This window comes from Ovis aries, chromosome 13 (genome assembly GCF_016772045.2).
Source record: "Ovis aries strain OAR_USU_Benz2616 breed Rambouillet chromosome 13, ARS-UI_Ramb_v3.0, whole genome shotgun sequence".
NCBI classification, from domain to species: Eukaryota; Metazoa; Chordata; class Mammalia; order Artiodactyla; family Bovidae; genus Ovis; species Ovis aries.
The window spans coordinates 68,035,330-68,107,418 of record NC_056066.1 but is presented as its reverse complement, the minus strand read 5'-3'; the positions used below and the strand labels follow the sequence as shown (position 1 = coordinate 68,107,418).

At 44.4% G+C, this 72,089-nt stretch overlaps 1 long non-coding RNA gene across 1 annotated transcript; it reads right to left on the bottom strand.

The window, feature by feature from the left end:
- Positions 1-40,761: 40,761 nt before the first annotated feature.
- LOC132657654 (uncharacterized) lies at positions 40,762-54,649 on the bottom strand. The gene is made up of 2 exons (XR_009596143.1): positions 54,552-54,649; positions 40,762-41,119 (listed from the first exon to the last, which is right to left on the bottom strand). It is a non-coding gene; the product is annotated as an uncharacterized LOC132657654 (long non-coding RNA).
- Positions 54,650-72,089: the final 17,440 nt, after the last annotated feature.

The window sequence follows — 72,089 nt, the reverse complement described above, 5'->3', positions numbered from 1 at the left end:
GAACATAGTAGCTAAGGCTGTGACGCTAGGCTGATTAGAATCAAATTCTGACTCTACCTCCTCAATCGCAGTGTGACCCTAGACAAGTTACTTAACCTCTCTGAGCTTCAGCTTCCTCCTTCATAAAAAGAATTTTAACAGTAGCCAGCAGCTACCTCAAAGAATTCCTATAGGGATTAAATGAAAGCATACACATAAATTACTAACCATAGTTGAAAGTCATCTTTCAATAAATACTGGCTCTTTCACGAGGCCCATGTTTAGGGAAATGAAGGGGGAAAACAACTTTATTCCAGCTCCATAATTAAATACCATATCCTGAACTTTCAAATGTCAAAGAAATTCAACGTTTTAAAATTTTAAATCTATCTCCAATTATACTGACCTCAAAGAGTTCCCCAGCCCATTGGTGGAAATAAGCCTTGAGGAAGAGAACAGCTAATTTAGAATTAAATCAGTCTCTTGTTTCCTGCCAGACTGAGTGTTACAGAGTGGAAATCCCACAGGAGGAGGAAGAGGGAGCTGCTGAGGAGAGAAGGCTCCAGTAGAGATGGGGCTATTCTGAGCTGTAAGGACAACAGGGCAGGATGGTGGTAGCGATGGGGCTGGGGGAGGGGGCATCCAGATGGGACCGATGAGGGTAAAAATCCACAGGCAGGGACATGGGGGCATGAGGAGTCTAGCCTGCTGAGTGCCCCCAACCCCAGAGTTTGTGCTACGAAGGAGTAAATGGGTAATTCAACAAACCAAAACTGTTTCCTGAAAGCCTATTCTGTGATGAGCATTAAATTAAACATTTCATTGGTTCCCACATGAACCCTGTATAGGCTGGACTCACATTTTTAGTCCATGCTGCTGCACACTCTAACCACCATTAGACACCACGTCTGGATTCTCCAGCTGAAGACAAGATGGCCCTGCGCAGTGACCCATCCTTTAGCTTGGGCAGCACTTACACCTTCATCCACTCACCAACATCTCCTACTGGCATATTTCACTTTGCTTTTATCATGTTATACTATTGAGTGCAGAGACATCACTTTGCCAACAAAGGTCCATCTGGTTTTTCCAGTTGTCATGTATGAATGTGAGCTGGACCATATAGAAGGCTGAGCAACTAAGAATTGATGTTTTTGAACTGTGGTGGTGGAGAAGACTTGAGAGTCCCTTGGCTGCAAGGAGATCAAGCCAGTCAGTCCTAAAATAAACCCTGAATATTTGTTGGAAGGACTGATGCTGAGGCTGAAGCTCCAATACTTTGGCCACCTGATGTGAAGAGTCAACTCGGTGGGAAATACCTGACACTGGAAAAGATTGAGGGCAGGAGGAGAAGCGGGTGACAAAGGATAAGATGGTTGGATGGCATCACCAACTCAATGGACATGAATTTGAGCAAACTCTGGGAGATAGTGAAGGACAGGAAAGCCTGGTGTGCTGCAGTCCATGGGGTCGCAAAGAGGCAGACACGACTTAGCGACTGAACACGACAACAATACATATATCCCCTCATTCTTGAGCCTCCCTCCAATTCTAAGAAGCACAGGTTTCAGGAAAGTGAAGCAACTGAAGCAAAGATGATAACACTTCGGCATTCCCAACAAGGCAGAGCTTCCATTCCAAGTCACTCACTTTTCTTAAATCGGTCAACTGTATGTTCAGTTGTGAAGGAACAAATGAAAATATATTTAATGAATACTCATTTAGAGCTAAGTACCAGACTCTGCTTTAAGCAATTTGCAAATATTAACTTTTTAAAAATTAAAGAAGTTAATAAAAATCATGAGGACACATTAAACAAACATAAATTGAGGGACATTCTGAAAAATAAATGCCCTTCCTTTTAAAATGTCAAGGTTAATCAAAGCAAAGAATGAGAAACTATTCTTTTTTTTTTTTTTACTTTATTTTACTTTACAATACTGTATTGGTTTTGCCATACATTGATATGAATCCGCCACGGGTGTATACGAGCTCCCAATCCTGAATCCCTCTCCCACCTCCCACCCCAGAGAAACTATTTTAGATTAAAGGGGACTAAAGAATATGACAACAGAACGCAATGAAATGTATTTGTTTGTATCCTGGATACAAACAAAAAATACAATATATACAATACAAAATAATTGTGTATTTATTTATTGTTTATTTATTTATCATTGCTATAAAGAACATTAGAGTGATATCTGGCAACATTTTAATAAGGTCTGTAGAATATTTAATTTTTGTATACTAATGCTAACCAATTTCCTGATTTTGATAATGCTTCTGTGGTAACATAAGAGAATGCCCTTGTTTTCAGAAAATGCAACTAATGCATTTTAGGTGTAAAGAAGCATTATGTCCACATTTTACTCTGAAAATGATTCATAAAGAAATAATAAAATTGAAAATTGTTCATAAAGAGAAAATAAAGCAAATATGAACACGCTAACATTTGGGTAAATAAAAGTGAGGATTCATAGGCATTCATTTTATTATTTTTCCATATATCTATGTCTGAAATTATTAAGCAAAAAAATTAAAAATAGAAAATATATATCATAATTATTTATAAATGATATAGTGTTATTTTAAGTGATAAAATTTTTCTCCCTAGGACAAAACATTGCTTAAACTTAGAAATACTGGCTGGTTTAACTTAGAAATATTGGCTGTTGTTTTTATTTTTTGTGCATGCTTTTAGAAAGGTGTTAAGTGAAAAACAGAGAGAACATTGACGATGAAGTTCTTCTGCAGGCATTCAAGTGAGAGGAGATGGACCTGAACTAACATGGCACGACCAACCTAGATAGCATATTCAAAAGCAGAGACATTACTTTGCCAACAGAGGTCCGTCTAGTCAAGGCTATGGTTTTCCAGTAGTCATGAATGGATGTGAGAGTTGGACTGTGAAAAAGGCTGAGAGCTGAATAATTGATGCTTTTGAGCTGTGGTGTTGGAGAAGATTTTCGAGAGTCCCTTGGACTGCAAGGAGATCCAACCAGTCCATCCTAAAGGAGATCAGTCCTGGGTGTTCATTGGAAGGACTGATGCTGAAGTTGAAACTCCAATACTTTGGCCACCTCATGCGAAGAGTTGACTCATTGGAAAAGACTCTGATGCTGGGAGGGATTGGGGGCAGGAGGAGAAGGGAACAACCGAGGATGAGATGGCTGGATGGCATCACCGACTCAATGGACGTGAGTTTGAGTGAACTCCAGGAGTTGGTGCTGGACAGGGAGGCCTGGCATGCTGCAATTCATGGGGTCACAAAGAGTCGGACACAACTGAGCAGCTGAACTAAACTGAACTGAAGTGAACTGAACATGCCATCCATGGATTGGGGTAGATCTGTGTAAACACAGAAGATGCTCCACTGGACTTGGTGGCTAATTAAATATGGCCAGAAAGTGAGAGCGAAGAGGAGGCTAGGGATTTAAGCCTTGGAAATTTGAAGAATCCCAGCACTTGATGGACCTAAAACTAGAACGAAAGCCTGACCACTGAGGTTTACTCTGCCTCCCTACCATTTTACTGTGTGACCTTGGGCAAGTCGCTTACCCTTTCTGGATTCCATTGGTAAAATATGTTTTTGGATAGAGTGATGTCTTCCCATTCTAAAAGCATTTTCCTATAAATCAGGGTTGGTAAGAGCAACAGCCCATAGACAGAGAGGTGACTCAACTCAGGGTGGGTGTGTAGTGTTGAAGGTAAAAACATGCAAATGGAAATCCCAAAAGCATTACCTTGCAACTTACAAAATTGCTGTTTTTTTTTAAAACAAACACATTAAATATTATCAACTCCAAATGGTTTAACCTAATACAAGAAATTTAAGACCGGAACTAAAAGAAGCCAGGAATGGATTTGCAGATGTGGAAACCTACTCAGTAAAAGTGAGAGCTTTCTGAAGATGGAAGTGTGTGGAAAAAGAAGAAAATAGAGCCCAGGATAGAACTTCATTGATGACAGAGATTACATGAATTCTTTAATCACAAAAATGAATATTCATTGGAACCCAGCTCTGGGCCAGGCATTCTGCCAATGGTACAAATCCAGAAGTGAATTAAGCAGGTACTTAACCCCTGCACTCTCAAAGATCTTAGTATGGAAGAGAAAGAGGAGCCAGGAGGCAAGCATAACTGTAGCTCCTATTAACAGCACTATTCACCGAGCATTTACTCCGTGCTGTGTACTTGGAAAAAAAACAGACATGAATGAGCCAATTCTTCAGGTGCCCTAGGTTTTCACCACACCCATCTCAAGGCCATGCTTAACACTTCATCAGATGAGCCCTGCCAAAGACCCAGATGCAGAATGCTTTAATGGAAACCAGACATCTTACTGAAAACACCCTAGTGAAATGGGAAGGAAAGCTTCACATTACTCCTCATACATAAGAAACTTGAATGAATTCCCTAGTCTCCCCCAACATCCCAGTTTCACGTAATGTGTTCCTTTCTCCTGCCTACCAGAACTTTACCCCAAGTATGGCAGGTGAATAAGATTGGTTCTACAGAGATCCTCCCCAGCCTATCTCTCAACTTTTAGAAATGTACTCTGCAAGTCTGCTCTGGGGAGTACCAATCATGGGATGATGGCTGGGTATCCTCTAACAGGTCACCAGTTTTCTTCTGGCTTATCAAGTCCCCATACTTGGACCCCTCTGAGAGTTGACGGCTGATCCATAGGACTCAAGTCCGATCAGGATTGTGATTTCACTACATTAAGGACCCCTTCAATCCCCTGCCCAGACACTAGTAAAAGCTCCACTTTCTTCCAAAATATCTGCACTATGCCTTACACCTAAGATGGCATTAATCGGCATGCAAATAGTAATGATTACTATCTATATTGAGTTCTCATAGGTCAATCTCACTTTTTATATTATATATATATATATATATTTATGTATATACTATTATAGATTAAAGAACATAAGTTCTATTATGTGTTGGGCTATGTGCTTTATTGGATTATTGAATTTATATGATAATAAATACTATCATTATCCCCATTTTGCAGATGGGAAAACTGAGGATCAGAGAGGAATCAAATTTAGGAAGTGACAGAGATGCCTTTTGAACCCAGGCCATTTGATTATGGAACCTAAACTCTTAACCATTAAGTTACATGTAATTAGATTATATATCAATTTCTTTTATTGAACAGTGGATGTCACAAATATCTTTTTGCTACATTATGTACATACTACAAATGGCAATGGCTATATGGGCTAAGGATCAGTAGTAGAAATTCAGAACATTTTTGTTTTCAGCTCTGTGCTTTCCTTATTGGGTTTTTACTATGAGCATGTGTCACTTTAAAGTTAATTACTTTGGCCTGTTGGAAATATTTTTAGAAGTATGAGGGAAAATATATGAAAATTAGGTACTCACCACTCACATTTAACAAATACTGTTTTGTCCCCTTGGCTTCGAATTTTTTAAGAAATAAAACTTTCCAAATTGAAATGAGAAACTCCCCATTCCACCACGACATCTTTTCCCTCTTTTTATGCCTCCAAACTTACCAACATCCAGGGATGATGCCTTCTTTTCTGAGTTTTTAAGGCTTTCCTACATCTGTTTATATTTACATCAAGAAAAAACATACTACATATGGATGTTTCTATAAATAACATACAGTGGTCCTGCTGGCTTTTTATGTGTAGCTTCCTTCCGCAGGCATCTTCAGCTCTGGCTTTCCTCTCCTCTGCTAAGTCATTCACTGTACTTCAGTCCACATTTTATCCAACTTGTATGGCTCATGATTACACAGCTTTTACTTTCATCAGAGATAAAGTGAATACTTCTGTTTTTGGTTCTCTGTGTTGTTTTAGGCTGCTTGCAAAAAAAGAGGAGAGGAGTATGAAATCAGATATCTCTGATCCTTTCTCAACATCTACACTAATGAATATGTTTTTCTTCTTTGGTCTGATAAAAGTATGAGTTCCGTTAATCAGTTTTCCAATCTTGAACCATCCTTGAATTCCTATGATCAAGTATACTCAGTCATGATGGGGTTTCATTGTTCTTGGTCTTGTTCTTTATTGTCAGTGCTACTATCATTTTGCTGGATTGGTCTATTAATATTTTATTTAAGTTTCTTCATCTATATTCATAAGTGAGATTGACTTTTCACCCTTTTGCTTTTGCTATTCTTTTCCATCTTGATATCAATGTTAATTTGCATCATTTAATTAGTTGGAAAACTTTCCACCTTTCTGTATTCTCTGAAATAACCACTCACTGAATTTTTGATAAAAGATGTCCATAAAATCATTTGTGCCTAATGCTTTTGTGGAAATATTTTTATTACTGTACAATGTGTTTAACAAACATCAACTTACTCATGCTTTCTATTTCCTCTGGAGATAATTTGGATAATTTACAACTTTTTAGAAAATTGCCTCTTTTATCTAGACTTTCAATTTGATTGATAAAACATTGTTCCCATTATTTTCTCGTTTACAACCCTTGTTTAGTTGTAGCTCTATGCCCCTTTCATTTTCAGTACTGTTAAGGTTACTTTCTTCTTGTCCTATTGTTCAGTCTTGCCAGAGGACTGCCTGAATGCTAGTCTACACAAATAGAGACATAAACGAAGCTTTCTTAATCCAGAGTGTTTTTACATATATGCATGCATACATACATTGCTTTCCCAAATGAAAATAGCAGAACAGAGGTTACATCTGCTTCTACAAAGACACCATTCTCACCAGCACTTAGGGGGGTAAACCAGAGTCCCCATAAAATGGGTGACTTTCTCAGAAGCAACATATCCTTCTCAAGGCACTACCCGCCTCTCTGGAGGCAATGAAGCCCATGATTTGGAATCAGATACATTTGTGTTCAAGCGCTTTCCCTTCCTACATGGGTGGTGGCGTTCAGTCACTGAGTTGTGTCCACCTCTTTGAGACCTAGCCTAGCCATTTACACTAGGCTCCTCTGTCTTCCTCTGTCTTCCACGATGTCTTGGTGTTTGCTCAAATTCATGTCCATTGAGTTAGTGACGCTATCCAACCACTTTATCCTCTGTCAGCACTTCTCCTTTTGCCTTTGATATTTCCCACCATCAGGGTCTTTTCTGATGAGTCAACTTTTTGCATCAGGTGGCCAAAGTATTGGAGCTTCAGCAACAGTCCTTCCAATGACCTTGAGCAAATAGAGGTAGATATCCATCTCAAGGACTATGGTAAGGATTGCCTGGAAGAGTCAGGATGGATGCGTAAGTGAGTGTGGAAACTAGAGCTGGGGAAACCTGAGTCTGAATTCCAGTTTAATCTCTTCCTGGCCCTACGCATCCTGATAGTTTGTAAAACTGAGATAGAAATACTTACTTCCAGTTTGTGTAGGAATTAAACCGTATTTTGCATAATGCTTAACACAGAGAAAGCAAATATTCAAGAATCTCTGTCTTTTGTCACTGACGTCACAATTATTCCCAGCCTTATTTGGGTGAAGACCTTAGCTCAAAGCTATTGAGTGCAGGCTTGGAGTCCTCTCTCCTTCACTCCTCTCTCAGCTGAAGCCTGGCACCATGAGGACAGGGCAGATCTGGCAGGTCTAAACTTGGCTCAGCTCTGGTCCCAGAAGCCAGCACATTTACCCTAACGGCTGCTCCCAACCCATAGTAAGTCTCACATTTCTAATGAGTAGAATGTGGGTTTGAAATACAGACTCCCATAATCAGTGATTCCCCAGACATTCTATCAAAACTCTCAGGAGTAAAATTATACCCAAGGCTAGTAAAATTATACCCTGTGTCTGCTTGTATAACATGGTGGTTTTTAAACTGAGCTCCCCAAAGTTCTAGTGATTCCATAAACCAACCTTCCTTTTTCCCCTACCACACACTAATGGTAGACAGAACACCATACCCTCCCATCTCAACTCACCCAGAATTTGAGATAATGACCATGAATATAAACCTTCATTTAAAGAAAGGTTTCCATAGCTTAAAGCACACCCAGGACTGTGAAACACCAACATCTTTTCAGAGCCAAGATTCTCAATCTGCCCTTTAGCCTCGTGTCTAAAATGTGTAATACAGAGGAAAATATAACAAGTCCCTTTGGGTCTCAGTTTCCACATCTATAAAATAAGAAAGATGAGAACTTTCTGACACCACTGTGTGAGGCAGAAGTGAAGAGATCAATGTGAAATTGTTGTGTGAACTGTGGAATCATGGACACATGTTAAAAGTTATTGCACATACATGCACACACATCAATATCTTTGGCTCCTTTTAGCCAACTGCTTTCCACCTGGAAATATGCCTGAGTTGTCTAGAGCAAGGAAGGCTGGAGGAGATGAAGAACAAGCATTAACAAGCCCAAGGATGATCTGCCAAAGTCACAGAAGAAGTAGAAGAAAGAAAACAGTGGAAGAAAGAAAACAGTGGATGCTGCCGAGGCAGATATTGACATGCCAGGGTTGAGTAGTTCTCAAGCGTTTCAGGGCTGTTTCTCACCAGTTTCTGTTGTTGTTGTTGTTGTTGTTGTTGTTGTTGTTGTTGTTGAAGCCTGAGCAGCACTGCTCTCCTCACCCACCCATCCCACTAGTAATGGCCAAGAGGGGCCTATTGGCAGCTTCTGTATAGAATCACAAAACTAGAGCACCCCCTGAACCTTGCAGCTGGGGTTAGAGCTCCCAGATGAGCCAATGGGCTGAGGGCAGGCTCTGGATTTAGCCATCAGTCCACTTGAGAGGGGTGTGTTCAGATTACAAGGACAATGTAGGCAAATTGATTTCATCTCTTGGGCAAATCCCATGGGCGGTGGCTGCCTTGAACACTGTTTGCTCCTTAGCTCTGTGATCCGACAGTGATGTCTGTTTTGGGCAAAGAATGAAGGGGGTTAGATATGTGGATATATGCCATGTATTTGAATCTTTACACTCGACAGAATTAAGTCTCCTTTTGCCTTTTCCCAAGCTCTATCTCCACAGAGGATGTGTTCTGATTTGGCTAAAACTGCATGCCAAACACTGTGTCAAGTTCTTTATTTGTATTAGCAGCTCTTTTAATCTGCCCAAAACACTGATAGGTTGTTTGGGCTTATGTTTGATTTTTTTAAGCCCTTATCTTCTAGAAATAGATATGAAGTATTAATGGTCAAGGCGCAATATTTCTGAACCTCACCCCCACTTCATAACAGTCCAGTAGCAGTGGTAGGTAGGGTACAGCTGGAACAAGAATAGCCATGAGTTCATAAGTGTTGAAGTCAGGTGATTGGGACAGAAGTTCACTATTCAGGCTTACTACTTTCGTGTGAGTTTAGTATATGTTTGAAAATTTTGATACAAAATTTTTTTAAAGTCCTGTTAGGTATTTATGATATTAGCCCCATTTATGTACATGAAAACTGGAGCTCAGAAACATACTTATATACCTAAGGTTAAAGAGCTAAAAGGCAGACTACGGTGGATGCCAAGTTGTCTTGCCCAGAAGCCCTTCAACTGGATTGCTCACTGCCCATCTGAAGGGAATGCAGTCCAGGGACAGAGTCCACTGATTCAGCCCCTTCAGTGTCTGTCTCAGCTGCACAGAAATCATTCACCCAAGCTTCCTTGTAAAGCTTACATCCTATGATGGAGCAAAGCAGGATTATAAAAGCTCAATCATTTCAATTTAACACAATACAACTCATATGGGCAATGCTCTCTTCTGGGTTAGCCCAGCTTCTGCTGGACCTGTATCACAAGTTGACTTTTCCTTCTGCCCCATAGTGTGTCCCTCTTGCCTTTCACAGGAGCTGATCCCAAAAGGCATCTTGCATACCAACCTCCATCTCAGCATTAACTTCTGGGGAACCAAACGTGAGCCAGGGAGCTGAGATCTGAGCCTGTGAGATATGTCGGACTGTGCAGCATGTTTGAATCTGCCAGGAAGGGGCAGTTATCAGTGTTCAGCCCCCATTCTGCTCCCCTGGTCCTATGCTGAGGAGGCCTACATAGATCAGGAAATGAACAGGACATAGATAGGACACAGACCATGAACATGGAGAGACAAAATGAAGCACTAGTCCTGAGCCTAGAACTTTCTGAGCAGCAGGAGGACACAGCTACTAAGTTCAGAGAAGACCTTCCCCAGCACCAGCCCCAGCTGGATGAAGCTGCAGGAACACTTCGAAGGCAGCAGCTCAGGCCCTGACCCCAGAAGCCCCCTCAAGGCTTGCTGGCAGCCCAACCTCAGAGACCAGGGCCCACTCCCTAATTCCTCTACATGGAAGCAACTCAGCGAGTCGCCCAAACCAGCAGGTGGCTCTAAATATGCCCCGTATAGTTAGAAATCTCATTTCCATTCCTGGCCTCTGGCTTGTATGGCACAGAGAGCAGTTTTTCTGGAATGAATTATCCCCTCCCCGCAGATGTCTTCAAAGGCTTCTAATCCAAAACGGGCTCTTCAGGACCCAGCCTCCCCAGGCTGCCCAGGCACACAGGAAGTCTCCCCTTTGCAGGCACAGATGGGCTTTTGAAAATGTATGAACGGTGCTGATGTGACAGAAAGTGCTGATCAGGGGGTAAGACACAATGTCCCCAGCAGCCAGATCATGGGAGAGCTTGGAGTACATTTAGCAGCATCTTTTTTTGTTTTGTTTTTAATTTTTTATTTTCTATTGGAGCATAGTTATTCACAAAGTTGTGTGAGTTTCAGGTGTACAGTAAAGTTATTTCATTATACATATTTATATAGCCTCATCTTCACTGAGGGAGAGTTTATCCTGGTTTGCTGGAACTGTCCCAGCTTGACCCCTAAACATCCCACGTTAGGAACCCCTCAGTCTTAGGAGAAGTGACCAGTTGACTGCTCTACCATCATTTACAGTTTGTCAGGGTCTCAAGAAGAAAAGTGTTATTAGTCACTCAGTCATGTCTGACTCTTTGCTGCCCCATGGACTGTAGCCCATCAGGCTCCTCTGCCCAAGGGATTCTCCAGGCAACAATATTGGAATGGGTTACCATTTCCTTCTTCAGGACATCTTCCTGACTGAGGGATTGAACCCAAGTCTCCTGCATTGAGGCAGATTCTTTACCATCTGAGCCACCAGGCAAGGTCCTCAAGAAGAATTAAGGGTCAAAAAAGAGAAGGATAAGTTCAGTGAACTCCATTAGTGGTCAGTGAACAGTGACCCTTCCCTCTCAATCAAAATAAAAATGCATACGTGTGATTATATATGTAAATATAATAGTATACATGCTATGGATATTAAATATACTACAGATGTGATATATACCATATACATCAGCAAGGTAGCCAATCATTCACCTATCAATTTTTTTAGCAAACATCTAACAGGGATTCTTGGCAGAGGTACATAGAAGGCTTCTTAGCAGGTATTGGGGTGGGGAGAGTAGGGGGAGTCTATAAACTCTAAAATTACTGCAAAAATCTCTGTGTTCAGGGCTGCATAATCTAAAGAATTTTAAAAATGCATGAATGAAGAGATAAACATATAAATAGATAATTACACACTGTTTCTCAAGATATGTTTTCTGGACCACAAATGTTAAAATCCTCTAGCCAGGACTTCCCTGGTCCAGTGATACCAATGCAGGAAACACGGGTTCGATCCCTAGGTCTGGGAAGATTCCACATGCCATGAAGCAACTAAGCCTGTGTGCCACAACTACTGAAGCCCACCTGCCCTAGAGCCTGTACTCTGCAAAAAGAAAAGAAACCACAATAAGAAGCCCATACACCACAGTGAAGAGTAACCCTTGCTCGCCAAAACTAGAGAAAGCCCACAAGCAGCCACAAAGACCCAGAGCAGCCAAAAGCAAAAATAATTTTTAATTGCTAAAAAAAATCTTCTAGCCTTTTGATTTCAGAGAAGGCAATGGCACCCCACTCCAGTACTCTTGCCTGGAAAATCCCATTGACGGAAAAGCCTGGTAAGCTGCAGTCCATGGTGTCGCTAAGAGTAGGACATGACTGAGTGACTTCACTTTCACTTTTCACATTCATGCTTTGGAGAAGGAAATGGCAACCCACTCTAGTGTTCTTGCTTGGAGAATCCCAGGGACGGGGGAGCCTGGTGGGCTGCCATCTATGGGGTTGCACAGAGGTGGACACGAATGCACCCCCAAATATTCATGACTTGAAACAATAACCAATGACTTCGTGACTTGAAACAACAACAAACGACAACAATGATGTCAGTTTCAACTTGAAACAACAAGTTATCAGTCTATCCCCATTATCTCTCTGGAGGGTAACTGGACTTCTTATACAATGGCATAGATTGGGGGAGATGGAAACTTTTTTTGCATAGGGACAGACAGGGTCTAAATACTTTAGACCCTATGGGGTTGCACAGAGTCGGACATGACTGACGTGACTTAGCAGCAGCAACAGCAGGCCATGTAGTCTGAGTCTCAAGTGCTCAACACTGCTTTTGTTACACAAAAGTAGCCACAGATGACACATAAATGGGTATGCATGGTGTGTTCCAACAAAATTTTATATATAAAAACAGAGAGTAGATCAGATTTGGCCCATGAGCTCCAGTTTGCTGATTGCTGGTATAGTGCATAGGCTTTTAGGTCAAGAGAACTGACTTCTGTTGCTGGTCATTCCTATACCTGTGTAACTCAGAGCAATTACTTAAATTATGAACCGATGTTTCCTTGCTTATAAAAAAGAAATGACATGTGGCAGATAGTACCAGTGACCAAACATACACACAGTCTTCTGCATTTCATAGACTCTCTTGCATTGGGTCAGGCCATGAAACTGAGTTGTGTTCAATGAGATGTAGATGGAAGTGGTGACAGCTACTTCCAAGCCTGACCCTTAAGCACATCTATGAAAATCTCTAGTCCTCTTTCCCTCTGCTGCAGTGACCGTGGGAGCCACGTTGTCCAGATTGTGCACCTGTAACTTGGGGGAAGGCCACCCCAGCCCCATGGGACTGTACCAGAGTGAGGAATAAAACCTTACCTTGTTAACCCACTGAAATTTTGGAGTTACTGTGTTGAAACAGTTGAACAACTACTATGATACAAATATTCATGTCCTGAGATCTTGGTGAGAATAAAAGCAATTGGGAAGTCAAGCACAAAACCTAGTATTTGACACATAAAAGGCACTGTATATATATATTAGTAATTATGACTAATTGACTATAAAATGCCTGATAAGTAGCTTCTGGGGTTTTTTCCAAAATAAAATCCAATGAAATCAAATCAAAATGAAAGTAAATGAACCAACTTTTTCAAAAGATACCAACCCACTGAGAAATTTTTTATGTTGAAAATTACATTTTGATAAGGAAAATGCTGATTCTATATGTTATACCTCAAAGAAAGACAACACTTATTAACTCTCTTAAGAGAAGGAAGGAAGGAGGAAAAATACTATCTAGTTTCTGCATCCCCATTCATCATTTTCTCTAATCAGCACAAGTTCCCTGAGCTGGTCCATTCTGTGTGTGCCTGGAGCTGGCTGCTGACTCAGTCATGGTCCAGCACCCAGCAGTCAGAGCAGGTGGCCAGCCAAGCCTTGTCAAGAGTCATCAGTCAGTAGAACAGGGAGCGCCATGCTATGAGCTAAGGTATTACAGGCTGTTTCTCGAACCTAAAGACCTCCCCTCAACAAAATGTTCCAGGAAGGGCTGAGGTCAAAATCCCACTAAATGTGAATGCAGCTCCGCTGTAGAAAGAATCCATTTGCTGGCAGTTTGATGTATCACACTCAAACCATCAGAGGGAAGAAAAAATCCCATTTCTAAGTCAAAAGAGATATGCTAGATATATTTGGAACTGAAGAGAGACTGAGAAAGGAATTTTATTTATTTATTTATTTTGGCTACATTGGGCTTTCACTGCTGCGTGCAAGCTTTCTCTAATTGTGGCAAGTACTTGATGCTGCTCTGCATTGCAGTGCGCACAGGCTTCTCACTGCCGTGGTTTCTCCTGTTGTGGAGCACAGGCTCTAGGCCTTGGTGGCTGTGGCTCTCAGGCTCTAGTGTCGGGGTCAGTAGTTGTGGCCCCCATGGGGTTAGTTGTTTTGCAGCATGTAGAATCTTCCCAGACCAGGAACTGAACCCCTGTCCCCTGCATCGGAAGGCTGATTCTCAACCGCTGAGCCACCAGGGAAGTCCTGAAAAGCAAACTTGGAAGGGGAAAACGTGGGGAAGGCCCAGTGCAGCAGACAACAAGGAGTACAGATGTTTCCGAAAGCACAGCCAAGAAAGGAGGGTCTCCCATCCTGTAGGTGAGAACCATGACTGTTGTCCAAAATGCAGGTGAAGAGCCGACAGGCCAGCTTGCCACTCATGCACAGCAAGATGGGAAACAAGACCTGCTCAGACTGGGGCCATGTCCAAACAGATACTTGTCCTGACCTTCTCCAGGCAGCTCATGCTTAATGAACACTCTGCAGGCCACACACTATGCTGAGGGCTCTACCTAAATTACCTCCTTTAATTCAGACTCACAACAACCCTGAGAATTAGGATCACTATTATTGACACAGATTCCTGATGGAAATATAGGGATTCAGAGACCATAAGTACATTTTTCCAGATCTTACAGCTATTACATGGGAGAACTGGGATTTGGATACAAGCGTCATAGTCAGTTTGAGGTGCTATAAAAAGATAGCAACGGGGTGGTTTAGTTTAAACAACAGAAATTTATTTCTCATGGTCCTGGAGACTGGAAGTCTGAGATCAGGGTCGTGTTCTGATGAGGGCTCACTTTCTAACGTATAGACAACCGCCTTTCTGCTGCATGCTCACATGGCAGAGGGCAGAGAGAAAGCAAAGAAGCAAAAAAAGCCCTCTGGGATCTCTTCATAGAAGGGCACTAATCCATCCTGAGGGCTCCATCCTCATGATCTAATCATGTCCCAAAGGCCTCATTTTTTTTTTAAACTTTTTATTTTATGTTGGAGTAGAGGAAATTAGCAACACCCTGACAGTTTCAGATGGACAGCAAAGGGACTCAGCAATACATATACATGTATCCATTCTCCTTCAAACTCCCCACCCATCCAGGCTGCCACATAACACTGAGCAGAGTTCCTTCTAAAGGCCTCACTTCTTAATACCATGTGATTGAAGGTTAGGGTTTCAATGTAACAATTTGGCGAGAAGGACACAAATATGAAAACAAGCCATCTTAATTCCAAAAATGAACCATTTAACTACTAGGTTATAATATCTCATATCCAAGCACTATCATATCCCAGTTCAGTTCAGTTTAGTCACTCAGTTGTGTCCAACTCTTTGCAACCCCATGGACTGCAGCACGCCAGGCTTCCTTGTCCATCACCAACTCCTGGAGTTTACTCAAACTCATGCCCATTGAGTCAGTGATGCCATCCAACCATCTCATCCTCTGTCATCCCCTTCTCCTCCCGCCTTCAGTCTTTCCCAGCATCAGGATCTTTTCAAATGAGTCAATTCTTCACATCAAGTGGCTAAAGTATTGGAGTTTCAGCTTCAGCATCAGTCCTTCCAATGAATATTCAGGACTGAGTTCCTTTAGGCTCTGTTCTAAATACTTAATCTATCTCTATTTTCACTTCCCTGTGAGGTTGGTCTTATTTCGTTCCCATTTTACAGACAAAGAAGTAAAAGCTAGGGAAGATTAGCTGACTTTCCCATAGTTATGGGCTTCCCTGTTGGATCAGTGGGAAAGAACCCTCCTGCCAATGCTAGAGACATGGTTGGAAAGATCCCCTGGGGGAGGGAAATTGCAACCCACTCCAGTATTCTTGCCTGGGAAATCCCATGGACAGAGGAGCCTGGAAGGCTACAGTCCATGGAGTAGCAAAAGAGTCAGATACAACTTGGCAACTAAAACAACAATTAACCCATAATTATAGGGCTAACACTCCAGCTCTCTTTCCAGATCTCTCACTGAACAATTGCCCAGAATCCCATGTGTGTGGTCAGTTAGGAGCCTCGCTGGGGATGGCCACTGTGCTTGGCAAGGCTCTTGGGCCCAGAACTCTGTTTTTGCCTCTGGTCATTGGTGCCTGAGGTCTGTGATCAGGCACAATTTGCCTAGAAGACCTGGCGCCCAGAGGTTTAGCGAGTGTGAGTCTAGCCGAGGATGACCTCCACGTGTTCCGATTGACTTCAGAGACATATAAACGACGAGTCGTAAATCAGGAAGCAGGCGGGCCCATCATGAATCATCTTCTTCCCTCCAAGCTCATCAAGACAGACGTGCATAAATTCCGTGTAGGCTGCGGCAGGTGCTGTCCTTTAGATTTCCAATTAAATGAGCCCTAACTGTGCTCGTTTCTCAGTGGGGAGGCCAGGCATTAATATGGTAATGAGCGGTCCAGGAGAAGTTCATGGGAACCGCCTTCTGCTGTTGTGGTCCTTGACCCTCTGATCTTCTGTCCTATTTAGAATGGAGCGGAAACCCAGCAGGTGGGTCTGGGATGGAGTGGGGAATGCTTCAGTGGAGGGGCTACAGATGTAGGGTGACCGTGACATCACCATCTGCAAAGAAAGGGATGTGGGGATGCTCGGGGTATCCATCCTCCTGTTCTATGGGCCAACACGACTTGGAAATCATCCCTGGCCATCGCTGTACCACTGAGGGCAACTCTGCCACACCCTGCAAAGCATTTTCAGGCCACGTGTTCTCAGAGGCCCTGGTTGGGGGCAGGGCACCTTCCTACTGGGGAGTAACACATTTTCCTGGCCTAAACATGGGCCTAGCATCACTCCTGCGTCTGGTGCGTTCTTATTGCTTTTCATTAGGCAATTGGCTCCAAATAGCCAAGCATCATTCTGATGATAAGAAAGCAGAGACAAAAGAAGGTCAATGAAAGGCTCTGTACACAATGTACCCAATAAGAGCAAATGTTTTGACTCGACTGTAGTTATTGTTCCAGTCTTCTTTTCTTAGTGGGACAGAATGAGCTTTGTGAAGCCCCTCAATCCTCTACCTGGCTGTGGAAGTTACTAATTCTCTTGGAGATCCTGACCCTTGTCAAGGTAAAACTATAAAAGGTTATTGGTAAGGAGAAGGAAGATTATAGAATGGGCTAGCATAACTACAATAGTCAATACAAGAAAAAATTATGTGTCCTTTAAGAGCCCCACTTTACAGCAAGATCTTATGGGGCCCAATTTTTTCATAATAGTAGAACCTAAAAGCCCCCAGATCTACATCCCAGCCTTTATCCAAGCTCCTTAGCATTGGAATAAAATGAATGGGGGGACTTCCCTGGTGGTCCAGTGGTTAAGAATTTGCCTACCAATACAGGGGACACAGGTTCAATCCTTGGCCCGGGAACTAAGATTCCACACACTAAGGGACATCTGAGCCCATGCCCCACAACTACTGAGTGCACACACTCTAGAGCCCATGCTCCACAACAAGAGACACACAATGAGAAGCCCATGCGCCATAACTAGAGCAGCCCCCGCTCCCCGCAACTGGACAAAGCCCGAGCACAGCAATGAAGAACCAGTACAGCCAAAAGTAATAGATCAATAATTTTTTTTTTAATGGGTGGAACTTGGTGTCTGGAGGTGAGTGAAAAATGAGGCAGGAGATGAAAGGGATCATAGAAGGAATGCAAAGAAAATGGGCTCTCTCATTGCCAAGCGGGGAGGACACAGTATGCATTCATCATAGATTCAACTGGAAAAACAGAAGGCTGCTTTGCTTTGCACTGTCCTCTGGCCTCTGTGTAATTATCAGTGGTGTAACAATAAGAATTTCTCTGTTATGGACTATGCCTTCCCAACATCTCACATAACAATAATAGACTGCATTAATAATGGAGTGTGCGTGTGTATGCTCAGTCACTTCAGTCATTTGTGAAATGGCAACCCACTCCAGTATTCTTGTCTGGAGAATCCCACGGACAGAGGAGCTTGGTAGGCTACAGTCCACGGGGTCACAAAGAGTCGGACACGACTGAGTGACTTCACTTTCACTTTCACTTTCTCTTTCTCTTATGATCCCATAGACTGTAGCCCACCAGGCTCCTCTGTCCATGGCATTTTCCAGGCAAGAATACTGGAGCAAGTTGCCATTTCCTCCTCCAGGGGATCTTCCCAACCCAGGGATCAAACCCACGTCTCCTGCATCGCCTGCATTGGCAGGCACATTCTTTACCACTAGCACCGCTTGTTAAGTGCATTAGAATCTAAACAAAAAGTATAAACCATTGAGCATTTAAAACAGAGGAGCTTGAATTGCCAGGAATTCATCACACAGGTGATGGAGGAGCTGAGAAGAGAAACAAGGGCCAATGAGTGAGCCCAGGAATAAACAATAGCAGGAGACCACCACCAGGGTATCCCAGGTCTTCTCTTCCAGCACTGCCTCCCAGAGACTCTCCTCAGCCCCAAAGCAAACCCAGGAAAGGCTAGGTCAATCTCAGAGTTCCTCCGGTGTTTGTTGCCCCAGAGTTATTTTTATATCTCATTTCCTTGCATTATGGCAATTTACATACTTCAGCAGAGCGCGTGAGTGTCCAAAACACAAACCAGGAACAATAACGCATCACCGGGAGCTTCACAGAAACCCCAACCCAGAGGAGGTTTCGGAAATCAGTTGCTAAAACAAGTGGTTCCCTCACCCCAAGTGGGAGAATTCTCAGCAACACTTGACAATAAGTGGACGTGATGAGGACCACACAGAGCCGTAATTCCTGCCGGATTGCACATTGAAAGCTGCATTCAGCTTGCGGAGCCCATCAGAGGGGGCATTGTTGCAATGAATACCGAAGGGATTGCAGTGAATTACTGCTTCATTGCCAAGTGCTTCCGATTCCCTGCTCCTGCCATCTGTGTCCTCCGGAAGACATGCAGAAGCAAAGGTCCGAAATGGGGGTGGGGTGGGGGAGCTGGCTCCAGGCTGGTGGAAAGGACAGCTCAGCTCGGCACGCAGAGGGAGACCCAAGGAATAAATGGAAGCAGTCTTCATCTAAAGTGTGATGCCATGCAATGGAAAGACACTTAGGGTCAGAGACTGCAAGATCATCTATTGTCCGCACCTAGTCAAGTTCCTTACAGAAACCTAAGCACACAGTCAGATATAGGTTTCCCATCTTTGCTCAAACATTCATACCCTCACCCTCAGAAAGGCAGCCCTAACCTGTATTCACACATGGACAAACGCACAAACACGCATACACCATTCATTCATTCAACAGATAGTGAGTGCCTACTCTGTACCAGCGACTGCAAGGCCCTTGGCTTCTACACACACATAATGTGCACAGACACACCCACATTCTCACCTGTGGGCACACACATACACCTACACTCATCAACACACACCGGCACACACACATCAGGCATAAACATGTTTGACAAACTCAGAAATCTCCTCTCTCTCTCCAGTTCCGCTCACTCACAAACAAACACTTTATACATTTTCACAAATAAAAAGGAGCCCCAGCCAGGCAGGGGGGACGATGACAAGCTAATCAGCTCTCTAGTTCTGTTAAATTCTGAAAACATGTCTCTCTTTCAACTCAGTTGTTCTTATCAAGAGCTTTGTTTGTAGTTAGTTCATCTATTCGACAGTTCTATATTTAATGCTTTTGATTGCTAATATCTCTGATCTGGGTTTAAAATACAGCAGTGATGTGCCCCCTTGGGAAGGAAATGTAGCAAGCAGGGTAATCTTCTTCCATGGTGTAACACAGAGTAACGGAAAGATGCTAGCTCCCTGCATTTGTCCAAGAAGAACTTACCCAGGTTCTTTCTTTAAGTTCTATCTAACAACAGAATACCAAACCAAAAATAATGATAGCAAACACTTACTGAACACTTGCTGTTTGCAAGGCAATATGCTAAGTGCTTGCCTTGGACCACTTGGTTTCATTCTCTCTCATCAATCCCCCAAAGAGAGTGCCGTTACTATGCCTATTTTACAGATGATAAAATTGAAGTTCAGCGAAATTAAGTGACTTGGCCTTAAGTGAAGCTAAGTGGTACTAGAGCTAATATTTAAATCTAAGCCAACTGACTTTAATCTTATTGTCTTAGGCAAAAAGGGAAATATTGGGCTTTGACAGAGCTGGATTCTGAGTACATAGGTGTTTTGTGTTACTCTCCATATTTCTCTATATTGCACCATCATTTCATCATGACAATTAAGTGTTTTCTTTCTACTTATTTTTAGATTATGATGTTGTTTTGGTTGAATTAATTCTGACCTAATAAACTTTAAAACATTAAACAAATAAATCCAGGCAAACTGATTCTAGTGCTTTAGCGCTCTCTGTGTCAGTCAGCTACTGCTGCAAAACAAATCCAACACTGTTATCTTGCATGCTTCTTTTGGGCTGACTGGAACCAGCTAGGCAGTTCTTACTAAGGTCTCTCACAGGCCAGGACTAGAGTGAGATAAATGAGGCACTCATTGCACTTAAGAAGAAATTCAGAAGTTAACAATTTGTGAATAAGGTGAAGAAGAAAGCCTTCCCCAGCCTGAGAGATGGTAGAGTGGCTTGAACTTGGACAGGTGATTGATCACTTGTTATAAATTTTTTTCCTCCATCACCTTGATCCCGTATCTCCCCATCCCCACCCTTGCTGGTCTGTGTATGCAGCCCAAAGCCTTCAGCAGTGGGATCACGAGCGTATGTCAGATGGAAATGACATTATCATGCTGAAGTGTTTGTACCAGTTAAGATCTAGCCAGGAAAACAAGCCAGTTAAGTGTTCACAACAGAGGGAATTTATTCCAGGAAATTGACTACATCAATGATGAAAGGACCAAGAAACAAAAATTAAAAGCGAGGAAAAATAGAGACTGACAAGAGCAGGAAGCTGCCACCACCCTGAGGGACAGAGGGAAGAGGTAGGGTCACTGGATCCTGGGGATCAAGGTCATCCAATGGAAAGTGTCCCATTAGAACAGAAGCCACCAAGGAAACAGCTGTTTCCACACAAGAGGGAGAGCAGTACCGTGGCCTCTCCCTTCTTCCTGCCCTCCAATCTCCCATCAGTCCCTCCTATTGGCTAAATCCAGCCAGACGCAATTTGAGTCCAGAAAATGTGGCTTGTCCCCTTGTGATACAGAACAAAGCAATAGAAGGACGTGGGATGAAACACAGATAAGTCTGACACAACACGGTAAAGGCAGTCCAGAGAGGGGTAATGGTGATGATATCATATTAGTTTTAACTAAAATCACTATGTAATAACCAAGTTCCGTCATGTCATTTAATTCTCACAGTTGCCTATAGGGCAGGGACTAGCATTATCCCCAGAGAGCAGACAAGGAAACTAAGGATCAGAGAAGTTAAGTTCCTCATTCCAGGTCCCAGAACTAATAAGAATGAAGCCAAGATACCATATTCAGCAACCCAGCCCCAGATCAAGTGGTTCAGAGGCATTCTGCTCAGAACAAAATTATATGCTCTGGCGTCAGGCAAACTGACTTGAACCCCAGATCCCTCATTTCCTGCTCTGCATGTTCTTATGATCCCTGCTTCCTCCCCTTCGATACATGGATAATAATTACTTCACCTACAGGGCTGTCGTAAGGAAAAGTAAGATCAGCAGCATTTAGCAAGCACTTGGCAATGTGCTGTTTGTTTCACTAGCATTTTCCTGGATCAGACTGAAAAATTCCAGATGATGTTCAAAGGAGAGAGAGGACTTAGGTTGCAGAAACTTTGTAAGGCGGGAGTTAAAGGTCAAAGGCAGCTGCAGAGAGAATGAGCCCTTGACTGACACTTAGTAGTCTGTGGAGATGCTGTCAAGGTACCTCCCACATCTCCTGGGAACCCTAGAGATCCTGAAGCCGTGCTGGACAGTTCCCATACACTAAGAAGCCTCTCAGCTCAAGCACCTGTTATCATTCTGCCTGACACTACTCACTACCGGGGAAACAAGTTAGGCCAGCCCGCGGGACAGTCCAGAAATGCTACCAGAGGATTAAGACAAGGTGCTTAGTCGCTCAGTCATGTCCAGTTCTTTGTGACCCCAGGGACTGTATCCTGCCAGGCTCTTCTGTCCATGGGATTTTCCAGGGAAGAGTACTGGAGTGGGTTGCCGTATCTTCCTCCAGGGGATCTTTCCCACCAAGGGATTGAATCCGCGTCTCCTGTACTGCATGTGAATTCTTTACCTGCTAAGTCGTCAGGGAAGACAATAAGCAGCAGCCGCCCATCCGTGGGAGGCAGGAGTCCTGGTAAATGCCCCAGCATCTGTGACCTTCAGTGGATAATTCTGAGGAGCACCACACGCTTCTCAGAGGGTCTCCTGCAGAACTGAGCCCTGGTTATTGACAGCCATACCCCCCATCAATAACACATTGCTGATGACTGTTTTCTCCCGTCTCTCTTTCCTACTTTCTCATTCACTGTGCTTCCTAGGGTCATCTCTCAAATTAATTACCTGCACTCAAATTCTTGTCTTCGTGTCTGCTTTGGGGGTGTCTAAATCAAAACGTTGTTCCTCTACATTTTCCCCACCTCTCAGCTCCCCCCTCCACGCCTCCTCCTGGGATAAGCAGGAGTAGGAAATCATAGTCCCAAACATTAATTTATCCATCCTTCTAATGGAGGAAAAATGGTAGCTTGTCCCAAGCCCTCCCTGACTGATTGCACAAATGTCGAGCATTGTCCCAGTAAGCTGCAAGTCTGCCCACCACCCATGATGGACGCTGGTGAGAACTTTGCATTTTGGGGCTATTTCTCACTAGGGTTCTTCCCCAAGGAAAAGGGAAAATTATATGTACACCCAGAGCTCAGTAGGATACCCTGCAGAGCCAGGCTCCCATCCCTGCAAATTATTTTTTGCTAATCAATATGTTTAATAAATAATATTCCAGTTGATTTCATTACTGGCAATACACAAATCAATAGAAGGTTATTGCATGATAACTTCCCATTGATATTGTAATCTTCCTGATTTAATAAATGTTGCTTTTCTGAGGATCGCTGTTTGCATTTGGAATTGAAGGAAGGAGGACAAAAAAAAAATAATAATTCCATTGCAGGACTGAAGCTGTGGCTTAATAAGAAAGTGCAATGAGAGGAAGGGGACTTCCTCAGCTTCTGTCTACAGTGGCCTGAACTGCGGCCAGCCCCATGTGGATCTAGATAATTCCCCTTTCTTAGATTCCCAAGAAGAATAAAGGGAAAGTCTTGACTGGAAGGCTTTCCAGAAATCCCTTAGCAGAGGAGCTAATCATTTATTTCTTTTAAAAATCTGTCCAGGAACTCCTTGAGAATGAAAACCCCAATGGGAAGAAGATAAATGGTGTAAAATGATAACCCTGAACCTTCAAGTGTGTTCTCAAATCCTGGAGGACCAAAGCTACAAGTGGCCTGGGCAACTGTCCACTGCAAAAAGTCCCATTACCAGGCCATGAGTGATGGCACCGGAAGCACCCAGCACACTTAAAATACAGATTCCTGGGGCCCCATTCCAGAGATGGCAATCTCAGTAGGGCTGACATGGGGCCAGGGAAAATGCATTATTTAATTCTTTATTGAAGTATAGTATATTATTAAAGACTAAATTTTAAAAGACAAGTAATCATGACTACCATATAAACATAAAATTAAGATGTGTTGAAGATTGTACTTAACTCATCAATTAACTAGAAAACCAGTAAAATGCTATAATGGACTGAAAGAGGAACTCGAAGTACCACACCGTTATGCCTGATTCAGTTCATGCTGAAATGAATCCACAAACAGAAGTGAACAGGGTTTTGAAACTACATAGGGGAGAGGGATCCATCATCCCTCCATCGCCAGATATGAGTTCGCCTGCTCACAGACAAGTACCATTTGCAACTATCAGTTAACTACAGCTTACAGGTATAAAGTGAAAGGCACTAAGAGGGGACTCCCTGGTAGTTAGTGGCTAAGACTCGAGCTCCCCATGTAGGAGGCCCAGGTTCCATCTCTGATCAGAGAACTAGATCCCACGTGCCACAACTAAGAGTTCCCATGCTGTAGCCAAGAGTTTGAACTCTGGTCAGGCAACTAGATGTAAAAAAATCTCGCATGCCACAACTAAATGATCTCACATGCTACAGCTAAGTCCTGGTGCAGACAAATAAATATATTTTTAATGGCACTAAGAATCATAGATCCAGAGAACCCAGAAGGGTGTCCTAATACAATTCTGACACTAACAATTTGGAGTTAGGTCACAGTTCACAGGTTTAGGGCACTGTTCACAGCTGCCCTCACTTCAAACCCAGCCACATACTTGAAGGTCCTCAAGCCACCCACACTTCTGATCAACTGGCAGCACATTTGGAGGTTCCCACTGGTCCAGCAAGTTTAACTATTCACTTGAACAAATCGAAGAACCCAGGTAAGTTCTATGCTTATGATTATAGCTGTCTTAGTAGCTGGGCTACTATAACAAGATACCATCGACTAGATGGCTTAAACAATAAACATTGATTTCTCACAGTTCTGGAGGCTAGGAAGTCCAAGACCAAGGTGCCGATAGATTCAGTATCCAGTGAGAACTCTCTTTCTTGCTAATAGACAACCAGTTTCTCATATTCAGCTGTGAGGGAGAGAGAGGAAGCAAGGTTTCTCACCAATCTTCTTGTATGTGTCTATGTGTAGTTGCTCAGTCATTTCTCACTCTTTATAACTCCATGGAGTGCAGCCCGCCAGACTCCTCTATCCAAGGGATTTTCCAGGCAAGAATACTGGAGAGGGTTGCCATTTCCTACTCCAAGGGATCTTTCCAATCTTCTTATAAGGGCACTAACCCCATCATGAGGGCTCCACCCTTATCACTTAGTTATCTCCCCAAGTTTCCCTCTCAAAATGCTATCACACTGAGGATTTGGATTTCAGTGTATGGATTTTGGGGGATATAATAATTCAGTCCATAGCCACAGCTTTGCTATAAAAGAAACAAAAGAACCAGCGGAAGGCTCCAAACATGAAACTTGTGTGTCTGCAAGATGCATCACCTTCCCAGCGCATCTACATACCTCACTAACCAGGGAAATGTGCCAGAGCTTTGTGCTCAGAATTTTTATTGGGATTTCATTGTGAGAGTATGGTTGAATTAATCTTAGACTGTAAGACTGAATTCAATCGCTCTCCATCCTCCACTCCCAGAAGGATAGGCTGGTATCTTGTGGTTTAAAGCCCTAATCTTTTAATCACATGGTTAGTCTTTCTGGCATGGCCAGCCCCCATCCAGCAACGATCCAGGGACCCACCTTGAGTGACCTCATTAGCATAAACTCAGGTGTGGAAAATTACCACTTGGAAAATCCCAAGGTTTAGAGATTCCTTCCTAGAAACCAGGGACAAAGACCTGCCAAGTTCTTTGTTTTACAATAGATGTGTTAGACACCCTGATTACCTTCAGACATCCAGTAATTTTTTGATCTACTTCAAAGTTTTCCCTATAATATATACACAAAATTATGCAAATCATGAATGAACAATTTTGTGAATTTTCACAAAATGAACATCTCCATATAACCAGCACCCCAGTCAAGAAATGGAATATGGCCAGCACTCCAAAAAAACCTTTTCCTGTCACTATCCCTCCAAGGCTAGCCACTCATGATTTCTAATACCGTAGATTCATCTTGCCTATTTTTCAAACCCATATAAATGTAATCATTCTGTATAAACTCTTTGTGTCTGGGTATCTTTTACTCAACATCATGTGGCGGGCATCGGTATAACAGTTCATCCTCATTGCTATATGAAACTTCATCATGTGGAAAGATACAGACTCTCTAGAAATAACAAGTTGGATAATCTGACTTGGTCCAGTATCAACCCTCTGGATACTGGTTCCTACTAGTTCTCTGGATCCCCTGGTTCCTTGGGTTGGTTTCATCAACCCAAGATGAAACCAAATGAAAGAATAAAGACTAAAGACCTGTTAGTCTTTAGTCTAAGACTAAACCACTTGACCACCAGGGAAGCCCTTCTTAGTGCATTTTACTTTATATCTGTTAGTTGATGACTAAAGACCTGTTAGCTGGTATAAACCAGTTGAAACAACCTTGGGCTGGTTTCATCAACCCAAGATGAAACCAGAGTCCCAAGGAGGCAAAGTCATTATCCAAGACAGGTACCTTGATCTAGCACCATCAGAGTTTTCATGGGCAGGTGCCAAATCAGGGGTGCCTCAGGATGATAGCAAGGACGGAAGAAAGATAGCAAGATGAAAGAAAGGGAAAGAAAGAACCAAGGAATAACAGATGGAAGATAGGAGGGGAAAAGAGAGCAGGGAAAGGAGGATGAGGAAGAGCAACAGAGTGAAAGAGGGAGACATGGAGAGATTAGGGGAGAAGGAGGGGCTGGGATAAGGGAAGAGAAGGGAGGGATGCCCTCACCTTCGGGACAGGAGGCCTCCTTCTATCTTGAACACTCAGCCCTGTGAGAGTTGGAGCTGTTGGTTCTTTGGAACGTTCATCTCTCTGTCTCCCGTGTGATCTGAACTCTCTGCATCCAGACAGTAACTAGGTCAAATCCGTCACTGAGGTGGAACCTGAGGGTTGCAGTTCCCCTCCTTAGTCCACTTCAGGGCCAATACTGCACAGATTTTCAGTGCTGCCATCCAGGATTTGAACTGCCTTTCCAAAGTCCCAGTTAAAATTTGCTCTCTGTAACTGGGTAGAAAACCCAGGATAAAGCTCCAACGCGCACCTTCTTATTTTTGTTGTTTTGTCACCAAGTTGTGTCCGACTCTTGAGATCCCATGGATTGCAGCCTGTAATAGGATCCTCTGTCTATGAGATTCCCAGGAAAGAATACTGGAGTGGGTTGCCATTTCCTTCTCCAGGGGATCATCTCAACCCAGGGATCGAACCCATGTCTCTTGCATTGGCAGACAGATTCTCTACAACTGAGCCCATGGGAAGCCCTCACCTTCGTATTAAAACTCTATCAGATATGAAAAAGAAACAGGAGAAAGGAAGACAGGTCTACCGAGTAGCTACTATATGATGCCTTGTCTGATCCTCACAACAACCAGGTAAGTTAGAAATTACGAAGCTCACATTTTGGATAAACAAACTGAGCCTAAGACAGATTGAGACACTCTCTCGGGTAGATAGTGGTCTGGAGTATGAGAGAACGCCTGATAAAGGAGAAGGATGGGGCTGCGGTCTCTGAATTGGCTGGTTTGTATTTAAAATGGTAAAGGACTCTTCTGGAAGAGCAAGTGGATGCATGACAAGTGAGGTGAGAGGCTAAGGCAAGGTGACTCAGGCATACCACTGGCTTGTACAGAACAAGGTGTATCTGACATATCCATGCAGAGCAAATGTTAAAACATTCAGTTTACAACAGTTAGAAATGGTTGATACACCCCACAGCCCTGCTCCCTCTCAAAGGACAGATGGAGACCAAGGTCATTGGGATGGTGCACGGGCCTCTAGTCTCGACCCCAGGCATGACACTGTGTTGGCATCCACCAAGGTGTGATTGGTCCCACCTTGTTCTTTGGGGGTTTCCATTGGTACCCACAGTTGAGGTGTGCAACCATGCCCTCTGGTCATGAGGTCTTGCATCTTTGTCCTGATTCTAGACTCTTCATAAGCAAAGGTGCTCTCAAGCACATGTACATTCCCACTGAGGTATGCAAGAGCTCCTGGAAGTCAGAAGAGTGGAGGTGGCTGACCTGGATATATCCCCCAGAAGTCTTCCCTCCCCCATTTCTAATCTACCCACTTTTTGGTACTACATACTTCCAATATCTTGCTGAATTTAGGACTTCTTTAATGGGGCCTGGGCAGCCCCCATGTAACACAAAATTCCTTAAAGAACAAATCCTCTTGTTCCTGGAGTTCCCCTAGAAATTTCTGGTTATTTCTAACATACAAGGAGTTTTCTATGCCCAAGTCTTTATTCTTAGTTGAATTCTTTCTTTGTTTTCCTGGGAAGCCTCTTAGCTTAGTCTTCATGACAGAAGTTCCAGGGGAAGAAGTTGATAAATAAATAAGATAAAAATATCGCTCCCTGGTGAATGAACTGTTATACAGAGTGAAGTAAGTCAGAAAGAGAAAAACACCGTATATTAATGCATATATATGGAATCTAGAAAAATGATATTGATGAACCTATTTGCAGGGAAGGAATAGAGGCACAGACATGGAGAACAGACATAACGGGGGAAGGAGAGGGTGGGACGAACTGAGAGAGTGGCATTGAAACATATACACCACCATCAAAGAAAACGGGAATTCTCAAGGAGAACATTTCCATGAGTTTTTGATAGAGTAACAATTCATCATCTATCCTTTTGAGAATCAAAGGGAGGATTACTAAAAATTTCACTGAGACAACTGTTATAAACTAGGGACTGATTCAATTCAAGTAGAGCACAGAGCCACTCTGGGCTTCCACAGTAGCTCAGCTGGGAAAGAAACTGCCTGCAATGCAGGAGACCCCAGTTTGATTCCTGGGTCAAGAAGATCCCCTGGAGAAGGGATAGGCTACCCACTCCAGTATTCTTGGGCTTCCCTGGTGGCTCAGACAGTAAAGAATCTGCCTGCAGTGTGGGATACCTGGGTTCGATCCCTGGGTTAGAAGATCCCCTGGAGGAGGGCATGGTAACCCACTTGAGTATTCTTGCCTGGAGAAACCTCTTGGACAGAGAAGCCTGGCATCTACCATCCATGGGGTCACAAAGAGTCAGACGCCATTGAGCAACTAAGCACAGTACAGAGCCACTCTAGCTATACAGCTAGAGCCAAGGAAAAGCTGGAATTGAGATTCCCTGTAGGCAATGGCAGCCCACTCCAGTTCTCCTGCCTGGAAAAATCCCAAGGATGGAGGAGCCTGGTAGGCTGCAGTCCATGGGATCGCTAAGGATCGGACGCGGCTGAACGACTTCCCTTTCACTTTTCACTTTCATGCATTGGAGAAGGAAATGGCAACCCACTCCAGTGTTCTTGCCTGGAGAATCCCGGGGACCGGGGAGCCTGGTGGGCTTCTGTCTATGGGGTCACACAGAGTCGGACACGACTGAAGCGACTTAGCAGCAGCAGAAGCAGCAGCACTTTAATCAGCAGCAGGACATCCTACTGGGGGTGCTCCCCCCCAACTATTAGCATTATTATTGCCCATCAATATGTCATAGTCAAAGATTTGCTTCATCCTTCAGTGTGATTGCCATTGATTTTTGAAGCCCACATCTTCTTCCCCAGGGAAACACATCTTCAGTGAAATCATGGAAGGAAATGGAAAAGAAGGAAGTGATTTATAGGCATTTATTCTATGTGCATGGCTTTGGGCTTCTCAGAGGATTATCCAGGAACAACTGCATCAGAGTTACCCAGAAAGTTGTGAAGACACTGACTCCCTTGTCCCGCCCCGAGAAGGACCTACCACGTCGGGATCTCTGGGGATGCGGTTGGGAAATGTGTGTTTTTAACAAGTCCCATAGAGACTTTTATGTGTATAGTGAGGCACACAGAAGGCCACCACCCCCAGAAAATCCAGGTGGCAGGTAATCATGCCCTGAGTTTGCTCCTAGACTTTCTGGCTGCAGGATCTCAGGTCTGAGATGGACTGTATAACTCCCACCCCTTCAGAAAAAGACTCCAGTCAACCCCCCAGCCAGGGTGTTCTGTAGAGCCCCCCAATTCCCAGGGGATAGGCCAGCCCTGGTTTACTGTGTGCAAAGGTGGTTGGGGTCTTGGAGCAGAGTGAGCAGGTTCTTGGCGCTGGCATCTGCCAGGAGGAGCAAGTAATAGGCCTGATTTATGACACTCAGCATGGGACCTGGCTGCTGAGCTCAATCACTGTGGCTCCCCACGGTGGGGTTCATGCGCTGTAACCAGCCTGGAAATTGGAGAGGAATTTACCCCCTGCTGCCGAACATTACATAACAATCAAGGGAAACAAGCAGAGGCAGGAGGGGGCCCCTCCTCAGCTGGCACTGGCAACCTGGCGCTGCTAAGAAGGCAGGGCTAGGAGCCTTGGCTGGGGCTCTCATGCTGATGGAACTAGGGTGGCCCAGCCAGAGGTGGCATCACAGCCTGCCAAGGAACCAGCAGCAGCCCAGAAACTTCTAGAAGGAAGGGATGAAGAGGCGAGCTCCAAATGGGGAGGAAGCTGCTATCTAAATCCATGTCACAGTTCAAAACAGCACTTAGGGACCATGTATCCATCAGTGATTCCCTGATTGGCAACTGGGAGTGGCTCCAATAGAACTTGAAATTAACACCTGCAGCATGAGAGCATGAAATAAAATGAAGAGGGGCAGGAAGACAGGAGCAGCTCAGCACAGGCTTCATGGTGAGGAGTTTGGGTTTTCTTTCAGTGCCCTGGAAGGTCACTAAAGGGCCTTTCTTGCCTCTAAACCAGCTACATTCCTAGAAGTAGCATAGGCTAGAAGGGGCATGTGGGAGCCGATTGTGATAACTTAGTTCTGATGGTTTCTCAAGGAATACGAATTCTTATTGGTTTATTGAAACAAGCCTAGTCGGTGCCCCAGTTGGCAACTTGGGAAGGCATTGAGTCACCATCCAGGATAATTAAATTTCCCTGGTAGCTCAGCTGGTAAAGAATCTGTCTGCAGTACAGGAGACCCCAGTTTGATTCCTAGGTCAAGAAGATCCCTTGGAGAAGGGATAGGCTACCCACTCCAGTATTCTTGGGCTTCCCTGGTGGCTCAGACACTAAAGAATCTGCCTGCAATGTGGGAGACCTGAGTTTGATCCCTGGGTTGGAAGATCCCCTGGAGGAGGGCATGGCAACCCACTCTATTATTCTTGCTTGGAGAATCCCAGAGGACAGAGGAGCCTGGAGGGTTACGGTCCATGGGTTTGCAAAGAGGAGAAAATGACTGACCCACTAAGCACCCCACTTGATAAGATGCTTGGACCTCGGAGACACTCTCCCTTTCTGAACAAAGCACCAAAAGAAGGTTTGCAAGGATTCCAAATATCACTCTTAATCACTGACTTTATCACTAATAAAATGCGCTGGCCTAGAAATTTGCCAACTATTTTTCAATGGGGCAACTTGTTCTTCCCATGAAGTCTTACATAGACATCTGATGCATTTATCACCAAGAAAGCAAATGATTCTTCTTCAGTCAATGGGTATTTCTTGAGTCACCATCCAGGATAATTAAATTTCCCTGGTAGCTCAGCTGGTAAAGAATCTGTCTGCAGTGCAGGAGACCACAGTTCAGTTCCTGGGTCAAGAGTCACATTCCCTGAGGGCAGGGAGTATGTCTGTCTCTTTAATGGCTGTATTGTTGGTACCCAGAAGAGTATTTAGTACACAAGAAGCATGGTAAATCTTTGTTCCAGCTGGAAGAAGAAGGGGTCGAATCAGATGAATTTTCATTAAGGAATCAAATATGAAGTGAACACCTACTGTGCGTCAAGCCTGATAGTGAGTTCTTGAGATATAATGGTAACCGAATCATCACAGCCTTGCACCTATTTTGCTGATAGCCTAGTAGGAGAAAATGAACATTCATCATCATAAATTTACAACCTAAGTGCATGCTGGAAAATGTAGAGGAAACTGATCTCGTCAGGGCAGGGGAGTCTTCCTGGAGGAGGGGTTACTTCATTTAAGACCTAAAGGGAAGGTAATATTTAACGAGGTAATTGGGACAGGGGAGGACGGAATTGTATTCCAGTTAGAAGGAACAACATATACAAAGCCCCCAACAGAAAATATATGGCCTCCCGGCCTTATCTTTCAACCATCACATGTCTGCATTGGCCTGTTTTACATACTGGGCTTCCAAGATAACATTCTTTAGAAAAAAATGTTTGACAGCTAAAACACAAATGCTGGAAGTCTAGACAACCAAGTGACCTCAAAGGGCCCTACCAGATCTTAAAATTCGCTATGTACAGACTCAAAGGAGTGGGGCAGTGGCCTGTATGCATGGGTCAGGGCCAGAAGTCAGGGGTCAAAGGTGACTGAACAGACCCATGGCTTTGAGTGGTGAGCTGTGGCTAATGAAAAAACAATGTTCATTTGTTTGGGGCAGGGTCGGGGAGAGAGTTTCCTCTACATTGAAGACGTACATATTGCTGTTCTAGTCATTTCTAATTGAGTTCAACATCTTAAAGTGGATTCTCAGGAGCAGGTATCTATTTGCCTTCACATCTCATAAAATGCAATCTGTTAATTTCATTTCATGCATTCATTCATCCAATATGCACTGAGAATGTATTTTAAGACATGTCCTTGGTGACGTATGCACAATGGAGATTAACAGGACGTGGTCTCAGCCCTTGTGGAGATCAAAATTGTACACACTTACTAGAAATCTAATATTTAACCTTGAATATCCGCTATTGGCCAGTTACTGTACAAGACACTTTATATCCATCATCTTCCTCAATTCTCACAATAAATTCACAAGATAAATATTAGCTCCATTTCAGATTTGAAAAATGAGTTTCAGAGAGGTTAAACAACTTCTTCAAGATCACACAGTGGGGAACCAGCATCCAAATTCAAGTGCATCTAAGTGCAGAGCCTGCATTCATGACCACCACAATCTAATACTTCAATGAAGGAACTAAAACAAAGAAAATCACAAAGAAATAGAATAAACTGTAAGTAAACGTTTACCAGACCTCATTCTGAAAAGGATTTTCGAAGTATAACAGGAATTTCCCCAAAAAAGTGATAGCAATGACTATACAAAACTTAAAATTTCTGCTTGTCAAAAATACCGTATAAGAACTTAAGAGGTAAATGAGAAATAGCGGAAAAAAAAAAAAAAAAAAACCACTTCAACAGGTATGATAGACAAAGCTTTCATAGCCACAATATAAAAACTTGTTATAAATCTGTAACTAAAAAAAAAGGCCTCTTGCCTAGAAATATGGACAAAAGATACAGTTCTCAAAAGGGTAGAAATAAAAAATGACCAACAAGCACACGCAAAATTATTATAAAAGTCTTAATAATCAAAAAAGTGAACAATTTTAGAGCCAGTGATACATCCTGCTTTTTCACTATGAAATTGGCAAAGATTAAAAAAATCAAAATAACCCTACGGTTGATGAATGTGCTGTGAAATGAACGTGCCCATACACTACATCAGTGTCTGGGGAGCATTTGACAATATGAATTAAGAGCCTTTAAAAAGATTATAACCTTTAACTCAATAATTTTACTTTAGAAATTTATCAGAGATGCAGACAAAGATGTGTGCAGCAAGATGTTCAGCACAGCATTATTTATAGTATGAAGAAACTGTAAATCAAGCTAAAGTCCAACAATAGGCAGACAGCTAAATCAATTCCGGTGCATCCAAATGATAAGGCAATAGGTACCCATTAAGAATTGTATTTTTGAAGAAACTTTAGAAGCATGATTCATTTATTTATGTACTCAAAAGGAAATATACCAGAATATATTAACTGTTACAGAGGCAGATCATGGTGGCCGAATTGAGGGGTTTTTCTTATGTCTGTCTCTATTTTTTTCCAATTTTTCTGCAATTTATCTGCATTACTTTGCAATAATAAATATATGCGCATTGCTTTTACTTTGTAAATGATCATGCACAAAACTCAGCTCTTCACTTTCTTTGCTGAAACTCACTTCTCTAAATTCCTTCTGCAATTGACCAAAAAACACTGAGTCACTTCCTATCACCTTCTTGTTTAATCCACCTCACCTTGCCAGGTTCACCATTTCATTACTTCACCTAGGGTTCTTGTTACCTTGTGTCCAGACTGCAGCACCAGTCCCTTAACTAATATCCTGATTAGAACGTCCAATCCCACCCTGGACTCTCCTCAGGTTCACTTAACATTCCACTGCCAGGTTAATCCTCTAGAAGCAAAGATAATAATCTGCTGCTCCCTTGCTCCAAAACCTTGAAGGACTTTCTGCTGCTACTGCTAAGTCGCTTCAGTTGTGTCCGACTCTGTGTGACCCCGTAGACGGCAGCCCACCAGGCTCCCCCATCCCTGGGATTCTCCAGGCAAGAACACTGAAATGGGTTGCCATTTCCTTCTGCAATGTGTGAAAGTGAAAAGTGAAAGTGAAGTCACTCAGTCATGTCCAACCCTCAGCGACCCCATGGACTGCAGCCTACCAGGCTCCTCCGTCCATGGGATTTTTAATCCTCTAGAAGCAAAGATAATAATCTACTGCTGCCTTGCCCCAAAACCTTGAAAGACTTTCTAGTTCCTAAGAATAAAATTCCAAAGTCTTTTATCTGGAGGATAAAAATAGATGCTGCCAAAGAAGAGATGTGATTTATAATTCTTATGGTCTTGAGTTTGCATGCAAAATTCTGTGTCTACTCTGTAAACACCACTAATGTTTTCAATGATACTAAATTGCTTCATTCCTGAACTTAATCTTCCATTTTGCCCTTATCTACCTTCCCTAGGGGCTCAGTGGTAAAGAATCCACCTGCCAATGCAGGAGACACAGGTTCAACCCCTGGTCCAGTAAGACCCTACCTGCTGCAGAGCCGCTTTGTCCATGCGCCACAACTAAAGAATTCGCCTACAATACAGGAGAAACGGGAGATGCAGGATTGATCCCTGGGTCTGGAAGATGCCCTGAAGGAGGAAATGGCAACCCACTGCAATATTCTTGCTTGGGAAATCCCATGGACAGAGGAGCCTGGCAGGCTACAGTCCATGGGGTCGCAAAAGAGTCAGATACAACTTGGTGACCAAACAACAACAACCACCCAATAATTCACCCAAACTGGTCCTTCTCCAGGCTTTTCCTACGATGTACCCAGCACACGGTGGAAGTTTATGGGTGGCAGAGGGGTTGTCAGACCTGAAGACAAGCCAGCATCCCCCTGACCCGGGCCTCACAGAGTCTCTCTTCCGCTATAACTGTGATACTCTTTTATTTAAAGGATGGCAAAGGGGCTATGACCTGGAAAAAAAAAAAAAATCAATGACTCTCCGCTAATAAAGGTCCTTATGCAGTAAATGTGCTCTTGGGAAGCCAGATCCTGCCCTTCTCCACGGCGCTGGCCTGATGCCCCGGAGTGATTTACTCTGCGGTAATATGATGGAGCCTCCACCAAGGAAGGGAATTAAATAAAAATGCAATAAAAGAGGACAAAATCAATCTGCTTACAGTTTTGTTTAATAAAAATTCATGAAGGATGGGCAGGCAGACCTATAAGCAATGTACCAGTTCTGCCAGAGGCTGGCTGGGAATGCTGGCTCAGGCTTCGGGTCCAGGGAGGGGGCCAGCTGTGGGCTGGCTGAGTGAGCCCCCCACCCAACCAGCACTACAGGCTGGGTCCCTCCCACTGCCAGGCCAGAGGACCTGCCTGGCTGAAAGAGGGGCAAACCAGCTGATGGGAGGAATCTTCAAGCCAGAGAAAGGTAAGAGACGATTAGAGGCTTCCCTAGTGGTCCAGCGGTTAAGAATTAGCTTTGCACTGCAGGGGACACTGGTTCAGTCTCTGGTCTGGGGTGATCCCACATGCAGCAACTAAGCCCATGAGCCACAACTACTGTGCCAGCAATCTAGAGCCAGATGACCTGAAATTACTCAGCCCACACATTACAACTCCTGAAGCCTGAGCACTGTGGACCCCATGATCCTCAGCAAGACAGGCCACTGCAATGAGAAGTCTGCACACCGCAGCTTGAGAGTAGCCCCTGTTTGCTGCAACTAGAGAAAGTCCATGTGCAGCAATGAAGACCCAGCACAGCCAATGAATTAAATAAATAAGAATATGAAAAAGACTTTCTAAAAAAAAATAGAGAGAGAGAGAAAGACCTTTTAGGTAGGATTTAGTTCCCTAGAAACCAAGAAGCTCCAGGTGTCCTGGAATGACAGGGACTCTCAAGCCTGACCTGACCAAGTAATTCTTTTCTATTGTGGAAAGAACACTTATCATAACATCTACCTTCGTAACAGTGTTTAGATAAACAATACAGTGTTGTTAACTAAAGGCACAGTCCTGTACAAATCTCTAGACCTTATTCACTTTTTATAACCTAAACCTCATACCATTAAATAGCAGCTCCCTGTTGGCCACCCTGCAACCGCTGGCAACCACCGTCCTACTCTCCATCTCTATGAGTTTTGCTAGTTTATATACTTCATACATATAAAACATATATGTTTTAAATATATATGTTACATACATAAAATTTATACATATAATATATATTTATATATATGTATATACTTCATATATATAAAATATAACGCACTGGTCATGGCAAACACCCTCTTCCAACAACTCAAGAAATGACTCTACACATGGATATCACCAGATAGATGGTCAATACCAAAATCAGGTTGATTATATTCTTTGCAGCCAAAGACTGAGAAGCTCTATACAGTCAGCAAAAACAAGACTGGGAGCTGACTGTGGCTCAGATCATGAACTCCTTATTGCCAAATTCAGACTTAAATTGAAGAAAGTAGGAGAAACCATTCAGCCATTCCAGTATGACCTAAATCAAATTCCTTAGGATTATACAGTGGAATTGACAAATAGATTCAAGGGATTAGATCTGATAGACAGAGTGCCTGAAGTACTATGGATGGAGGTTTGTGATGTTGTACAGGATTCAGGGATCAAGACCATCCCCATGGAAAAGAAATGCAAAAAGTCAAAATGATTGTCTGAGGAGGCTTTACAAATAGCTGAGGAAAGAAGAGACGCTAAAGGCGAAGGAGAAAAGAAAGGACATACCTATCTAAGTGCAAAGTTCCAAAGAATAGCAAGGAGAGGTAGGAAAGCCCTCCTTAGTGATCAATGCAAAGAAATAGAGGAAAACAATAGAATGGGGAATACTAGAGATCTCTTCAAGAAAATTAGAGATACCAAGGGAACATTTCATGCAAAGATGGGCTCAATAAAGGAGAGAAGTGGTATGGACCTAACAGAAGCAGAAGACATTAAGAAAAGGTGGCAAGAATGCACAGAAGAACTGTACAAAAAAGATCTTAATGACCCAAATAACAATGGTGTGATCACTCACCTAGAGGCAGACATCCAGGAATGCGAAATCAAGTGGGCCTTGCTGCGGCTGCTGCTGCTAAGTCGCTTCAGTCGTGTCCGACTCTGTGCGACCCCATAGATGGCAGCCCACCAGGCTCCCCCATCCCTGGGATTTCACAGGCAAAAACACTGGAGTGGGTTGCCATTTCCTTCTCCAAGTGGGCCTTAAGAAGCATCAATACATCTGTGTCTCTTTTGCTGTCTCGCATATGGGGAGGGTGGTGGGAGGGGGGTTCAGGATTGGGAACTCATGTACACCCGTGGTGGATTCATGTCAATGTATGGCAAAACCAATACAGTATTGTAAAGTAAAAAGTAAAAATAAAAAAAAAAGAAGCATCAATACGAACAAAGCTAGTGGAGGTGATAGAACTTCAGCTGAGCTATTTCAAATCCTAAAAGATGATCCTGTTAATGTGCTACAGTCAATATGCCAGCAAATTTGGAAAACTCAGAAGTGGCCACAGGACTGGAAAAGTCAGTTTTCATTCCAATCTCAAAGAAAGGCTATGAAAAGAATGCTCAAACTACTGCACAACTGCACTCATCTCACATGCTAGCAAAGTAATGCTCAAAATTCTCCAAGAAAGGCTTCAACAATACGTGAACCAAGAATTTTCAGATGTTCAAGCTGGATTTAGAAAAGGCAGAGAAAGCAGAGACCAAATTGCCAACACCCACTGGATCATTGAAAAAGCAAGAGAGTTCCAAAAAATATCTGCTTTATTGACTACACCAAAGCGTTTGACTGTGTGGATCACAGCAAACTGGAAAATTCTTCAAAAGATGGGAGTACCAGACCACCTGAGAAACTTGTATGCAGGTCAAGAAGCAACAGTTAGAACCAGACATGGAACAACAGACTGGTTCCATGTCAAGACAGTCTATTGTCACTCTTGTTTAACTTACATAGAGAGTACATCATGCCAAATGCAGAACTGGATGAAGCACAAGTTGGAATCAAGATTTCCGGGAGAAATATCAATAACCTCAGATATACAGACGACACCATCCTTATGGCAGAAAGCAAAGAGGAACTAAAGATCTTCCTGATGAAAGTGAAAGAGGAGAGTGAAAATGTCGGCTTAAAACTCAACATTCAGAAAACAAAGATCATGGCATTCGGTCCCATCACTTCATGGAAAATAGATGGCGAAACAATGGAAACAGTGACAGACTTTCTTTTGAGGGGCTTCAAAATCACTGCAGGTAGTGACTTGCAGGCAAGAAATTAAAAGATGCTTGCTCCTTGGAAGAAAAGCTATGACCAACCTAGACAGCATACTAAAAAGCAGAGACAACTTTGCCAACAACAGTCCATCTAGTCAAAGCTATGGTTTTTCCAGTGGTCATGTATGGATGTGAGAGTCAGACTACAAAGAAAGCTGAGTGCTAAAGAACTGATGCTTTTGAACTGTGATGTTAGGGAAGACTCTTGAGAGTCCCTTGGACTGCAAGGAGATCAAACTAGTCAACCCTAAAGGAAATCAGTCCTGAATATTCCTTGGAAGGACTGATGCCAAAGCTGAATCTCCAGTACTTTGGCCACCCGATGCAACGTAGTGACTCATTGGAAAAGACCGTGATGCAGGAGGAGAAGGGGACGACAGAGGATGAGATGGTTGGATGGCATCACCAACTCGATGGACATGAGTTTGAGCAAGCTCTGAAAGTGGTGATGGACAGGGAAGCCTGGTGTGTTGCAGTCCATGGGGTGGCAGAGGAACCTCATGGCAGAGCAATTGAGCAACTGAACTGAACTGATTTAAGTGCAGTCATACAGTATTTGTCCTTTGAGAAGTCTGGCTTATTTCACTTAACATAATGTCCTTGAGGTTCTTCTGTGTTGTCACATATGGAAGGATTTCATTCTTTTTTAAAGCTGAATAATACTCACTGTATGTACAGACCTCACTTTCTTCATCCGTTCAGCTACTGATGGACGTTTAAGTGGTTTCCATATCTTGGCTATTGTGAATAACGCTGCAATGAACATGAGAGAGCATATATCTCTTTGAGATCTTGATTTCAACTTCTTTTAGATAAATACCCAGAAGTGGGACTGCTGGGTTGTATGGTAATCCTCTTCTAAACTTTCTGAAGAATTGTTTACCATTTTGCACAACATCGGCACCATTTTGCATTCCCACCAACAGTGTGCGAGAGTTCCAATTTCTCTATATTCTCACCAATATTTATCTTTTTTTCACAATAGCCCTAGGTAGGAGATGATATCTCATTGTTTTAATTTTCATTTTCCTGATGATTAGTAATGCTGAGCATCTTTTCTTGTGCCTATTGGCCATTTGTACAACTTCTTTGGAGAAACATCTATTCAGATTTTTTGCCAATTTTAGAGCAGTTTATTTTGGATTTTTTGGCTATCGAGTTGTAGGAGTTTCTTATATTTTTTGAATATTAATCTCTTATCAGATGTATGGCTTAGAAATACGTTCTCACATTTAGAACAGTATATACCATCATAAAAACAGACACAAAGACCAATGGAACAGAATAAAGAGCCCGGAAACAAAGTCAGCACATACGGTCAAGTTGTCTTCAACAAGGGTGCTAATAGACAAAATCAGTCTCTTAAAGAAAGAGTATGGGGAAACTGGGTATCCATGTGCAAAAATGAAATTGGGCCCTTGCCTTACACCATACACAAAAATCAACTCAAAAATTGATTAAATATTTGAATAGAAGACCTGGAACTGTTAAACTCCTAGAAGAAAACATAGGGGGAAAGTTTCATGATGATTTGGCTTGGCAAGGATTTCTTGGATATGACACCAAAAGTACAAACAATAAAAGCAAAATTAGACAAGCGGGATTACATCAAACTAACTAAAGAGCCTCTATACAGCACATGAAAGAATCAAGAGTGAGGAGAAAATCTACAGGATGGCTGACCAGTATTTCTTATGGTATAAACTCTTTCTGTCTATAAAATGTTTATTTAAAACGTGCTAACTTATGTCACAGATTTCATATCTTTGGGTGGAAGCACCAGACCAAAGACCCATTGATTTATAAAACGGATCAGTACACTATGGCTTACAGGCCAAATCTGGCCCAGCCCCTGTTTTTAAATAAAGCTTTATTGGAACATGGCTCTGCACGTTTGTTTCCATACTTCCTGCGACTGCTTTGACACTGCAGTGACAGAGTTGAGGGGCCATGTGCATGCGCACGTGTGCTAAGTCACTTCAGTCGTACCCAACTTTGTGTGACCCTATGGACTGCAGCCTGCCAGGCTCCTCTGTCCATGGGATTCTCCAGGCAAGAATACCGGAGTGGGTTGCTGTGCCCTCCTCCAGGGGATCATCCCGAACCAGGGATCAAACCCATGTCTGTTACATTTCCCTGCATTGACAGGTGGGCTCTCTACCACTAGCGCCACCTGGGAGCCTGTGTAGTCATGACAGAACCTAGATATTTACTGTGCCGCGCTGTGCTCAAGTTGTTCAGTCATGTGCGACTCTGCAATCCCACGGACTGTAGCCTGCCAGGCTCCTCTGTCCATGCGGATTCTCTAGGCAAGAATACTAGAGTGGGTTGCCACGCCCTCCTCCAGGGGATCTTCCTGACCCAAGAATCAAACCAGGGTCTCCTGCATTGCAGACAGATTCTTTACCAGCTGAACTACCAGGGAAGCCCCATCTGGCCTTTATCAGAAAGGTGTGCAGTCTTCTGATCAATATCCCAAGGATTCTCACTTATCTCCTACACTAACTCATGTTCCCATTCAACAGAAACTTCATAAGCTCTCACATGCCAGGCACTATCCTTGGATTTCAGAGAGACTGGAAATGAATAAGATTGGTGGCCCTACACTTAAGGGGTTTTATTGATTTTTTATTGTTAAATAACAAACTATAACACACTTATTGGTTCAAACAATACCCATTTATTATTTCACAATTGTACAGGTCAAAAGCCCAAGTGGGCTCATCTGAGGTCTCCACTCAGTTTCAAGGCAGAAATCAAGGTGTGGGTCAGGCTGGACTTCTATCTGCAGGCTCAGAGAAAGATTTCAATTCTCAGCTCATTCAGGTTGTTGGCAGAATCCAGTTCTTTGCAGCTGCTCTAGAGCTGAGGGCCTTTCTGACTGTCAGGCTGGGACCGCTCTCTGCTGCTGGAGGCCACCCACATTCTCTCTCCCATCACCGTCTCCTTCTTCAGTCCAGCCATTGCACACTGTGCCCTTCTGCTTTGAATCTCTCTGGATTCCCTTTCTGCCACCTGCCAGAGAAAGTTTTTTTACTTTTAAGGGCTTTTGTAATTACACTGAATTCACTTGGATAATGCTGTTTTAAGATCAACTTGCCATATGACATAATCATGGGAGTGATATTTCACTATATTCATTCATAGGCTTTGGGCAATGGGGTGGGGTCAGAGAGGACATCTTTTAGGGGCTATTTTAGAAATTTTGCCTTCTACAGGGTATAAGTCATATACTTAGTAAGATAAGCTAACTAGCTATAACAAACAGACCTCCAAATTTTGAGAGCTCAAAAAATAAAAGGTCTATTTCTTCTCACATAACTTTCCAAGGAGATGTTCCGGGTTAGTGGAATTCTGCTCCAAGGATCATTCAAGTGCCCAAGCTGACAGTGGCCTTGTCACATTCAACACTCCAAGCTCACTCTACTTGCTGCTGTCCCGGTGGGCTAAAAAGAGAATCAACACTGAGCAACCCGTGTAGGCGGGTTTTGGGTTAGGCCTGGAAATGATTCGAAGCACTTCTGCTCATATTCTGTCCAAAATAAATTAGTCACATTATCAGATATAATTTGAAGAAGAAATAAAAGATGATATCTAGCTGAGGAAACATGTAACCAACACTTTCATTACAAAGGAAGAGAGGACAGATTCCAATGGCCACTAGGTTATTCCCTATCCAAGTAGGAACAAAGGTGCTGATAGCTATGAATTGACAACTGATTACACCTATGGCCACTGAGACTGTACATGTTGGTCTGTTCTAATTTTCTAAATGCATGCACGCTCAGTTGCTCAGTTGTGTCCAACTCTTTGTGATCCCATGGGCTGTAGTCCACCAGGCTCCTCTGTCCATGGGATTTTTCAGGCAAGAATACTGGAGTGGGTTGCCATTTCCTCCTCCAGGAGATCTTCCCAACCCAGGGATTGAACCCACATCTGCTGTATTGGCAGGTGAATTCTTTACCACTGCACTGCATGGGAAGCCCCAACTTTCTAAATATGTGGCTCTTAGTGCATTTTAAAATGTAAGTATCCAGACCAGAGATAATGCCGGCCAGCAAGGCAGGTCTAGGGAACCTTGGAGCTGAACTTCAGAGGGCTCTCTCTTCCCCTACTTTGTCCAAAACATGTGACAGCAGATGTCGGAGTGGAGAATCTCATTAATGGGCAGAAAGATCTGGATTTGCTCTAAGAAACTCCTAATCTGGAGGGCAGGAGAGGAGGAGATGCAGGTAGTCCCCTACCCCAGGAAGCTACCTTCTGGGAGAAGGAGGAATCTGGAAGAGGATATGGCCCATGAAAGCCCCAAGACCAATTAAAGCAGTGTTCCAGGTGGCCAGCTGAGAACAAAACCTAGGAAGGCTTCTGGGGTGAAGTGAGGTGACATCAGCCCCTAAGAACAGGAATGACAAGGGCGGGGAGCAGGGGTCCCTTACTGGAACCAAGAGGTGGTGAAGCCCAAGGAAGGTAGCCTACACTAGGAGAATGGAAGGGGGACCTGAGAGGGTCCCATGGGGGAAAGGGCAGGAAAGAGGGAGGGAGGAAGATGACTGGTTGTCCAGAAGCCAAATGGGGGGATGTAGGGGAGCTGGGGCCAAGAACTTCCTCTTACTCTGTGGCCGTGTCCAGGGCTTTGTTTCCTTTCTCCATCAGTGTCTGCTGACTTCTCGTTGGCAGGAGGACGGAGCTCTAGGGGACCTACACCTCGAGAGGCTTTCAAATGCCTGTTTCATTTTCTCCAGCGTTGGCTTAGGGCAGGGTGTCGCCTCTGGTCCATGGCTTGCTGTCTTCATAACTGCTCTTTCACTGCCCTAGGCCTTCCAAGTTTTTTTGGCCTTGGCAGCCAGCAGAAGCACTCACCCTGGTCACTTGCCCAGCGTCCCAGGAGCCAGGCCCCAGATGAGGACAAGCGTGGTATGTCTTTCCTCTCTCAAAATCTCCCAGGCCCACTGAACAGTTTGCCTGAGCCTTGCACTCAAGGGAGGTGAATTAAGATGGAAATCAAGTTCGTGTTCCACTCATCAACAGCAAAGCATCCACTCCAAGGAAGGGGCACCTTTCACTGATTTGCCAAAGGTGCCATGTGGGCAGCAGCTGTCCTGGTGGTCTCCAAGCCTGAGAAGGGCAGGCATTCAGGGTCAGAGCATCCTGTCCCCCAGAGATGCCTCTGCTGGGTACCACTCTTCCTCCCCAGATTCCACAGGCTCGGCTGGTTCCTCTGAGAACACCTGTGTTCTTGTCTCCTAAAGCAGTCCTTAGCATGCCTTAGAATAATGCTGAACACTCATGAAAACACCAGCGCCTGGGCCTTACCTGCACAGTTTCCGACTCAGTAGGGCTTGGGGCAAGCCTGAGAACTGGCATCTTTTGACGTGCTCCCAGATGATGCTGAGGCTGCTGGCCCAGGGTCCACACTTGGAGAACCACTATCTTAGCTCCTCCTCCTGACTCAGCAAGAGGATGAAACCAGCTCAGGGGTAGCTTCAGGGCCCTGCACAGCCTCAGTGTTCAGTCCATGCACATTGATTTTAGTGAATGGGAGAAGCAAAAGGCAAACTGTTGACCAACTTTGGGATTCCATGAACAACCTGCTCCCTTTTGTCCAGACATATTACGTTAATGGGAAACTCAAGGGCTCAGGCAGTGTAAAATGTGGAGAGAGGCAGGGTCTGACAGTCTGTATTGTTGAACTTGGGCTTCCCTCATAGCTCAGTTGGTAAAGAATCTGCCTGCAATGCAGGAGACCTGGTTCAATTCCTGGGTCAGGAAGATCCCCTGGGGAAGGAAATGGCAATCCACTTCAGTATTCTTGCCTGGAGAATTCCATGGACAGAGGAGCCTGGCGGGCTACAGTCCATGGGGTCACAAGAGTCGGACACGACTGAGGGACTAAACCACCACCACCGCCACATTGTTGAACTTTGGAGAACCTCCTGCCAAACCATCAGAAATAATAAAAACCAAGAAATTGTTATCACTTTTTTAGATTCCACATAAAAGGGATATCATACATGTGTCTTTCTCTGCCTGACTCACTTCATTTAGAATGATAATCTCTGGGTCCATCCATGTTGCTGCAAATGGCATTATTTCCTTCTTTTTATGGCTGAGTAGTATTCTAAGACAGAAACCGTCTCACAGACATAGAATATAAACTTATGGTTACCAAAGGGGAAACAAGGGGAAGGGAAAAAGTAAGAGTTTGGGATTAGCAGATACAAACTACTATATATAAATAGATAAACAACAAGGACTTATTATATAGTACAGGGAACTATACTTGACATCTGGTAATAAACAATAATGGAAAAGAATGTATATGTGTGTGTGCATGCTCAGTCATGTCTGCCTCTTTGTGACCCCATGGACTGTGGCCCACCAGGCTCCTCTGTCCATGGAATTTTCCAGGAAAGGATACTGGACTGAGTTGCCATTTTCTCCAGGGGATCTTCCTGATCCAGGATCAAACCCATGGCTCTTGCCTCTCCTGCCCTGGTAGTCAGATTCCTTATCGCTAGTGCCACCTGGGAAGCCCATAGAGAATATATTTTAAGAAATAATAAAAATAATAATGAGAGCTACCATTTTCTAAGCCTCTGCTCTGTGCCAGGCCCTAAGCCAAATGCCTTATGCAAGCATCCCAGCAGGAGTGCTGGGGATGGTGGGAATCCCTATTGTACACGGACAAGGATCTCAGCTCCACGTCCCCTGAGTAATGGAACGGCCCCAGGCTTCAGGCCACATTTATTTGTCTTCAGACCCCCTGAGCTTCACCACCTCGCCAAGCTGCCTCCCAGTGAGGCTGAGAAAGTTGGAGGCCAGAAGCAGCTACACTCTGGTGACCTGGCCCAGGGAGAGAACGTCGTATGTGGAATCAGGCTACCTGGTTCCTAGACCTCAGCTTCCCGTGGACTCAGTGCATGGCCTCGGGGGATCCCTTCACTGCCAATGCCTCAGTTCCCTGAGCTATAAATCTGGGCTAATAATTCCAGCCCTGGGGACCATTGGATTAGATGAGAAAGTGCACAAAATGTCTGGCACAGTGTTGAGTTCTTAGTAAAAGCTCAGTAATGTTACTCCCTCTCCAAATGGGCATCTTCATCTTCAAGCACGTATTTCAGAGTGATCACTCAGGGGCATATTTAGAAATTCTGCCTTGGAGTTGGGGAGGGGAGGGAACGAAGAGACAGAACAGAGACTGCCCTTGCAAGACGACATTGTTGCTTCCACCCCCATGAGGCCTCAGCAGGGGTGGCAGGAAGATGGGCTGACAGAGCTCACAACCACTTGCAGAATCTGCTCAAAGACTCATGCCAGGTACCAAGTCACTGGAGGTGGAGAGGGGCGTCTGGCCTGGAAACCCTTGTTGAACAAGCGGCCGTCCCTTGTTCAGACACCCAAAGGCAGGAGATGTACTGAGAGAACGCCACGCTGAGCTCAGTGACGCGGACTTGGGCAAACTCCACAAGATGGCGAGGGACAGGGAGGCCTGACATGCTGCAGTCCATGGGGTTGCGAAGAGTTGGACATGACTTGGTGACTGAACAGCAACATATGTATACAGTGGAATGTTACTCAGTCATAAAACAGAAAAATGAAACCTTGCCATTTGCAGCAACAAAGATGTACTTGGAGGATATTATTCAAAGTGAAATAAGCCAGATAGAGAAAGACAAATACTCTATGATTTCACTTGTAAGTAGAATCCAAAACACGGCAAACTAATGCATATAACAAAAAAGAAACTGCTTCACAAATACAGAGAACAAACTAGAGTTACCCATGGGAAGAGGGAAGAGGAGAGGGGAAAGATGAGGGCATGGGCTGAAGAGGTACCAACTATTAGATATAAAACAAGCTACAAGTATATATTGTACAATACAGGGAATATAGCCAATTTTTATAATAACTATAAATGGAGTAAAATCTTTAAAAATTGTGCATCACTATACTGTATACCTGTAACTTGTATAATACAGTACATCAACTATATTTAGATGAAAACCTAAATTAAATTTTTAAAAAATAAAGGAAATGATGTATGTCCCCACCCCACCCCCCAGAAAAATGTTGCCTATCTTCAAGAGTGCTGTGGGGATGTATGTTGGGCCTTTAACACAAGTGCTTATTGCAAAGCAAGCTCTTAAAAATCTTAGCTGCTATTACTCTTGCTGTTGGGGCTTCCCAGGTGGCACTAGTGGTAAAGACCCTGTCTGCCGATGCAGGAGACATAAGACCCAGGGTTCGATTCCTGGGCCAGGAAGATCCCCTGTAGGAGGGCATGGCAACCCACTCCAGTACTCTTGCCTGGAGAATCCCATGGACAGAAGAGCCAGATGGGCTACAGTCCATAGGGTCGCAAAGAATCAAACACAGCTGAAGCAATTTGGCATGCACACATACAAGCACCCTTGTTGTTATAGTTGTGAGGGATCTTAGGTAAGGTTAAAAAAATGAGTCTCAGTTTTCTCATTATAAATAAGTATGTTCATAGAAATAAGCCCCATAAAATTGTTTCAAAATCAAATGAGATCATGCATGGCAACCTCTGAGCATACAGTAAGCACTCGATGAATGTTAAGGCTGATTTCTATCTGGATGTACCAATGTCCCCATAGCTAGGAGCCAGGGACTGTTTAGTTTTGCACTGGCAACTCCATGTCCTAGAGATCCCTCTGTCGCAGGTAAACAGGGACAGCTGGTCACCCTCCAACAGCACACCTGGCTGAGCTATGGGAATGCCTGTGCCCGTTTCAGAAACACAAGGGGGATTTCTGGCCCATGTCAACCTGCTTCTGGAAGCCAGGCCAAGCTCTGGATTGCCCTTGGAGTCTCAGCAGCCCCAGGATTCCTGAGCCACTGTTCTCAAGATGAAGGGGCTTAGCAAGGCTCAGAGCAGCCTAGAGTCAGAGTCTGGCGCACATATCCAGATCCCTGGGGTGACAGATTACCCCACCCAGAGTGCAAACAGAGCAGCAGAATCAGAGCAGGGGGAAAGGAGAGGATCTCTGACGGTCCTGCTGGGATCAGAGAAGGGAGGGAACAATGTTCCCTGAGATGAATGATGCAGGGCGAGGAGGCTGGGGTGGGGGAAGCAGCTCCTGGGCCCCCAGCCTGTTCCTGGCCAGGCTGCCGCAGAACAGGAAGCCTCCCAGCTGAGCCTGCGAAGCAGTTATCACTGGTGGGTGATTAAGTTACTAATCCTTCAGGGAGAAGACATTTAGAGGCCCGTATTAAAGCAGTGCGCGGCAAAATTACATTCCGTTTCAATTTAGTTTAGCAATTCCCGTGATTTAGTTAAATGAAAAGCAATTGTTCCAATTAATAGTATTGAATGTTATTCATCAAAAGTGTCAAAACAGCTCTGTGGTTGCATTAGTAACCCATTCTCTTGTCAGAGATCTGGATAATTCCCCAGGATAGGATGGGGCAATGGCAGAGTATGGGGGCTTTGGGGAAAGGTCACAGTTAGAGAGGGTACTTAGCTGCACACACATGTACATATGTGAAGTCCCATGCACATGTAGCCTGTGTGCATAGATGAGTGTACACACGGGTACACACGGCATATGCATACTGAACCAAGCTGTACCCAAGCATTCATATTTATGTTTGGTATGTGCATACACCAGTGTGCTTATGTGATGGGCACATGTGTTAAGCGTATGTTTGTACATGTGCTTGTCTGTTCCTGGGTATGTCTGCATGTAAGTAAAAATATGTGCAAGTCCCCTAAGTGTCTGTGTATGTGTGCATGTGTGCATGTGTATCACATGTATACTTGTGACATGTGTACACGAGTATCTAGACAATTGTGCATTCCCGTATGTCTCTGTATGTGCACACGTGACCTTGCAGATGTGTCAGTGTCCAAAGGCTTGCATTGTGAGCATCCGTGGGCATGCACACCATGAAAGTGAAAGTGAAAGTCACTCAGTCATGTCCGACTCTTTGCAACCCCGTGGACTATACAGTCCATAGGATTTTCAGGCCAGAATACTGGAATGGGTAACTTTTCCCTTCTCCAGGGGATCTTCCCAACCCAGGGATCGAACCCAAGTCTCCCACGTTGCAGGTAGATTCTTTATCATCTTCCCAACCCAGGAATCGAACCCAAGTCTCCCACGTTGCAGGTGGATTCTTTACCAGCTGAGCCACCAGGGAAGCCCTGTATATCATGAGGTACAATCATATGTACTGTAAATGTGCCTGTATGCATCAGGGCAGGAGATGAAGGGCGCTTGCTGCCTCCGTGAATGAAGAGAAGACACAGCTCTTTCCACCCTTGTGTCGTGTGAGTGATCTGGCTTGTCGCTGGGATGCTGCCATTCAAATGTGGTTCCGTGAAGCCACAGACTTTTCCTGCCATGTTCATGGTCGTGTGCTTAGGACCAGAAGACAGCCTGGCACAGGGTAAGCTTCAGTGACATACACTGGTTGAATGGATTAGTGGGTAGATGGTGAATGAGTAGATGGATGGATGGACGGATGGATGGATGGCTGCAGGACCCTGGCTCTGTCCAGCCCCCCAGTAGCTGGCGGATTCCATGGTCTTCTCTCATTAATGTGAATCTCAACCCCTTTGGCTTCCAGCTTGAGTCCTATAATAGCACAATCTTGGACAACTCCATCCTGGGCAGGCAGCAGGCTCAGAAAGCCACCAAGATGCCAGAATCAGCCAAAGCTAAGGACAAAAAGGCAGGGAATTCTTTGGAGAAGCTGAAAAAAGCTGAGCTCAGCACCATAGGGTAATAGGAAGCTGTCCTGGCCAGACAGGCCCAAGAGGACACAGGCCAACAAGGGCCCTTTTGGGGCTTGTACCCCCTCAAGCCAGGGTTCCCACATATGGTGTGTGTCCGTGAGCTGTAGCCACCAACTCCTAACGTCATCTCAGGCCAGTCCTGCTCTAGCCCTGACGTCTTTCCTGCCAGGGACACCTCTCACGGCAGGGAAGCTACTTCTCCATCCCTGTTCAGACACTGGTGAAGTTCAGCATTATCCCATTCCCACAGCCCAAGAAGATCAAAGGAATCTACCAGGGGCCTCCTAGCTCCATCCTCCTCATGTCCCAGACTTCCCTGGGCCTTGCCTCCCTCTGCAGCTGATGGGATCCTGGAGGGCCCCAAGACCCAAAATGACCCACTTTGTGTGGTTGTCAATTACCTTACTATCACCTCTGCTGCTGCTAAGTCACTTCAGTCGTGTCTGATTCTGTGTGGCCCCATAGACGGCAACCCAGCAAGCTGCCCCGTCCCTGGGGTTCTCCAAGCAGGAACACTGGAGTGGGTTGCCGTTTCCTTCTCCAATGCATGAAAGTGAAAGTGAAAGTGAAGTCGCTCAGTTGTATACGACTCTTAGCGACTCCATGGACTGCAGCCCACCAGGCTCCTCCATCCATGAGATTTTCCAGGCAAGAGTACCGGACTGGGGTGCCATTGCCTTCTCCGACTATCACCTCTGAGCTTTGACAATTTAACCTGGTCCACCTGCTGGCAGGGCCTGCCCCCTAGTGGCTGACTCTGGCATACACGCTGCCCCCACCCCCTGGCACCAACTCTGAGCCTAGTCCCCTCCTCCACCAGCCTCAGCCAAAAAGGACCTCTAAGTCCTTGCAGAAGCTCCACAACAGCCCCATTTCCCCCTTCCCAGATACAGGCACAGCGATGCCCGTCATACAATGGGGGCCTGGCTGCCCAGAGCTTTGCGTTGCCCCCAGCAGCCTCCCCAGGCTCTATGTGTGTCCATTCATCAGGATGGTGATTAAGCACCAAGAGGAAGTGTTAGGATGTGACCCCTGAACCCGTGAGACTCATAAAGACAATAGCTGGGGCCACGGCGAGAGGCTCCAGGCGTCCTGTCTATTTTGGGGCGGCCCGAGCATGGCTGGCCAACACCCAGGGCATCCTGAGGCTCATTAATTTGTGTGAGAGTGACGGAGACAGGATGAAGGGTCTGAGAGGCCTTCCGCCAGCCGTTTCCTCCCAGCCTGCCTGCCCTGCTCAGTACTCCACTCATGGAGCCCCCAACTCTGGCCTCCGGAGACCCCCTCCTTGCTCATTCTCTGTGGTGGACCCAGACACCTTCCTCTCCTTTCAAAGGCTTTTACAGAGAGTTGAGAGGTTCTGCCCCTTCTGGGATCCACTCTTTGATTTCTCCGCAGGGAAGCAAAGAAAGAAGTGAAACACTGTCAGCCTCATCCAGGCAGAGGCCGTGGAGAATCTCCCTCGAAATAGCCTTCTGGTGCTCCGTTCCCACGGCCTGGCCTCCGCTGAGCCTGGGAGTTGTTGTTCAGTCGGTCAGTCGTGTTCGACTCTTTGCAACACCATGGACTGCAGCACACCAGGCTTTCCTGCTCTTCACCATCTTCTGGACCTTGCTCAAACTCGTGTCCATTGAATCGGTGATGCCATCCAACCATCTCATCCTCTGTCATCCCCTTCTCCTCCTGCCTTCAATCTTTCCCAGTCTTTTCTAATGAGTCAGCTGGGAGTAGCAAGAGGTTAAGTGCTGGGGCCTTTGGGCTTCACCGTAGGCTACAGCCAAAGAACCACGGGTTAAATGCACAACTGTTAGGTATGCGTCTCCCCCAGCCACTTATCTCCCAACTGTTGGTAGCTTGAAACTGACCACAGTATAAGTACTTACACCACCAAAACTGGCAAACGCTATCAGACGAGCAGTGCGACCAAGGGAGGCCTGGGCCCCTTTCACATTCTCTGGCTGGAATTCCCTCATCCAGATGACTTGGTTGAAAAGTATTGCTTGGGATGACACTAGGGTCACAGAGACTTGGAGTGCATACCCTCATGTAGTTCCTGGTACCCCTACCCCACTCCATCCATCTTTGCGATCTCTTGTCTCGGATGGGACAGAGACAGATCAGTCTTCAAAGTCAGGCTAGATCCTACCTGCAGCCCTGTTCATGTCACTTCATCTCATTGATCCTTCACTTTTTCAAATTAGGAGCTGTAACATTATAAGCTTCGTAGGGTTTGTATTTCTTCAAAATAGGAGCTGTAGCTTCATAGGGCTCATTCTAGGACTGGAACTTCATAAGGTTCCTGTTTAAACCGAGTCGACTGTGTCATGTGAAGCGTTTGGCATCTTGAGGCCCTTGCAGGACTGATTGATTGTAACAGTGAAATAATCATCAGCTGTTGTTACAATGGTTGCTACTATTACTTTCCTCATCATGTATCTTCAGGCTAAAAGAAGAGTCTGTAAAAACTTTTGTAATACTTTTTTTCTTTGAAATGCTCTGATAACAGAAACTGACAGGGGCTTGGTGCCTTCTTCAGCTTTGCCTGTGCCCAGGTCCAAGCATAACCCTTGGCTGACAGTAAGTAGCCAGTGATTGACAGGTGACCAACCACACAACGCAGCAGCTTTTTAGGGAGCATGACATTTCTAACACAGTGAAAGAGTCCTACTGACTTTCCTCTTCGCTCCGGATGCATATCTTAGTGTCAGTTGTCCAAACCCAGTTTTGCTGGTTTTAGGAATGCAGTGCCCTAGGAGAACCTGAGGAACAACATCCGCTCAGAGCTTCAGAGAAAGGAAGACTATACCGACTGCTTCCCCAGGCTCACAGCAAAAGCAAAGATCAATACCAGAAAAGCTGAGATTTTTTTTTTCCCCCAGAAAGGAGCATCTCTGGCCCTTGGGGGAGTGGAACACCTTATCTTCGTCTTCAGCCCCCAAGGGGATGCCTTGTGGGAGGTCAGAGGTACCAAGGAACATCACCAGTTCTGTCATCCTCTCATATCTGCTCCAGCAGGCACTATGTTTGTGGAAGGGGTGGGGCGGGGTGGGGGAGGGGGGCGGGCAGTGGAACCAGCGGAGCAGAGGATGGTTTGCTAAGGAGAAGCAGAAATTAAATAGTGTAAGATTCATGTGGACTTAAGCTCTCTTTTGTGTAGCCGATAGCGATTGCTTTCATTTCTTTGAGCTTCTATTTCTGCAAAAATCAAGACTATAAGGCTGCCCTCAAAATCCCAGTAGAAAGAGTCTATGTGGTGAAGTTGATGGAAAGCCCTGGTGCCTAATTAGTACTCAGATTGTATCTGTTTGGCATCTTTCTGATCATCATGAACAGATTTTGCCTGAGAGCCAAAACCCACAGTATTAAGTAGGACTGTTTATTGCTTATTGCTCAAGCAAAGCCCTGGGTCCAAAGAGGCAAAAGTCTGCTTCCTGGCCTGTTGCTACAGTACAGGTAGGACCTCTGTTCCCCAGACCTTTCCTAAGTCCAGCTAGCCAGGAATATAACCTGGAGACAACATTATCTGTTGCCATGGTTGCTGACCCTCAGAAGGGCAAGATGCTATGAGCAAGAAGGCAAAGATTCAAAACCTCAAATCTTTGGACCAAACCAAAACAATGAAGGCCTGTTAGTATCAATACTTGAAGAGAGAAGGGCCACTTGAATCCCTAATTCTTCCCAGCACACATGTGAGTATCTGTATGGATACGTGGGCATCAGGACTTGTGTGTGCGCACATGCCTGTCCCTGGGCAGAGTTATGGATGCGAGCTTGCCCCTGTGGACTTCTTATGAGTACACACATTCTGTGTACAGGTACTTCCCAGACATGTATGCACAGGGAACTGATGCATGTGTATATATGTGCATGCACACACTTATGCATAGGTGTGAGTGTTTGGGTACTGGTACCTGTATGTGCACGCATAGGGTTACACTTACGAATGAATGGACAAGGAGGCTGCACACTCCTGCGTGTGCCACTCTGGCCATGGACCATCTGCAGATAGCCACGGGTGAATAAATGTGCAAGCATGTGCCTATGAACGTGTATGTATTTTTAGCACTTGAGAGTACAAATAAACAGCATAAACAAGATGGTTGGGAGGAGGAGGGGTTTAAATGCTTAGGAAGACAAACAACCCCCACAAGGACTTCACAAGCACCCATTATGTACAAATAATGTACACGCTAATTACAAATTACTCTTTTCTGCTCATTAAAGCAGAACCACTGTGCTCTGTTAGCTCAGTTTGGGTTACTCTACACACTGGAAAGTAATAAAAATGGCTTCTGGGTCAGGAAGACGGCCACATGGGGCATAGGAAGCCTTCTCAGCAACGCAAATGGTCACCCAGACCAGGCGCCAGGGCACTGATGCTGACTCCTCTGTCCACCAAACCCCATGTTCAGTCACCAAATTCAGTCGCGTTCACCTCCGGTCCATCTTCATTGACACTATTCGCTCAAGTCACTGCCTCTCTTCTCTGACAGCACCGGACAGCAGCCTGTACTGCCTCCAACTGGTCCCCCCGACTTCCCTCTGGCTCCTCTCCAACCCATCCCCTAAGACTCTGTTGGCAAACCTGCTACCTTACTCCTGCACTTAAAGCCCCCCACAGCTTCCCCATCGCTTCCAAGCATTGTTCAACCCAGGGGCTTGTGCAGCCACGACGGGAGCTCCAAATACTTCTGCAGCCTTGTTCCCTGCACATCACACCCAGCCAGGTGGAGTGACTCCCAGACATTTCCCGAGTCCATCCTCCTCCATCTGGTTGAGACCTCCAGGTCTGAGCTCATGTTCTGCCTCAGTCCCCAGGGCCCTCTCCTTTTCCATTCCTGCTGCACTGGCTGGATCTGCATGGTGAGCTGCTATTCCATCTTGGGAATGTTGTTCTGGGAAAACATCTAGTGCCTCTAGCTTCTTCCTAATTCTGTGCTTTGTACCCAAGCTTACTGACTATCTCCTCAAGGAGACTGCAGACAGGCGCTTTATCTTGTTGATTGTTAGGTGCATGTCTGGTATCTAGAACACTTTCTGACACATGTGCCTGTGTGCGTGCTAAGTCACTTCAGTCTTGTCCGATTCTTTGCAAGCCTATGGACTGTAGCCCACCAGGCTCCTCTGTCCATGGCATTTTCCAGGCAAGAATACTGGAGTATGTTGCCATTTCCTCCTCCAGGGGATCTTCCCAACCCAGGGATCGAATCTGTGTCTCCTATGTCTCCTGCATTGGCAGGCAGGTTCTTTACCACTAGCACCATTTGGGAAGCCCTTCTGACATGTAGTAGATATTTAATAAATACACACAAAAAAAGCTGAATGAAAACTTAATTAATATCCTTATTATACGCTCCATCCTTCTTATTATCACTGCAACTGATATATCTGCTTTACCCGCTTGAGATTAGGGTTTTTAATTATGATTAAACACTGAACTGAGCTTCCCAGCATGTGTTTTTCAAGATGTCCTTCTTGTCTCCCCAAGACCACTGCTTTTTGACAACTGCCTGTTCTGAGTCAATTCTTCTCTTCACAGGATAGAGCTGCCAGGACTCAGGTGCACCACCTAGAGGCTGAAAAGTGAAACACCTCAGAAAAGAAAGTCCCGGAAGAAGCCTTCTTGGTGGCCAGCAAGACAGTCACCAATACAGTCACCCTAGTCATTATTTCCAACACACTTACATCTGAAGGTGGGTCAGAAGAGGCTCCCAGTCTCAGCTTCAGTGATGTGTCCAGAATCAGTCATTGTCATACATTCTGGGTCCCAGTCAGAAGTACCAGCTCCACCCCCGCCACCCCGCCTCCCACCCGTTCTTCTTACTATGTTCCCCTTTTGGGCACTTTCTGCCCCGCTGACTTCTGCCCTGCCCGTCTTGTCCAATCAAAAAAGTTCTCATAACCTAAAAAGTCAAACAATTGTGTTCCTTCTCTCGTGCTCCATAGCTCCAGGTAAATATTTGTTCATCCTCTACCTAACAGCTTTCCTGTTCCAGGCACTAAGAAATCAAGACTTGGCAAAACCATAACAATTTCTCCCTACAACATTTTCCAAAGCTGCTGGTTGTCTCCACACTTTGGTCTTCCATATATCCCTCTTCCCAGAGATATTTTTCACAATGACTTCTTATCCCTCCCTATAGCACAGAAGCAGTGGTCAACTTTAAAGCGGCAACTTCTTTTACCAAAACCAAAATACTTCACTTATCTGGAAACTAACCATATAGTTGTTTGTTAATAGGTTAGCATCCTTTGAGACATGTCAAGAGTTTCTGAAGGCAAAATTCATCCCATCAACTTCTATATGCTAAGTTCCAATCCAGGATTTTTTTTCTGAAAATCTGAAACATTTTGATGGAAGATGCATTACCTCTCTCCATCTTCCAAGCTCAGGGGTCTGGTAGCATTTGAAATGTCCCAACTGGTAAACCATAACTATGAAAATATCAGAGAGTACATGAGAAAGGAAAGCAACTATTAAACCAACATAAGGAAAATGGAAATACTGATAAACTGATCCAGGACTGTCACCCTAGGAGAGAGGGCTCTGCAAAGTCATTCGTATAAGTGAACAGCAGTGTATTTCTCCATAAGAGAGTGCAGATGAAGAATGTAAGAATACTACAACAAGGGAAGAGATATACCATGTTCATAGACGCTGAGACAATGACCTGAAGATGGCAGTTCTCTCCCAAAGTAATCTATCTCTCAACTCAATGAAAAATCTGCCAAAACACACACACACACACACACACACACACACACGTATATATATACAGAGAGAGAGTGACATATAGCAAGTTGGTCCTAAGATTCATACAGATCAGTAGAGGGAAAAAGACAACCATAATAATTCTGAAAGAGGAGGAAAAAGAAAGACAAGAATGATTGTGAGAGAAGCAACTTCCTTAGTATAATCAATATAAAATGAGTAAAGGATCTAAGTAGATATTCCTCCAAAAACAATTCATAATAGCCAATAAGCATAAGAAAAATGCTAAACAATATCACTCATCAGGGAAATGCAAAAACAAAAAAACAAAAATTACAGTGAGATAGCACTTCACATCTATAGCATGGCTGTAATTTAAAAAATGGGAATTAACAAATATTTGTGAGGATGTGGAAAAACTAGAATCTTCATGCAGTGCTGTGGAAATATAAAATGGTGAAGCCAACTTAAGAAATAATATAGTTGTTCCTCAAAAAGTCACACAGAGTTTGACCACATAACCCAGCAATTCCTGTCCAAGGTATATAACCAAAAGAATTAAAGCCATATGTTCATGCAAAAACTTGCACAAGAAAATTCATAGCACCCTTATTCTTAGCAGCCAAAAAGTGGAAAATTGAAGTGTCCATCAACTAATAGATGGATAAACAAATTGTGGTATAGACATACAATGGAATATTATCCAGCCATAAAAAAAAAAACAAAACAGTACTGTTATGTGCAACACATGGATGAATTTTGAAAATATTATACCACATGTATAAAATATCCATAATAGACAAATCTATTAAGATGAAAAGTAGGTTAGTGGCTGTCTAGGGCTGAGGGGGGATGGGGAATTTGGAAGTGATATTTGAACAGTACAGAATTTCTTTGGGGAGTGGTGATAGAAATGTTCTAATATTGATTGGGGTGATGATTGCATAATTCTGGGAATATTAAAAAATAGTACACTTTGAAAGTGAACTTTATATGTAAATTATATATTAATATTTTAAAACAGTAACTATAAAGCTGTAGCAATTAAAATATGCAGCGCTGGTATAACGATAAGCAAATCAAAGAGGAAAAAGCTCCAAAGCCTACTCACTCATAAAGGGATTCAGTGTAGGGCAGAGTTGACATTGTAAATTAGTGGAGAAATGGTTTAGTCAATAAATGGTGTTGTCCATCTAGCTATATATATGAAAATTAAAGTTTAATCCCATATCCATGCCCCTCACACAAAAATTTCAAATAAGTTGATGAACCTAAGTGTAAAAAACAATTAAAATCTATAAAACTTTCAGAGGAAAATATTGCAAGACAAACTTAAGACATCACGAGAGTGAGATTTTTGAACAAAACCAAAAAGCACAAACCAAAATGAAAAACATAGTATTTTTCTATATTAAAATTTTAAATTATGAATGGATATGCAAAACTCACAGAGAAAACAAACTTGTGGCTACCAAAGGAGAGAGGAAAGGGGAATAAATTAGGAGTATGGGATTAGCAGACACAAACTATCACATATAAAATAAATAAGAAATGCTGAGCTACTGTATAACATAGGGAAATATACCCATTATCTTGTAATAACCTGTAACGGAGCATAATCTGCAAACATACTGAATCACTACACTGTATAGTTGAAACCATCATATTGTAAACCAACTGTACTTCAATTAAAATTTTTTAATTTTAGAATAACATAGATATTATACAATATAATTTTAAAAAGAATTATACAGGGGCTTCTCTGGTGGCTCAGTGGTAAAGAATCTGCCTGCAACTCGGGAGCTGCAGGAGATGTTGGTTTGATCTCTGGGTCTGGAAGACCCACTGGAGGAGGGCATGGCAACTCACTCCAGGATTTTTGCCTGGAGAATCCCATGGTCAGAAGAGCCTGGTGGGCTACAATCCATAGGATCACAAAGAGTCAAAACATAACTAAAGCGACTTAACATGCACACATGCACACAATCAACAAAAGCCTGACTCTTGGAACTTTTTTAATTAATTTTTTAGTACACCTGTGGCAGATTCATGTTGCTGTATGGCAAAACCAATACAGTATTGTAAGTAAAATAAAGTAAAATAAAAAAATTTTTATGGGAAAAAAAATACAAATACAACAAAATGCAAAAGATAGGAACCAGGAATTTTCAGCAAACATCAATGGGAAATATGCAAAAGAATCTCCAAATCAGTAGCGATGAAGGAAATGCAAAAAAAAGGTATCACTTCTCAGTCTTCATGTCTTATGGATTTATGCGGTGCTGTTGAGGATGCATGGACATGGAAACTCTGATAAAAACTCTTGGTGGAAATATAAAGTGATACAACCACTGTGGAAAAAACAAACTGGCAGGTCTGGTAACGATGGTCATACAGTAAAGCTTGGCTATTCTCCTTTTAGATCTCCACCCTGGAGGGGAGACAAAACAGAGGTGCAAGAATCTATGAACAAGGACACACTCCAGCACCATTCAGACTTCCCTGGTAGCTCAGGTGGTAAAGAATCCCCCTGCAATGCAGGAGAGCCTGGTTCAGTTCCTGAGTCAGGAAGATCCTCTGGAGAAGGGATAGGTTACCCACTCCAGTATTCTTGGACTTCCTTTGTGGCTCATCTGTTAAAGAATTCACCTGCAATGCGGGAGACCTGGGTTCTATCCCTGGGTTGGAAAATGCCCCTGGAGAAGGGGCAGGCTACCAACTCCAGTATCCTCACCTAGAGAATTCCATGGACTACTCCCATGGGGTCGAAAAGAGTCGGACACAAATCAGCGATTTTCACTTTCACTTTCCAGCACTGTTTAAATAGTGAAACCCTGGACCCAACAGAAGGCTTGTAAGGACATAATAAGGAAAGCATAGCTTCTAGTTGCAGTTCAATGTAGCAATTTCAATGAATGAATCATACCTCTGTATCAATGTGGATAAATTTCAAAAATACATTTATTAAAATTTTCAGAATTGTACCTGCAATTTGATAGGGTTTGTAAATTTTAAATAACCCAAACAATATGCCATATATATGCATTAATATACAATCATTTGGTTTTCTCTTTTTGACTTACTTCATACTGTATGACAGACTCTGGCTCTATCCCCGTTAATGTAAATGACCCAAGTTCATTCCTTTTAATGGCTGAGTAATGTTCCATTGCATATATGAAAAATGATACTGATGAACCTATTTGCAGGGCAGGAATAGAGACCCAGACACAGAGAGTGGACACATGCACCCAGTGCAGAGGAAAGGGAGGCTGGAATGAACTGGGAACGTGGCAGTGACATATATACAACCACCATGAGGAAAACAGATGGCTAGTGGGAAGTTGCCATATAGCACAGGGAGCTCAGCTCCTGCTCTGAGATGACCTAGAGGGGTGGGATGTGGGTGGGCTGTAAGGGAGACAAGAGGGAGGGGAAATACGTATATATTCATGTAGCTGATTCACTTTGTTGCACAGCAGAAACTAACACAAAGTTATAAAGCAATTGTGTGTGTGCTCAGTCTCTTGGTCGCATCCAGCTCTGCAACCCCATGTACTAGTCCATCAGGTTTTTCTGTCCATAGAACTTTCCAGGCAGTAATACTAGACTGGGTTGCCATTTCCTTCTCCAAGGGATCTTCCTGACCCACAGACTGAACCCACAGCTCCTGAGTTTCCTACACTGGTAGGCAGACTCTTTACCATTGTCCCACCTGGGAAGCCCAAAGCAATTATACTCAAATAAAAACTATCCCTTTTGTGAATACATCTTTGGAACGTATTTACATGTTAACTTTTAAAATATGGGACTTCCTTGATGGCTCAGCTGGTAAAGAATCTGCCTGCAATGCAGGAGACCTGAGTTTGATCCCTGGGTTGAGAAGATCTCCTGGAGAAGGGAAAGGCTACCCACTCCATTATTCTGGCCTGGAGAATTCCATGGGCTGTATAGACCATGGGGTTGCAAAGAGTCGGACACAACTCAGTGACTTTCACATTCATTTTAAAACTTGGAAAGAAAGTTCCGTTCAGTCACTCAGTTGCGTCCGACTCATTGAGACCTCATGGACTGCAGCTTTTTAATATGCTGTCTAGGTTGGTCATAGCTTTTCTTCCAAGGAGCAAGTGTCTTTTAATTTCATGGCTGCAGTCACCATCTGCAGTGATTTTGGAGCCCCAAAAATAAAGCTTCTCACTGTTTCCATTGTTTCCCCATCTATTTGCCATGAAATGATGGGACCACATCCCATGATCTTAGTTTTCTGAAAGTTGAGTTTTAACCGAACTTTTTCACTCTCCACTTTCATTTTCACTAAGAGGCTCTTTAGTTCTTCTTTGCTTTCTGCCATAAGGGTGGTGTCATCTGCATATCTGAGGTTATTAATATTTCTCCCAGCCATCTTGATTCCAACTTGTGCTTCATCCAACCCAGCATTTCACATGATGTACTCTGCATATGAGTTAAATAAGCAGGGTGACAATATACAGCCTTGACATACTCCTCTCCTGATTTGGAACCAGTCCAGTTCTAACTGTTGCTTCTTGATCTGCATACAGATTTCTCAGGAGGCAGGTAAGGTGGTCTGGTATTCTCATCTCTTTAAGAATTTTCCACAATTTGTTGTGATCCACACAGTCAAAGGCTTTGGTGTAGTCAATAAAGCAGAAGTAGATGTTTTTCTGGAACTCTCTTGCCTTTTCAATGATCCAACAGATGTTGACAATTTGATCTCTGGTTCCTCTGGCTTTTCTAAATCCAGCTTGAACATCTGGAAGGTCACAGTTCACATACTGTTGAAGCCTGGCTTGGAGAATTTTGAGCATTACTTTGCTAGCATGTGAGATGAGTGCAATTGTGTGGTAGTTTGAGCATTCTTTGGCATTGCATTTCTTTGGGATTGGAATGAAAACTGACCTTTTCCAGTCTTGTGGCCACTACTGAGTTTTCCAAATTTGCTGGCATATTGAGTGCAACACTTTCACAGCATCAACCGGAATTCTATCACCTCCACTAGTTTTGTTCATAGTGATGCTTCCTAAGGCCCACTTGACTTTGCATTCCTGGATGTCTGGCTCTAGGTCACACCCTTGTGGTTATCTGGGTCATGAAGATCTTTTTTGTACAGTTCTTATATTCTTTCTGTGGGAAGAAAGAATATATACCAAATTCAGTTGGCAATTACATCTCAGGTACAAGGTCAGGGGGAAAGAAGTTGTATGTCCTTTTCTTTAACTGTATCTTTAACACCTCATTTTTCAGCTAGTTAATCCGAATACGGCAAAACACAAGTGTTTGTCAAATTAAGGTGGTAGATTAATGATTCTATCACCCTCTATAATTGTCTGTATACTTTAAATAGTTCATAATCGACTTTAAAAAGGTTACAGGGGGCCACAAGACTGAAGTTGGGAGATCAGTTAGAAATCCATAACAAAAATGCGAAAAGAGGTAGCAGGCATTGGCCAGGATGATTTCATGAGGCATGCGAAGAAGAGATGAAGAGTAGATGGAATTGAGCATGGAGACAGTTTGATAGGTAGGATTGAGAGAACTTGATGACCGATTAGATCAGAAAGAAAGAAAAGAGTCAAAACCGCCATGCAAATGTCAGCCCGCACAGCTGGGTGAAAGCATGGAAACCACTGACTAAGTTAGTGAAGGGAAGTGAAGTGAAAGTCGCTCCGTTGTGTCCGACTCTTTGCGACCCTATGGACTATACAGTCCACGGAATTCTCCAGGCCAAAATACTGGAGTGGGTAGCTGTTCCCTTCTCCAGGGGCTCTTCCCAGCCCAGGGATCGAACCTAGGTCTCCCACATTGCAGGCAGGTTCTTTACCAGCTGAGCCACAAGGGAAAGAGGAATTGACTTGGGCAAAGTAATGAACTAAGTTAGGGAAATATCTGACTTAAGATATTAGGTAAATAAATAGTCCTCTTGTCCAGTGATCAGAACAAAGACTTGCAGGTCTGATGCAGAGTGCAGTTGGTAAGTGAAGGCCTGGGACGGTGCGTGGGGTGGAAAGTGGGCAAAGAATGAAACCCAGGAGCACCCCAAAATGTAAGGTTGTGGGCTGAGAAAAAGCTTGAAAATGTGACTGAGATGTGACCAGAGAGGAGAATAGAAGACAAAGAGAAGGTGAGGGGACAGAACAAAATATAATAATAATAATAATAAAGTGAACGTTCCAAAAATGGATGGAGAGGCCAGTGTGAAATCAGGAGTAAAGATCACTCCTTTACCTGTCCTAGAAACCACAAAGCTGAAGCTCCAGTACTTTGGCCACCTGATGCAAAGAGCCAGCTCATTGGAAAAGACCCTGATGCTGGGGAAGATTGAAGGTAAGAGGAAAGGGGGACGACAGAGGACAAAATGATTGGATGGCATCATCAACTCAGTGGTCATGAATCTGAGCAAACTCCAGGAGATAGTGAAGGACAGGGAAGCCTGGCATGCTGCAGTTCATTGGGGTCGCAAAGAGTCAGACACGACTTATCAACTGAACAACAAACAACAACAGAAACTACAAAAAAGCTGTTTAAACATAGAAATTTTCTCTCCCTGTGCTTTGAGATTCCAAATCAGTAGACAGAGAATGAGAAACTTACATCTGGACTCACACCAAAGTTTGAGTCACTAGTCCAGATACCAGGACCAACCCTGTCCTGCTAGTAGTTGTCAAGAAGCTCAGATGTGCAGAAGCCAGGACCCAGGCAAGACCTTGGCAGACAGCACCCATCCCCAAGCCCTGAAGGACAGAGGAAGCTGGCAGACCCACAGCCTCCTCCAAGACATCAAGGGGTTAAGAAAAGCGCCAGGAACCTGCATACTTTTATTACATTATAGGGATGTTATTGCATTATAAATAATGCTACAGGATGCATTATTTATACATTTAATATCGGGCTTGCTTATAAGTCAGATCTCTTTACTTTTAGATAAATACTCCATCTGTAGCCCACCTCCAGCAGCCAGGCGCAGACAGAAAGTGGAAAGCACACTCTTGCTCTTTCAGACGGTGGAGGGAGGGCAGACACATGTCAGAGACAGCAAAAGGCCTGTGATGGGAAGCAGATAATGTCTTTATGAAAACTAACAGATGGCTCTTTCGAAAGCCCTTTCAGTTCTCCTTTATTCTGATAAGCGTGGGGAAGCAAGATACCCTGGAGAGAGCTTTATGGGCTTGTACTTATTGTCCTAAGAGCCCAGGGAGTAGGAGACAGAGAGGCGAGGAGTGCACGGGAGGGGTGAGGGGAGAGGGGAGGGGAGGCTGCTTGGCTCTGCAATCCACTTGCTGCTGGTGTGGATCAGAAACCGAAGGAGAGCAACTGAAGCAACGACAGTGGCTCTTTCCAAGCATCCAACCATCTATTCATTCAGAATATTCACTGTGACAGCTTTCCACGTGCCAACTCCTGGACCAGAAGCTAAAGGAGACCCAGGGATGAGGAAGATGAGGCTGTACAGGAGGCGGAGGCTGTACTGAGACCCCAAAGGTGGATAAAATTTGTAGACATAGAATTGGAGAAAAGGAGTTTTCCAGAAGGACCAAAACAGATGAACACAGGCGCAGGTGGTAGATTAAGTGTCAGAGTTAAGGTGTAAGGGAGGGAGACACAAGAATGATGAGGGTGATCAGGTTGACTGGGGGTCCTACTGGACATGTGATGTGAGATGTCTATTAAGTGTCAGAGTTAAGGTGGGAAGGAGGAAGACACAAGAATGATGAGGGTGATCAGGTTGGCTGGAGGTCCTACTGGACATGAGATGTGAGATGTCTATTCTTCACTTTTCCAGGGGGTTAGGAGAGGAGCATCAAGAGTTTCAGAGAACAATCAAATGTGGACCATAAGCAAATCTTGCACCCATGGCTGGCTGGGATGGACTGAAGAGCCACGGGAAAGAATGAAGATGGGACCATCAGAAAGCAGCCCCAGTCACCCAGGGAAAACATACAAAGGGCACCCTAAGCTTGGAGCAAAGCTTTATCTCTGATTCCTACACTTTCTTCCTGATTTTCACTGTAACCCAGGAGTTCTTTATGCACTTGGTATAGAAGGCACTAGTTTGGCAAGGATGTTTCCTAAATATTTTTTGCCTTAACACTTTTCAAAATGTAAAACTGTTGGTCACTCAGTCGTGTCCAACTCTTTGTGACCCCATTAGCTGTAGCCTGCCAGGCTTCTCTGTCCATGGGATTTCCCAGGCAAGAACACTGGAGTGGGTTGCTATTTCCTTCTCCAGGGGATTTTCCTGACCCAGGGATCAAACCGGGTCTCCTGCATTGCAGGCAGAGTCTTTACCATCTGAGCCACCAGGGAAGACAAAACATTTTTTGTCTTACACTTTTCAAATTGTAAAAGTTAATCATTTATTAGAAGACTTGAATTGAGGGGTGAGAGAGAGGTCCAAGTGGGAGGGGATATATGTATATACAGAGCTGATTCACTTTGTTGTACAAGAGAAACCAATACAACATCGTAAAGTAAGTATACTTTGATTTTTAAAAAATCATTTAGAACTACATACACACAGGCACGCACATTTGCACAAATGCAAAATCCAAATAAGGTCTATAGTTTAGTTAATAGTATGACACTAGTGTCAATTTCCTGGTTTTGATGATTGGACTACAGCTTTGTAAGATGTGATCACTGAGGGATGTACTACGAGAACACAGCCCACGTCAAAGGGGTCTAGTTTTTCATCCACCTTTGCTGTCAGTGTTTAGCTGGGCTCCGCATAGAATCCAGCACCTAGCACTGTGCCTAGCATGGAGCAGATGTACGGAGACTAGGGAGGCTGAGGAAGAGCAGGAGAAAGGAAGGCAAAGGAGGGAGGGAAAGAGAGAGAAGTAAGAAGGGAAGGAGGAGGGGAAGGAAGGATGCCGTCAGCCATGGGGAAGGGACAGAGATAAAAAGCAAAAGACCATGCTAGAGAAGCAGAGCGTGGCAGGCCAGAAGAGTCCATCCACCGTCATAAGCGCACTTCAAGAGGCAACAGCAGGAAGAGTGTGAAGGAAGGGGCTCTGAGGAGGCAAGAGTGCCTAGGACCTGGAATGCTGGAGAAGGCCCCGCCTTGGAAATCTTGATAATTCCTACCCTTCTGAAAATGCAGTTCCAAAGTGGAACCAACTCTCCAGCAGGGGAGGCCTGGGGGATGGGCAGCTTTCAGGGAAAGTGGAAGCCAGTCGCTAGCGGTGTCTCCACGGTAGAGCCACACAGAAATACAGAGGGCAGGAGGCTGTCCTTGAATCCCACTATGGGCTGAACTGCGTTCCCCTCAAAATTCCTCTGTTGAAATCCTAACCCTGAATACCTTAGACGGTGTCCCTTAGATTCCCTATTTGGAGACAGGGTCTTAGGGAGGTGCGTGCACGCGTGCTCAGTTGCTTCAGTCCAACTCTTTCCAACTCTTTCCAACCCCATGGGCTGTAGCCCACCAGGCTCCTCTGTCCATGAAATTCTCCAGGCAAGAACACAGGAGTGGGTTGCTGTGCCCCCTCCAGGCCCTCCCTTCTCGAGCCAGGCACCGAACCCCTGTCTCTTATGTCTCCTGCACTGGCAGGCAGGTTCTTTACCAATTGTGCCACCTGGAAAGCACCTTAGGGAGGTGATTAAGGTTAAATGAGGTCATTTGGAGAGGTCCTAATCCAATACAACAGTGTCCTTATAAGGGGAGGAGCTTAGGACACGGCGCACAGTGGGAAGTCCACGCGATGACACAGGGAGGAAACAGCCCCCTGCAAGCTGCAGGGAGAGGCCCCGGTAGAAACCAGCCCTGCCCACATCCTTTCCCTGGACTTCTAGTCTCTAGAACTGTGAGAAATAAGTATCTGTTGTTTAAGCCCCCCAGTCTGTGGTCATTAAACTAATATAAATCTCAACCAGCTGGCCAAGTGTGCATAATGAGAATATTCCAGAGGAAAGGCTCTGAGAGAGACAAAGCCCAGACAGACCCAAGTTACTCCCAGTTACTGGAGAAGACGGAATCCAAGTATGTGAACATGACCCTCTGCCAGCCTCTGAAAATGGGGCAACAAAAAGGAGGGGCTGCAGCATCAGAGACAAAAAGTCACTTGGAATCAGGCAAACCTGCCTCACTTGGTCGCTTCCTCACTTTGTGAGTTCAGACCCATGATCTCATCCCTCCAGGACTCCCTTTCCTTATCTGTAACGTGTGATAATATCCACAAAAGAATATCGTGAGAATTCAAACACACTAATGAACAGAAACCCCTCAGCTTATCATTGTGGTGATGCTATCACTGTGGATTTTTTTGTTCTGATGTTAAACAGTTTGTTTTATATTATTGGGGAAATAAAGAGGGAGAGAAGAAGTCAAATAGAGTTAGATCTGATGTTTATGGAAAACTGAGCCCATGACTTTGGGGACCACCACTGCTCCCACTTGGGCCTTCCCTGGTGGCTCAGATGGTAAAGAATCTGCCTGCAATGCAGGAGACCTGGGTTTGATCCCTGAATCGGGAAGATCCGCTGGAGAAGGGAATGGCTAGCCACTCCAGTAATTCTTGCCTGGAGCATTGCACGGACAGAGGAGCCTGGTGGGGGCAGAGTCCATGGGGTCCTGAAGAGTCAGACCCAGCTGAGAAACAGACACCCACACCCACACTGCTCCCGCTGGACCACTAGCTCTGTGACCTTGGGGACTCCCGAGACTTCTTGCTGTCCTGCGTGCACTGAGACAATGTCTGCCTCACTTGTCCCCTGGGGGCACCCCCAGAGGACACCAGGTGCCCTGGATGGCACCCTACACGCATGTAGAGGAGGAATCACCACTCTGTTTAGCCCCGAACTCCCTGCCTGCACTTTGAGTCCTCATCTAATTGGAAGAGACAGAAAGTGCTTCCCCGGTGACCTCCTGGCGAGGTGAGCCCAGACCTTGCCTCTCAGCAACAACACGTCCTCTCCCCCAGCTGCCCCAGCCCTGGGATCAGAGCCTTCCCTCCGCAAATCATGGTAATAAATACGGTCTGAAGCAACTCCGGCTCTTACAGCCTTAATAAATGGGTTGCCATAGTGGCAAATTCAGACGCAGAGAGCATCTTTTCAATAAAGGCTGAGAGGGTTATTAATAACGTTAATGTAGTGCCTTGCGGAGCCACAGTCGCTCCTCCCCCGACCCCTCCTTTCCAGGACTGACCAGCCAAGACCACCCAGCTATGCACGCTGTGGGGGTGAGTCAGAAACCCCAGATGGAGTCAAGGAGCAAGCCTAGCAGGACCCCGAGCAGGAGTTCCCAAGGAGACACACTTCTTAATCAGACCATCCGGTGCCCCTCCCAGCACCGACTTTCCCCAGGCCATGGCCACAGAGCATAGAGGTTGAGAAGACCTTGCTCCAAGCTGGAGAGACGTGGACTCAAAGGCCAGCTGGATTCTCTTCCGTGACATCTAGGCTGCATTATTTAAAAGTGACTCATTTGCAGGGCAGAAACAGAGACGCTCAGGTACAGAATGGACTTGTGGAAACAGAAGAGGAAGGAGAGGGTGGGACAAATCGAGAGAGCCACATTGACTTATGTACATTATGTAAAATAGCGGGCTTTCCAGATGGGGCCGTGGTAAAGAATCTGCCTGCAATGGCAGGAGACACGGGTTCAATCCCTGGGTTAGGAAGATCCCTGGAGAAGGAAATGGCAACCCACTCCAGTATTCTTGCCTGGGAAATCCCACGGACCGAGGAGCCTGGCGGGGTACAGTCCATGGGGTCACAAAAGAGTTGGACATGACTTAGCACACACACATGTATAAGATAGATAGCTAGTGGAAAGCTGCTATATAGCATAGGTTGCTCCACTCAGTGTTTGGTGATGACTTAGCAGGATGGGAGGCTCAAGAGGAAGGCAATATATGTATACTTAGAGCTGGTTCACATTATTGTACAACAGAAACTAGCGCAACATCGTAAAACAATTATACTCCAATTAAAAAATAAATAAAAGTGAAAAAGTGACTCACAGATGATATAGAGAATAGACTTGCGGTTCCAAGGAGAGGGGATGGGATGAGAGTTTGGGATTATCAGAGGCAAACTCTAATATATAGAATGGATAACCAACAAGGTCTCACTGCATAACACAGGGAACTACATTCAATGTCCTGTGACAGACCATAATGGGAAAGAATATGAAAATAAAATATATAGGTATACGTATAACTGAGTCACTTTGCTGTGCAGAAGGAATTAACACAACATTATGAATCAACCACACTTCAATAATATTTTTAAAGAAAAGTGAAAGGCCCCGGGCACTTCCCACCAGCTTACCCTACTCACTGATATCCCTTTGCACTTGTGGTCAGAGCAGCTGACCCACCAAATGTCTCCAGGTCTTTACCTCTGGGCCTACAGCCAAACTGGACCCCTTCTGTTGGGTGGCCAATAAATTCTGAGCAGAATTAAGTGTCACTTCTGAGCTAGGCATTTAATCATTCATATGAGACCCTCCAGAACTCTTTTCCCTTACATACATTCAAGGTTGTGGGTGTCCCCTTGGCCTGTGTTCCTGAGTGACTGATAAACAGTGTTCCCAGGCTAATTCAGAAGGACATGAAGCACAGGAAAGAGATAAACCATGGTTGTTTTAAGCCGGGAGTCACATTTGGGGGGAGCTTTGAGAGCCAGAAAATTCCTGTTGCAGCTACTCAGCTTGATCAGTGTAACACGAAAGCAGTATATTGTTTTTCAGCTGCTAAGTCATGTCCAACTCTTTTGCAACCCCACCTGGCTCTAGTCCACGGGATTTCCCAGGCCAGAGTACTGGAGTGGATTGTCATTTCCTTCTCCAGGGGGTCTTCCTGACCCAGGGATCGAACCCGAATCTCCTGCTTGGCACATGGATTCTTTACTGCTGAGCCACCAGGGAAGCCCCTCATTGCAATTACTTGAAAGTCGCATAGACAGTTCATGAACAGATGGACATGACCGTGATCCAGTAAAACCTGATTTGCAAAAAGAGATAATGAGCAGCCTTTGGATCTTGGATCACAGTTTGCTAAACATTGTTTAAAGCCATTAAGCCTTGGAACTGTGAGCCTGTCCTGACTGATAGTCCTGTCTGATAGCCCTGTCTGACCTCCTGTATCATTTATTCACTTAGTACACGTATTATCCACCATCCCCAAGTATAATGGCAGCACCTTGAGGTCAGGACTCTACTTTATTCCCCACTCCAGCTCCAGAGAAGTCTCTGGAATAGATTGAATGCTCAAGGAATCTTCTTAAATAAAGAACTGTGGTTTGTGGGGGGGGAGGGTGTTTTTTTAAGGTTGACTTTTTCTTGCTGTTAAAATTTTTACTTCAACCATCAACATAATTTAGAAAATGCAGGAGGAGGAGGAGATAAATGTGTTACATGTGCCATATTTTTACCGTATTTCTTTCTTCCTGATAGTCCAAAGTTCCTTATTATATTGTATTTTTTCCATTTAGAGAATTTCCTTTAGATAAACTCTTCTTTCAATTCTTGGAAAATAGCATGCCATTTGTTTGTGATTTTTATCATTTCTGATATGAAATTCATTCTCATTCAAATTGCTTTTCCTCAATAAAAAGAAACATTAAATTCTTAGCTGGGTGACCATAGATGAGTCACTGAACTTCCCTGAGCCTCCATTAATTCAGCTTGCAAAGTGGGCAAGAGTAATAGGCTCTCTGTCCCCAGGTTCCTTAGGATATACCAGGGAATAATGTATGTTAAGACATATAAATGAAGACTGATAATTTTTTGCCACATCTAAACAAAAGCCTGCGAAATCCAGCTCTAGAGCAGACTCCACTTACTGCCCACTCAGTCTTCTCCATAAACTGGGGATGCAGCTGCTGAGAACCAAGGTGTCTTCACTCAGGTGTGAAGTTACATGCAGAAAGATTACTTCCTGGGAATACACCATCTAAATCAGGCATGGGTGAGCAACCACCATGGGCCAAATCCACTGGCTGGCTGTTTTTATAAATAAAGTTTTATCAGCAATGAGCACACTCATCTGCTAACCAGTTGTCTACGGCTGTTCACACACTGCCGTGGCAGAGTTGAGTAGTTGCAATGAAGACAGAAGGGTCCTCAAAGTCTAAAATATTGACCATCTGGCCTTTTATAGAAATACCTACCTTTGGTCCACATGACTATGAAATCAAGAAGGGCAAGTTGTCTTTCTTGCCCAAGTTTGTGTTCATAGAGCTGGTTTTGAGAATCCAAGTGCCATGGCTGACATTTTACTGGGTCACATTTTATTTTGGAAGACTCAGCTCTGTACCACCCCTTGAAGAAAGGTTTGAAGTCCTAGCATGCAAAAACTCTCACCTGCCAATCTGGGACTGGGAAAAAAGTGAAAGTGTTAGTCCTCAGTTGCGTCCAGCTCTTTGTGACCCCATGGACTGTAGCCCACCAGGCTGCTCTGTCCATGAGCTTCTCCAGGCAAGAATACTGGAATGGGTTGCCATTTCCTTCTCCAGGGCATCTTCCCGACTCAGGGATCAAACCCAGGTCTCCTGCATTGCAGGCAGATTCTTTAACCATCTGAGCCACCACGGAAGCCCTTGCAACTGGCAAGGCCATCTCTGCCACTCACCTACCCATTTCTTTAGTCATTTGACAGACATTGGCTGAGAACCTATGAACCTACCGTGAACAAAACCAACTCCAGCCAGCAAGGAGACGAGGCAGGACTCCTACTCAGTGCGTCATTTCTCTTTCCACTCTATGATGTCGCCTGCCCCAGTGCCGAGGATGCTCCAGCTAACAGGAAAATTGTATCATTCACATTTCTCCACTCTCTCCTCAAGGATACTCAGGATTTGGCACACCAATCATTCATTCACTCACTCATTACACAAACAGGTGTTAAATGACTACTCGGCAGTAGTGACTGTGGCAGACGTGGTCCCTGCCTTCCCAGGGAGTAGTGCAACACGCATAATAGCTGCTGAAAAAACATATATTGCGTGAGCTCACTTCCCAAATGCCCTGCCGGAGTTTAGATCCACTTGGCCATGCCTTATGCTGTCAAGTCGGCACTATGGGCAGAAAGGCTTTTAAAGCCACTAGAAATCAAGGCAACCGTCTCATCCCCATCATACCCAGCTACGTGATCTTGGACAAGTCACTGAAGCCCTCTGAACTTCAGGTTTTTCACCTGTGCAATCGGCACCACATCACTTGAAAAAAAATGCCAAGACAATAGCCAATAAGCGTCAGGGTTAGTATTTCCCTAAGTCCTGGTCAGTGCATGCTTCTTGGCATTTTACGTAAGTTAACTCATGTGATGCTCACCAACAGCCTGTGAGATTGGAACCACGCTCACCCCTGGGTTACAACCGAAGAAACTGTTACAGGAAAGGTGAGGAGCTTACCCAAAGTCCCATAACTGCTAAGAGAGAAGTCAGCCAGTCACTAGCCAATAAACTTGAACTCCCCCTCTCCTCCTGCCCACATCTGTTGAGGAAGAATGTTCCCGTAAACCAGCCTGTTTGCTGGTTCCCATGGTTCCTACTTCCTCTAGTGCTGTTCTTTTAATAGTTCACTCTAGAATCTCAGCAAACCCCATGCTCACCTCACTCCCAGCGCCGATGGTTTCAGCTCCATTCTCTGTATGCTGAGGTGCTGCCCAGATGCCTCTGGGGACACTGTGGGGCCAAAAAGAAATCGTCAAGGTGCTCATTCCCATTTTACCCTTGTATCCCTCAGGGACCAAGGGCTTCTTCATCTCTGAGAAAACCTGAAAGGTACCAGCTCAGCCCCCGAGTCTCCAGGTCTCCATAATTCTGTAAAGACCATTGGCTTGGCCTTGGGTATCTTTCTACAATTTTCTCAGTAACTGGAGTGTGTCTCAGTAACTGGAGTGTTGAGATTGAGGGCCCTTTGCGTACATTTAGAGATGCCACCCATCTCTTCATGACTTCAGCCATCACAGAATTCTGTCCACTTTACTCTGCCATGTCAGCAGGAAAGGACCAAGTGCTGATTCTGCAGCCTCTGATGCTGTGTGACTTTGGGCAGGCTGTTTACCTCTCTGTGCCTCAGTTTCCTCCTCTGTACCTGCAGGCAGTGGCATCAACCTGGGGGAACTAGTGTTAGTAGTAGACAGGGGCACCTAGCATGATGCTTGGTATCTAAAGTAAGTGCTGACTAAACAGAGGTCTCGATGGAGGTAGAGGCTAAAATGGGCTTCCCTGGTGACGCAGAGATAAAGAATCTTCCAGCAATCCAGGAGACCTGGTTTGATCTCTGGGTTGGGTAGATCCTCTGGAAAAAGGAATTGCTACCCATTCCAGTATTCTTGCCTGGAGAATTCCATAGTCAGAGGATCCTGTTGGGCTATAGTCCATGAGGTTGCAAAGAATTGGGCATTAAGTGCCTAACACTTAAAACCAAAGCACAGTTAACACCACCTGACAATAAAGTGTTTAAGGGAGTTAATAAATGTCCATGGAGTTCCAAAGCGTCAGACACAACTAGGTGACTAACACACATACGCACAGAGGCTTAA